The sequence below is a fragment of the Carassius auratus genome, unplaced genomic scaffold, assembly GCF_003368295.1.
Source record: "Carassius auratus strain Wakin unplaced genomic scaffold, ASM336829v1 scaf_tig00216713, whole genome shotgun sequence".
Classification (NCBI taxonomy): domain Eukaryota; kingdom Metazoa; phylum Chordata; class Actinopteri; order Cypriniformes; family Cyprinidae; genus Carassius; species Carassius auratus.
In genome coordinates, this window is record NW_020528703.1 from 1 (window position 1) to 60,473 (window position 60,473).

Sequence of the window (60,473 nt, forward strand, 5' to 3'; positions counted from 1 at the left end):
GATAAGGGTCCTGGCTGAACACATCTGAAGGCCAATATTCCATTCATAATATAGCGCCACCTGCTGGCAACAGGAAGATTGGCAACACATATGGAAAACTTTGATATATTGCACTTATATTTAGAGTTTAAATGCATATTTTCAACCGTTCACCTTTTTACTAAAGCCAAACGATGGCCGGTGAGCCCGGGTGCGAGGGCCCGTTCATCGCTGCTTGCAGCTTTAATTAGGGCTCAAGCCTGGAGGGCGAGAGCCCTATTGTTTTCCTTAGGATTATTGTATTATTATTATTATTATCATTATTATTATTATTATTATTATTTATTATTATTTTTCTTCAAGGTTTCGGGGGGCTTTTGGGGCCCTTCACATGCTTAAAAAGTCTTGAAAATTGGCACACACATTGGAACCTGCGGCCATTAGGGCCGGGCAGAGACTGATACACGGGCGTGGCAACAGGGCTTCTACAGCGCCCCCTGGAATATGGAGGGCCATATATCATACATACTTGCACATACACATACGAAACTCGGTACACATATAGAACTCATCAATACAAACAACTTTCGTATTGCATATCATAGGCTTCCGCCCAACAGGAAGTTGGCTATTTGGGGTTTATTATTCATATTTGTCGTCAAAGTTGTGGGGGCTTTTGGGGTCCTTAACATACTCAAAAACTCTTGAAAATTTGCGCACACTTTGGATCTGTGGCCTGAAGGAGCCTGCAGAGGCCTGAACCTGGGCGTGGCACAGGGGCTCTACGGCGCCCCTGGATCACAGTTATAAATGTTGATGTATAGCTCACACATACTTGCACGTATTAATATGAAACTCAGTACACATATAGATCTCATCGTGCCGAAACAACTTTCGTATTGCATATCATAGGCTCCGCCAACAGGAAGTCAGCTAATTTAGAGTTATGTAAAAAGTGTATGCTCTGGAATTTGAAATACTTGTCATAGGTTTTTTACCTCGATTGCCGCCAAACTCGGTCAACACTGATCTCAAGACATTGGGGATGAAAAATTGCCAGGGGGATTTTGATATCTCAAACGGTTTGCTCGTGGCGAGGCTTTGAAATTATGGCGAGAAATGAGAAACAGGAAGTGTCTAATACCATCCACATACATTTCCTAATTTTAATCAAACTTCATCAGATTATTCATTGTATGATGTCGATCGCATATATGTGACTATTAGGAGTCAAAGTTATAGCGCCACCAAGTGGCAGCAGGAAGTGTGTCATTTTCAAAATGCTTTGAATTCAGCATCTTATTTTTACTCGATTTGCTTCAAACTTCATCAGAATAATGTTAAAACACAGCCGATATAAATCTGCTGGGGGGATATTGATATCTAAAAATATTGTTGCCGTGGCAACATGTCAAACTGGAATAATTCTCAGGTGATTTTGAGGCATATAACATGCTTAGAATTTCATCAAACTCAGAACACATATCAGTATTAGTGACAGCTAGACACTGGCAAAAATTTCATAAGAGGGCGTGGAAGAGGCACTCTATAGCGCCCCCACCTTTTGTCAAAGTGGGGGGGTTAGTTTTAGCTACAGACACCAAACTCAGTACAAAAATTGTTCTTATCAAGACGGACAACTTTCTAATTCACAGTCATCAGCTACGACCAACAGGAAGTCGGCTATTTTGATTTGAATGTGGATTGTTTTTTACATTTAGCCTGTGAATTAATGCATACTGCTCAGAGGAGAGTAACACTATACACACCAAACTTGGTGTACATGTTGAAAAAACATTGAGGAACTTAAATTGTGAATGGGTTTTGGATAGCTTGGATGGTTTGTCGTGGGGATTTTTTAAAATGACAATAAAGATGGAATTATTAATTTTCCTGCATTTTTAAATTCCAAACACTTCAAAACCTTTTTTCATAAAGAAAAAAAGTTATTCTGAGTAAATATGCATAGTTTCATGACTTTACAACACTGTATGGATAACAGAAAATTAAAAAACTGTCAGACATCTCATATCACTCTGTCCCTCTGTTTGAGTGTGTGTGCTTAGACTTCCATTGTCTGAGAGAAATAGCGCCCCTACAGGTGCAGTTACCGGAATAAAAAAGGGAGGAGACTGTCTTTTGGTTTCGATTTTAAATCGGTTAAAATACAAATAAATACTTGGATTTAATTCACACTGACAAGCTAAACCAACATATATGATTATTATAAGGTCAGGGCTCATTAATAATTGATGTGTGGTCAGTGATACGTGAGAAACACGAGAGATGAGTCACCGCTCTGAGCCATGAGCGTGTGGAATGATGAGCTCAGAAAAAACGAGTTTATTCTTGTTTTATAGCTATTAAAAATAAAGTATTGCAGCGATATCACACATTCACCAATTAGAGCACACCAAGAGCTAAATTAAGATGTTTTTGAACTGGTTTGTGTGAAAAATATTCGCGCTGCCTATATGAAATCACTGCCTCCGATCAGCGCGCACAGTGTCACAAGTTCAAAACAAACGAATTTATTCTTGTTTAAGAGCTTTTCAAAATAAATTATTGCCATAAATGCACACAATACATCCATTATAACACTACAACGAGCTAAATGAAGGTGTTTGTGACCCGGTTAAGTGCGCAAGACTATTTGAAAGCGCGACTGGCAGAATAACATTTCTCTCTCGAGCTGGCAGGATTCTGCCTTTCGTCGTAAGAACGAACACATCACGGACAAGATTATTTCAAAATACATAATAGCTTGGCTAATATAAAACGAAAACAGCCACGTGAACATAAACTGTTGAGAAATAAATCTGAAGTGGATCTACTGGATTTTAATATTAAGTGACCGCATATACCAGCTGCTTCTGTCTTCAATTTTAATCTATATAAAAAATTAAACTCATTCATCTTGGCTGCTTTTTTAATGTGTGTACGTATTTATTTATTATTTTGCTCTAACAAGACTTAATCTATATTTAATTAAATCAATTACATTTGATTTTACATTTGATTTGTCCATTTCTGCATCTAAACGCCTAAAAACATAAAACATGCTCTATTATACTATTGTTAGCAATTTCTTTATCATCCAATTTATCTTGTGTACACACTTTATTTTCATAATAAACTCGTTTGTTAGATTATACACAGTTATAGTGGTCTATAATAAATATTGACAGGTTTTATTTCAAGCTGTTTAGAATGATTGCCATAGGCTAATTTTTAAAAATGTAAATCCCAAAAAAAAAAAAAAAAAATGTAAATAAATAAAAAACATTGGAAAAGAATAACTTGTACTTTTTTTATACATTTTGTATAGTTTCATAGTTTATGCATTATAGTTATAAAAACAAACAAATTTAGCCACTCACATAGAAATCTTAGGCCTTATCCTTTTCTGACAGTTTTAGGGATTTTTAAAAATCCTAAAAAACCTTATTTGTGCTGCAAATAATAATTTCAAACTAATTTGATACTGACCTCTGACATCCTGTGACATGATATTTATTTGAATTTACATAATCTCATGGAAGTAACAGTAAATCTGTTCAGCTCACAGATCAAGACTAAGCTGTAATGTAAGCAGAACTTTCACAAATGCTTTTAGGTCAATAAAATCATTACAAAACACTTACAAATCATTTAAGGGATTTGATAACACTGTAAAATAATGTCTAATTTGTTAACATTAGCAAATGCATTGATAACACTTTATAATAACTGCACTCATTAGTAAATAGTCAGTTCATGCTTCATAAAGCCTTGTCCCAATATTAATAGTCAGTAGTAAGCAGTTTATAAATACAGCTATAAATAGCTCATTTATTAAAAAGGAGAGTAAAGGGTCAGTTATCTTCCTATGAAAAATAAAAAAATAAAAATAAACAAACAACAACACTGATTCATACAGAACTCAGAAATGTTATTGTGGATTTATGATAAACTCAGCCTGTAAATGAATTCATTCTCCTCCAAGAAGACACAAGTAGTTCACACCAAACTTTTTTAACATGAAGCCATATACTGAAGATGTTAAATTGCGAATGGGTTTAGGATACCTTAAATGGTGTGGCCATAGAGATTTATTAAAGTAACATAAAAAAATACCATAGTTATTTTACTATATCTTTAAAATTTTTAATTCCAACTCTTCATAATTTTTTATATACCTAGAAGTCATCATTTGAAGGAAGCACAGTAAGTTTCATAGCTTTATCATTTTCAAGAGCCAGCATAAAATTAAAACTATCATAACATATAAATCAAGCTGGCAATTCTTAGTACCAATAATGGCCACCAGATGGAGCTATAGGATCACTTTTAAATAATTATTGGAGAAACAAGTATGATTTAAATCATTTATAGAAATCTTTCAAAGAAAAATAATATGAATTGTATGTATTTTACTGATAAAATGACCCTCACTTAATTAGAACAACATGCTGAAGTATTGTGAACTGTATATTAAGAATAATTCTTTATAGGCTTTATGGACAGATAAGTTTTGAGTGACTCTTGAAGGTTCAGCACCACATCCTCTTTTACCACTGTTTAAAGAATGTATCTTACAGTACAGGTGCGGATGAATTTTGAATAGCTTGAATGGTTTTGTCGTGGTGATTTTTTGAAATAACAGTAAAAAAGTAACCAGTAAATGTCTTTTATTTTTTTAAGTGCAGCTTCTAAACACTTCAAAAAAATGTACACATAGAAGACAAGTCATTCTGAGGAAATATGCATAGTTTCATGACTATACAACACTATATGGATGATAGAAAATTAAAAAACTATCATACATCTGATGTCACTCTGTCCCTCTGTCACTGTGGGTAATGTGTGTGTGTGTGTGTGTGTGTGTGTATGTGTGTGTGTGTGTTAAGTGAATTAGGTGTGAAACTATCAGGGAGCATTTAGTCTCCAGCGCCAACATTTTACAGAACTGCCACTTTCCTGGAGTCTCAGAATTACTCGGTGTCAGGTTCTGAGAGATCTAAGATTCCAAAAAATGATTTGATTAGAATACCATGAAGTATTGTGAAATACTATATATTAAGACTTTATATATAGGCTTTATGAACAGATTAGAGTGACTCGTGAAGGACCAGCACCACCTTCTCTTGTTTGATGGTTTGAGGAATATATCTTCCAGAATCCGGGATTAAGATTTAGGAGCTCATTTTTATTCCACCTCCTTTCCTGAAAGTCTGTCTTGCAGAATTGACTAAAAATTAATCTTCACATTAATTCCTAATTATTTTGCAATTCTTTTTGTCAGTTCTTCTTGACCTGTTTTTTTTTTTCTTCTTCTTTTCTGACCTCATGACCCAGTCAGCATTTTTGTACAATGGTCAAGTCTTAACTTATCCATTTCTGTATTGCATTTGTGTTTGATATTTCTCATGGGTATTTCATAATTTTCGACTTTGAGTTAAAACAGTTTGAGTTAAAACTCTTTTTTAGCGCATTTCATCTGTAAAAGAAAACAGCCTAATAATTCTGCACATGAATATAAGGAGTTTTTCTCTTACAGCTTTCCTGGACTACTGTATAGCACTCATGAATGATTAAATAAAAAATAATGGTAGTTATTAAGATTGATATGGTTTGGAATTGGTAAAACAATGTTTTAATGTTTAAGTTTGGAATATTAACTGACATAAATTAATGCTATATAAATATTGTTCATGTTAACATAATGTTTATAAATGAAATCTTATTGTAAAGTGTTACTAAATATATATATATATATATATATGTTTGGGGAATATATATATATATTGTTCTGTGAATGTGATTTTAAAGTCTAGATGATTCGGATTAACCCTTTAACCGCCATATCCTTTAAAACGTCACTGCCAGAGGGATATTGTGAATGCATGTGCCCGCTGGGCACAGTTTACCTGATGCCACCGGGGTGGCGATGGCATTGGTGGCTTGAGCCCGCCATCGCTGCTTGCAGCTATATTTAGGGCCCGAGCACCGATGGTGTGAGGACCCTATTGTATCTGCTCTGTTTATTATTATTATTCTTATTCTTCCGCTTCTCCAAAATGAATCGCATTTTTGAGGACTTAAACATGCTCAAAAAGTCATGAAACTTTGCACACGCGTAAAACCAGGTGAAAATTTTCGTCTGATATAGGATTCAGAAGAGGGTGTGGCAAAATGGCTCGACAGCGCCACCTATACGAAGAAAATCAACAGTCTTCGAGCTATGTTTCACGTACATGCACGAAAATTGGCACACATATGTAACACACCAATACCTACAAAAAAGACTCTTGGAGCAAAACTCTAAAACCAACAGGAAGTCGGTTATTTGTAATATTATGAGCAAATTTTGTGTCATTTTGGTCATTTCCATATGTTGTATTTTAACGAACTCCTCCTAGAGATTTCTTCAAATCAACACCAAATTTGGTATGCCTAATCTAGAGGCCTTTGCGATGTTAAATTGCGAAGATCTTGAGTTTTCGTTGAAGGGCGTGTCCGTGGCGGCCTGGCGGATTTCGATGATTCGCCATGAAAAATGAAGTTGCTATAACTCAGATATACAATGTCCAATCTGCCCCAAACTTCACATGTTTGATGAGACTCCAAACCTGAACAGATTGACATGCCCATATTCAGTTTTAGTCATGGCGCCACCTATTGGCAACAGGAAGTGACATATTTTACGCTGCGACAAACTACTCCTAGAAATTTTATGACATCAGTGTCTTTTTTGTAGTCAGTCTAATCTAAAGGCCTGTGCGATGTTCAGTTGTGAAGATCTTGAGTTTTCGTTAAAAGGCTTGTTCATGGCGCCGTGACGAAGTTCAATGTCTCGCCATGGCAATAAAAGATGTTATAACTCAGGCATAAAATGTCCGATCTTCCCCAAACTTCACATGTCTGATAAGAGTCCTGGCCTGAACAGATCTGCAGGCCAATATTCCATCGGGTGTGGCAGTATGGCTCTATAGCGCCACCTATACACTTTCAACGGAGTGCGCCTCGAGCTATGTTTCACGTACATGTACAAAAATTGGTACACACATGTAACACTCCAATACCTACAAAAAAGTCTCTTGGTACGAAATCCGGATCCCAACAAGAAGTCGGTTATTTTGAATTTTCCCTTCAAAATTGGTGTTGTTTTTGCCATTTTCAGGGGTTGTATTTTAACGAACTCCTCCTAGAGATTTATTCAGATCAACACCAAACTTGGTCAGTGTAATCTAAAGCCCTTTGCGATAATAAATTGCGAAGGACTTGAGGTTTCGTTAAAGGGCGGGTCCATGGCGGCCTGACAAATTTTGATGTTTCGCCATGAAAAAGGAAGTTGCTGTAACTCAGACATACAATGTCCAATCTGCCCCAAACTTCACATGTTGGATAAGACTCTTGACCTGAACAGATCTACATGCCAATATTCAGTTATAGTCATAGCGCCACCTATTGGCAACAGGAAGTTACATATTTTACACTGCGACAAACTACTCCTAGATATTTTATGACATCAATGTCTTTTTTGTGGTCAGTCTAATCTAAAGACCTGTGTGATGTTTAGTTGTGAAGATCTTGAGTTTTTGTTAAAAGGTGTGTCCATGGCGCTGTGATGAAGTTCGATGTCTCGCCATGGGAATAAAAGATGTTATAACTCAGGCATAAAATGTCCGATCTTGCCCAAACTTCACTTGTGTGATAAGGGTCCTGGCCTAAACAGATCTGAAGGCCAATATTCCATCGAATGTGGCAAAATGGCTTGATAGCGCCACCTATACACTTTCAACGGAGTGCGTATACACTTTAAACGGAGTGCGCCTCGAGCTATGTTTCACGTACATGTACAAAAATCGGTACACACATGTAACACACCAATATCTACGAAAAAGTCTCTTGGTACGAAATCCGAATCCCAACAGGAAGTCAGTTATTTCGAATTTTCTCTGCAAAATTAGTGTTGTTTTGGCCATTTTCAGGGGTTGGACTTTAACGAACTCCTCCTAGAGATTTATTCAGATCACCACCAAACTTGGTCAGTGTAATCTAAAGCCTTTTGCGATCTAAAATTGCGAAGATCTTGAGGTTTCGTTAAAGGGCGTGTCCATGGCGGCCTGACAAATTTCGATGTTTCGCCATGAAATAGGATGTTGTTGTAACTCAGGCATAAAATGTCCAATCCTCTCCAAACCTCACATGTTCAACAAAAGTCCTGCCCTGAACACATCTGAAGGCCAATATTCCACTATAATGATAGCGCCACCTGCTGGCAACAGGAAGATTGGCACATGTATGGAATAAACATTGATATATTCTACTTATATTTATGAGTTTAAACGCATATTTCTCACCGTTCACCTATTAACTAAAGCCACTCGCTGCCGGTGAGCCCGGGTGCGAGGGCCCGTTCATCGCTGCTTGCAGCTTTAATTATTATTATTATTCTTCTTCTTCTTCTCCCGAATGAATCGCATTTTTGAGGGCTTTAACATGCTCAAAAAGTCATGAAACTTTGCACACACGTCAAACCTGGTGAAAATTTTCGTCTGATATAGGATTCAGAAGAGGGTGTGGCAAAATGGCTCGACAGCGCCACCTATACCAAGAAAATCAACAGCCTTCCAGCTATGTTTCACGTACATGCACGAAAATTGGCACACATATGTAACACACCAATACCTACAAAAAAGACTCTTGGAGCGAAATTCTAAACCCAACAGGAAGTCGGTTATTTTTAATATTATGAGCATATTTTGTGTAATTTTGGTCATTTCCATGTGTTGTATTTTAACGAACTCCTCCTAGAGAGTTCTTCAAATCAACACCAAATTTGGTATGCCTAATCTAAAGGCCTTTGCGATGTTAAATTGCGAAGATCTTGAGTTTTCGTTGAAGGGCGTGTCCGTGGAGGCCTGGCGAATTTCGATGATTCGCCATGAAAAATGAAGTTGCTATAACTCACACATACAATGTCCAATCTGCCCCAAACTTCACATGTTTGATGAGACTCCGAACCTGAACAGATTGACATGCCCATATTCAGTTATAGTCATAGCGCCACCTATTGGCAACAGGAAGTGACATATTTTACGCTGCGACGAACTACTCCTAGAAATTTTATGACATCAATGTCTTTTTGTGGTCAGTCTAATCTAAAGGCCTGTGCAATGTTCAGTTGTGAAGATCTTGAGATTTCGTTAAAAGGCTTGTTCATGGCGCCGCGACGAAGTTCAATGTCTCGCCATGGGAATAAAAGATGTTATAACTCAGGCATAAAATGTCCGATCTTCCCCAAATTTCACATGTGTGATAAGAGTCCTGGCCTGAACAGATCTGCAGGCCAATATTCCACCGGGTGTGGCAGAATGGCTCTATAGCGCCACCTATACACTTTCAACGGAGTGCGCCTCGAGCTATGTTTCACGTACATGTACAAAAATTGGTACACACATGTAACACTCCAATACCTACAAAAAAGTCTCTTGGTACGAAATCCGGATCCCAACAGGAAGTCGGTTATTTTGAATTTTCCCTTCAAAATTGGTGTTGTTTTTGCCATTTTCAGGGGTTGTACTTTAACGAACTCCTCCTAGAGATTTATTCAGATCAACACCAAACCTGGTCAGTGTAATCTTAAGCCCTTTGCAATGTTAAATTGTGAAGATCTTTATATTTCGTTAAAGGGCGTGTCCATGGCGGCCTGACAAATTTCGATGTTTCGCCATGAAAAAGGAAGTTGCTGTAACTCAGACATACAATGTCCAATCTGCCCCAAACTTCACATGTTGGATGAGACTCTTGACCTGAACAGATCTACATGCCCATATTCAGTTATAGTCATAGCGCCACCTATTGGCAACAGGAAGTGACATATTTTACACTGTGACAGACTACTCCTAGAAATTTTATGACATCAATGTCTTTTTTGTGGTCAGTCTAATCTAAAGACCTGTGTGATGTTTAGTTGTGAAGATCTTGAGTTTTTGTTAAAAGGCGTTTCCATGGTGCCGTGACGAAGTTCGATGCCTCGTCATGGGAATAAAAGATGTTATAACTCAGGCATAAAATGTCCGATCTTGCCCAAACTTCACTTGTGTGATAAGGGTCCTGGCTTGAACACATCTGAAGGCCAATATTCCATTATAACGATAGCGCCACCTGCTGGCAACAGGAAGATTGGCACACATATGGAATAAACTTTGATATATTGTACTTATATTTATGAGTTTAAATGCATATTTCTCAACGTTCACCTTTTTACTAAAGCCACACGATGGCGGTGAGCCCGGGTGCGAGGGCCCGTTCATCGCTGCTTGCAGCTTTAATTTATAAGTGTTTTTCGTCACCTCCTCATTGTAATACCTGTGTAATACCTATGTCATTATACAAATTTGTGTCCTCGTTAACCACATAAACAAGCTCTCACACACACACATTAAATAGATTTCCTCTTATCTCAGCTCATCGAAAACTCAAGCATATTGAAGCTAACTGAATTGCATTGCATTTAAAAAAATAAAATGAAAATGATTACCTCTGAACAACTTTTATGTTTGCAGTCCAGTAGCCTGCTTCATTCCTTGTCTCAACATTCAGGTGAAGTATGAGGAAATATTAACTCATATTGTAACATAGCAACCATCCCACCAGCATTCACTCTGAGTTTGACACTTATTTTTGTTCTGGCTCATTTGCTATATTATTAATGACAGACTCTTTCACTGTAAGTCAAAGAATATCTGATGAAGTATTTGTCATCTGTGTTCCTTCAGCAATATTATCAGATTTCAGACAATCTGTCAACTGATGATCCGTATGTTACATTAGTCATTGTTTCCCCTTACCATATATCTGCTGGAGTCCTGTGTGTTTCTGCGTGATAATTGATCCAGGAATGGTAAAGTTGATATAAACCCATTTTTATGGTTCACACTCAATAATACTCAATTTACCATAAACTCTACACCAATACTGAACATTCTCAGTAAAGGAAAGCAAATGAACTCAATGAACTGCTAAATATTCCTGGAGGGGAAAACATGAGAAAGCATTCCAATATACACGTGTACTGAGCAAGATTTTTTTTTTGTGTTCATATATGTAAAGATAGAGGATATAATTTAGCTTCTTCAAGTTTTTTCTCATCACATAATCAATAGAATCAACATAAGGCGTTAAAATAACGTTTCAGAACTTATTGCACCACTTTACAACTTATTAGACAGGATGGGACCAATCAGTTTGCTTTGTTTTAATTCCCGTTTATTTTTATTTTTTTTATGCTGTTCACTTTATTTAAACAAATTCATTTTGATTTAACACCATTGTATCAGGTTTCTCATTCAAATTTGTAGATTCGTTCAGGTTCATTTTTGGATCAACTCAATGTTTTCATTTTGAAAAAAAAGTAAAGAAAAGAAAACAAAACAAAGAGAAAATTAAGTAGCTCAAAATAATTTTACAGTTTCATCAATCTTTCCACGGGGCTGGATGTGGCGAGAGAAAATGTGCAAATAAAGTGTTTTGTTTTTGTTTTGATTTTTAAAGCTTAAGACTAGAAAATAGGGAGACTATTTGATGTTTAACGTTCTATTATGTTTTGTTGCTACAATTAGACATAAAACTTAATTCAGTCATGTCCAAATAACTTCGATCATGTTCATCCAAAGAGGTTTTGAGTTTTTTAAGTGTTGAAATACACTCTTAAAATAAAGGTTCTTTATTGGCATTAATGAATCCATGAAGAACCTTTATCATGTGACCTTCTTTTCCTCAAAAGGTTCTTTATAATGGAAAAAAGTTTCTTTAGATTATTAAAATGTTCTTCATACGAATACAAATAACGGTAGAGCTGTTCACTGAAAAGTTATTTGGGGAACCAAAAATGGTTCTTCAATGGCATATTTGCAAAAACACCCTTTTGGAACCTCTATAGATTCCCCAATAATAAACCTCCACAGAAATAATTTTGTTCATCCAAAAGTAAAAGGGCCTGAGGGTGGGGTTTTGGGGTGTTTTGTGATCATCAGACGGTCAGTAAATGGATTGTGGTGGTCTGTGGGTGTGAGGCTGAAACTAAAATCTACAAGTCATGTCAACAGCCCAGAGTGGCAAAAGCATGCTAATGATACTTAATGATGAGGCCGCCACTGGATATAATAGCTTTTTAGATTCTGTGGAGGCTGTTGGGGAATTTAAATGACCCTGCATTGGTCAAGTTGTTTTGAAGATAACTTTCAGACCTGCCGAGATTCATTCTGAGCCTGCATTCTGCTCAACAAAGGGCTTCATTTAATTATTGATACACCATTACATTAACTTTCTCTAGTCTAAACAAACAAACAAAAACAGAATCTTCTCAATCTTCCAAACAGTCAGTCTGTGCATGATAAATGATAAATAAATCTGCAGGGTTAAGTTTTCAGAAATAATTGTTAACATTGATATTTATGCTTGAGAGTTCATAAAAAAGATAATATACACTGAATGTCATTGCACTGAATTTCAATGGTTGAATGTCATTCAAAAGTTTGGGGTTGGTTAAATGTTAAAATGTTCTTAACATAAGTACCTTATGCTCACTAAGACTGCATTTATTTAATAAAAAATATTGTGAAATATTATTACAGTTTAAATGAACTTTTTTTCTATTTGAAAATATTTTAAAATGTAATTTATTCCTGTAACGCAGAGCTGAATTTTCAGCTCTATTACTTCAGCCCAGTGTCACGCAATCCAGATTTGCTGCTCCAGAAACATTTAATATGATTATCAATGTTGGGATTATAAATAATATATATATATTTTTCCATATTACATTATATGTAACATTATAAATGTTTTGACTATTACCTTTTAACAATTTAATGCTTCCTTGGAACTATTTATTTCACTCCTAAAAGTCTCTCACCTAAGTCAGTCATTGATTTGTTCCTTTTGTGCAGCATATGATTTTATCTAATCAAAATCTAGTCACATCTTTATTGAAAAAACTTAAATAAATCTCCCTGTAAGATCAATGGATCAAACTCAGATGTCACTTGTAGATAAAATGGAGATAAACATTGAATTACATATTTTATATTTCTATTATGAAGCTGCACAATGTATTGAAAGATATGTATCTTAATATAAAAATCGAATCAAGTCCAGTGTCATTGACATTACTTTAAATAATCACATTTTACCATATCTATTCTGCAGAACCTAAAATCAGCACAGAAAATTTAAGAAAAAAGTTCCATCTGTGCCAATCAAACATGTTCAAAGGACCGCATGTGAATATAAATCTGACTTGCAATATTAGCTGCAAAGGAAAGAATGAGAGGATGCAAGACCTCCACTTTGATCACTGGCCGTTTGATCACACCCGAATACGGACACGGCTCCACAACTTCCGAGGAATGTGGTTTCTAATGCCTCCTTTGCACCTCCATGTCTCAACTCCCTCTCCTCTCAGACCCCTGCAGATGTACAAATAACACAAAGAAACATTTGATGACCCCGACAATTATATTTCATTCAGATAAGATCAGCCAAGAAGAGTCTGTCTGACCAACACATAAAGTGACCGATCACAGTTTGTTTCTTTTAGTGAAATATACTCTTAAAAATAATGGTTCTTCATTGGCATCTGTATGGTAATATGGGGCTAATATTGCATGTTGTAATGGACTAAATGACACAGAGCAACACTGGTTTTAAAAGAACTATAATAAATCAAAATTAGGTGCAATTATGGCCTTTAAAGCAATAGTTCATTCAAAAATCTATATTTTCTCACTATTTACTCAATCACATTCCAAAATTCATATGTTGTTATGGAAAGAGAATCTTCACACAGCTCTTCTCCTGTCAAACTGTGCTCCATATAAATATTTTTGCCAACATTATTATTGTTAAATCATAGGTCAGTCCAGTTTCTAGAAATAGGAGAGTCCATTCTGTCTTCGAATATTAGAATTTTGTGGCATTTTGTACTGTAGTGTGCTCTACCGTATGTAGAGTTATGCCACTGTAAATGTATACAAATTAGAAATGTCAAAATCAAAAAAATGGACCAGTCTTGTTCATATTTTACATAAATATGTTATGCATATGTCTAAAATTGATTAAATTTAAGAACAAGCCATGCTTTAATTGTAATATTCAAATGTTTGACAAGAAAAAAGTTTACACTGTCGTCGTTTTGAATAGCACTGTTTTATTACCTCATAGTACAAAAGCTTTTCCTTTCATCGAAAAGTATGCTATCTTTGTTTAAAATAAATCCCACTTGCTTTGATATTCTGTTATCAAATACAATGACGCTCAGCCATTTTTAAGAGTAGCTTAAGTGTCTAAATAATTCTGTTTGTCACTAGATTCTGAGAGATAGGCTACATTTGCTGTTGTTGCTTTAAAACCGTCACGCTCGACTGTGGGCGTGAAAGGGTTACAGTTCCGTCGGCCCGCCCGGAAATGACTCCACCCAATCACAGCGCGCGGTGTACGGCGGAGGCGCGTGACGTCAGCAGACGTCGTGCGGGGATTGGAATGCTACAATGTAACAATCGCAACTGGACGCTCCAGATTAAAGCGCTGCTGGAATGTTACGTTGTATCGTCGCCGTCGATACAACGCCGTTCGAATGTAACAAGAAATAGAAAGACGTTTCGGTTTGTAATGTTTGTACGAGAGCTTCCAAAGCAGCAACTGCACCTTAACAAAGACAACCAACGTTTGGATGATTTATCGGAGAGAAATATGTGAGAATACATGGATTGGTGGGGATTTATCCGTTTAGGAAGTTTCGGACAGGGTCTTTCTGACTCACATGCACCTCGTGAGATCTATCACCGGGAGATGTTTGTGATTTCTCCATGCTGGATTTCAAGAATTCTTCTCTGAAAGAACTTTCTGATGGTTTCCATTTATTCCGAACAATCCCGATGGCCAGCAGGGTTCAGGTGTCATCTGTCAGGAGTTTAGATGCTGTCTAATGTGAACCAGGCACCGGAGAGCAGAGAGGTAGATCCATAAAAAGGGTTTAAGGTTAAGTCGCCCACATGCTCTGGATTTGGGATTGGAATCACAAGGTGGAAGTTGAGAGCATCAAATCCCTGCAGGTCTGTGGAAGATGCTGTCCAGCAGGAGTTGAGACCTTTGCATTCATCAGCAACCAGCTCCATCTGGATCTAAGGACACATGCAGGCCAAAAAACGCTATTTAATTCTGTTCTCTGCAGGTGTGAGCCTCATTCTCCTCTTTTACCTTCAGGGACCAGCTTCCAGAAGGAGTCCAAACCGAGGGGATGACCCCCATCCACACTGGCCCCACTTCTCAGACCCCTTACAAGCTTTTATTCCGTGGGATCAGACTGAAACGGAGGACTACAATGACCGTGCTTCTCCGAGACACAAAAGAGATGACAATTCTGGAGCTTCCAAGTGCAGAATGGACTCCTGCTTTGATTTCTCTTTGTGCAGGAGGAACGGCTTCAAAGTCTACGTCTATCCTCAACAGAAAGGTGAGAAGATCTCAGAAAGCTACCAAAACATCTTGTCCTCCATCGAGGGCTCCAGATTCTACACGTCTGACCCGGGACAGGCTTGTCTCTTTGTTTTGAACCTCGACACTCTGGACCGAGACCAGCTGTCTCCTCAGTACGTCCACAACCTCAAAACTAAGATCCAGAACCTGAACCTGTGGAATAACGGAAAGAACCACCTGATCTTTAACCTGTATTCGGGCACATGGCCGGATTACACAGAGGATCTGGGGTTTGATACCGGAAAAGCCATGCTGGCCAAAGCCAGCATCAGCACAGAAAACTTCAGACCCAATTTTGACATCTCCATCCCCTTGTTCTCTAAAGATCACCCCCGGACTGGAGGAGAAAAGGGGTATTTAAAATACAACACCATCCCTCCCTTTAGGAAATATGTGTTGGTTTTTAAAGGCAAACGCTATCTGACTGGGATTGGATCTGATACCAGGAATGCGCTTCATCACGTCCATAATGCTGAAGACGTGGTTCTCCTCACCACATGCAAACATGGCAAAGACTGGCAGAAGCATAAAGATGCTCGTTGTGACAAGGACAATGCTGAATATGAGAGGTAAGAACAGATGGATTTCTTCTCTCAAAAAAACTTATATAATAACTCAAATGAGTGAATCCTAAATAGACCTATTATTATATTATACAGATCAGTAAAGTGGCACCAAAAAAGTATTTGCACACTGGGAGTGACATTGGAGTAAATGACAAAATATCATTAGCAATTCATATTAATTTAAATTAAAAAGTTTTAATTAATTTGAATTGATATTTCATGTTATTAAACCAAAACATTTCACTTTTTTTTTTATGACGTCCGTTCTATTAAAGATGTATTGAAGATGTTTTAAAGATGTGTTTGTTTTAGGCCAAACCGTTTTGCAAAAGATGTTCTTTTTAGATTTGTCGTGATCAAAACATTAGACTTTTAAACTTGTAAATGCCATTGCATTAGTTAATGAAATATTAAAGAAACTGCAAAAAATAATGCTGAACTTCACTTTTCTGATGTGTTTGCATTTACCTTAAGCAACTGGTGTCATGATGATTTATAGTGGAATAATTATTTTTGTGAACAGTGTGCAATGTGCTCTTTCTTTCAAATAAGTGTTTTGGTTTGATATATTGTTATCAAATGCCGTGCCAAAATACTTTTTGGTGCCACTGTAATAATTGAAAATGAATCTCTTAATTATTTTAATTGACTTTAATGATCTTTTAACATATCTGGCGCCTGGAGAAAACACTTTCTGGTGGAGAAGGCACTGAAAATTGTGTTAATACATCCTGAACATCTTGATATCAGTTTGTTTCATGTTGAGATTGTTTCAAATGATGATTTAAAAACCTTTTTTTTTTTTTAAAGCATTGGTTTTTAAAACCCTAAGCTGATTCTTATCATAATGCATCATTTCCAATTGAAGTGCGCACGAAAAAGCTGCTTTGGCATTAATGCATAACGATGTACCATTCGTAGGAAGCAAAAGCTTTCAATATGTATCACATAACCCTGAATGCTCCCGGAATATCTACCGCACACAATCAAGATATATTCCAGATGCGTTTGTCAGTACGTCTGTGAGATGCTGCTATATCTGTCTGCATCTGAACTAGGATTGCACTAAACATTATGCTATAATTTTCCCCCTTGATTGCTATCATTCCCTTTTCATCTGAGTGGTAGGTGTGAAGAAGTCAAACTTTTGCATCCCCTTTTCTTCGCTGTTAAACAAACAGTTATCTCCATCTCTGTTGTGGGTGCTTCGGGCCACAGCTTTTTTTTCCCCCGGTGGCTTCGGCACTCGGTGGGATGGGGACGTCACGAGGGTCTCTGAAGGATTAGTAGAAACAATGCCCCTGGTGCCAGTGGGGGTAAGCAGCCTCCCCTCTGTTTAAACAGTTCTCAGACCCCACTCCATCACCCAGGAATGCCTGTGTCCCGCGTGACCCCTCGTCTCTGGCATCATGACCTCAGTGTCAACCCGCCTACTGACAAGCTATACTGGGTGATCTGAAGAGATACTCACATACCACTCACACGGTTAACAACACAACCCCTCAGAAACACAACTGTGTGCTTAACAATGAGACATCGCTGAAATATGATTCCCCTTTGAGTCTGACGTGGATGGTGGTTGACTTATAGGTTTTTTTATGGTTTGATGTTGATATCTAAATGGCAGGGTGGCTGATGTACACTTAGAAGTTTTACAGAAAAATACAAATAAATGGCAGGTAACACACTGAAATAAACATGAAATTTTGAAGTAAAATAAATGAATTTATCTAATCAGTGATTAATTCGTCTACCAGCATTTGAAAACTAAATATTTCTGTAATTGTCAAATTTATTTAGTCACTTTTTGAAGTTCATCTTCATCAGAAAAACAAAAATAGTAAATGTTCCTTTTCGTCTCAGTCATCCCAGGTTGCAATGATTTTGCATCATGACGTCTTTAAGGCACAAGAAGCTCAATGCCTAAAATTACCTTTACCTTGGTTGAAATCATTTTAGTACATGGCCTTTAATGGCTTATTGCTTACGTTTTATAAAGACACCTGTGTTCATAAATTGTTACCATTTATAGTATATGTATAAATATATATTGATGCATCAGTTTATGTTATGGTTTTTGCTTAAAGTGTTTAGCTTAAAGTGACAGTTTCAGAATAATTTTTTCAGTTTTGATTTTGGGTGCAAAAGCAGTGGTGGAAAGGTTTTTTTTGGTTTTACATTATTTGTGTGGTGTTTTTATGAAGTTTAATCTAGGAATGTTTAATGCAGACATTTCATGTTGATGGCTTTGCTTTCAGAATTGAAATTGAAATCCACACAAACTTGTTTAAAACTGTACATTGTGACATCAAATTCACTTTGATTATGGAGTTGAGATGTAGTAAACTTCTGATTTGAATGCACTTGGTTGCACTGAAGCTCTCAGTAAGGACCGTTTTCCTCAAAGCGCCATATGACAATTTTGAAAATGCATGGCATATTTCCATTGGAGGCGGATGTTCGTTCCCTTCTCATTTCCTGTTGTAGCCATAGGCCTTCCCTCTGCTCGCGCTCTACAAGGAGCAGATGATGAAGTTGTTGAACATAACCGTTTTTGTGAATGTGAAATGCTGATGGCTGTGGTGCTGAATAATTGATCAGATGTGTTTTATTCATGTTATGTGTTTTTTTTTCTCCACTTGAAAATTTCAGGGTGTTCATGAATTATTCATGAGCACAAAATCATCTGCATCATTCCTGTCCAACATTTCAGATTTGCTCACGAAAGACTATGAAACAAAAAGAATAGCCTGACCAAATTGAATTGCATGGGTTTTATTGATTTTTTTAAAGGTATTTTTAAGTAATTATTGTGCGCATAAGGCCTTAAAAGAATAGTTCACCAAAAAATTATTATGAAAAAATTATGTACTCACCCTCAGGCCATCCCAGATAGAAATGAGTTTGATTCTTCATATGAACAGATTTGGGAACCAAATAAGAGTCCTGTACCCCTAATTCTGTTTTCTCCAGTAAAAAAAATAATCTTGTCTGAATCATGAGAGAAATATGCACAGATCAAACCCAGTTTACCAGTGGAAACAATCCAAAACAGCTTTAAGCATATGTGAGTGAGCTTTGATTTGATAGCAGGAGATGGACTAAGTTAATAGAGGAAGTTCTATGCATGAAGCGTAACATGCAACTTTTTGCTTGCAAATATATGAGTGGTGTGGATTATTGTGATGTTTTTATCAGCTGTTTGGACTCTCATTCTGATTAAAGACATCTAGAATCACATGTTGCACCCTTAAAAAAAGAAATGTTTTTTTTTTTTCTAAATGAATTCTATTGAAATATAATATGTTACTATGTAGCTCTCTGAAAGTTCTCAACTCCATATCCCTGTTATACAGAAAAGAATGGCTTCCACAGATGTAAGAAACAAAGCCCTACAAAATTGTTGATGATCTGTCCTGAAGCGTTTGTAGTGTGTCCGATGTCTTGCTCAGGCCGTATGTCTGTTGGACCGCACACTATAAACTGATTGGCGAGTGCTCGTTTCAGAGGAACTTGGACACTGGCTGATGACAATGTCTGTTAGGTTACATAATCTTGGATTTACTCTGGTGCCATGTTAACACATCTAATCATCTCAAACCAATCCCAATCTATTATTAGGCTGCTGCTTAATTGGGGCTCTGAGGAAGTGGTTTATATGCTGTCATTGACAAAAGAAAATGACACCGGGCATCGGCCAACTCGTCTGCTGCTGCTTGTTGGTTGGGGCTATTTCATGTGTTTCTTGAGTTTTTTTTTTATAAAAAAAAACAAACAATTGTAATGTTTTACTTGAAGCATTGAATGCATTGCACTAAGAGTTGTCATGTGTTTTAATGCATTAGATGTAAAATCATATTTAACTGTGGTAACAGTTATTCATAAAATGACACAATGCATCATAAGGTGCATTTCAATGCTTTAAATATACTTTCAAAATGCATTATTTATAAGGACTTGGAGTAAAGTGTTACAAACATTGTTTTGTTATGATGTGTTAACTTAAGAATCGATTAGTTGATGGGTTGTCTGAAGTTGACTACCGGTAGTTGATAGAGGATGAATTTAAAACTGCAACTTCTCAAAGTTTTAGCTTACTGACAATCCAGCAGTTACTGTAAGTAGGGCTGAAACGATTCCTCGAGTAACTCGAGTTACTCGATTACAAAAAATGATCGAGGCAAATTCCTCTGCCTCGAAGCCTCTTTTAATTTATAAATCTCACGTCAGGTTCTTTCGCAATTATTTTTTAATGTGACACATTGCGTTTACGTCACCCACAAAGTGGAAGGAGACGCAAGCGCTGCATCCGAGATCGCATACTGCAAGGAGTCAGCAGTGTTTTGATTAGAGCGCGCGGGCAAACGTGAAGAGAACGTCGTGGCGTGTGTCCATTGCAAGATAGAGCTGGCATACAACAACAACTAGGGCCATATGATTTCCGCGATGCAGAAAACGCGGAGGGAATCGCGGAATCCAGTCATAAAAACGGAGTTTAACGGAGTTTAACAGTTTAATGCGGAATGGCACGAAATTTGACAAATTGTGAATGAATTAATCAAAAATAGGTCATTGCACTTATATCAAATCAAATATAGACTGATATCTGTAAATATTAAGCCGGAACAGTCTATTTAAATATGAATCCTGCATGTTCTGCGTGTCTCTGTTAATGAATGGAGCAGAAGCGCGAGTTCCTTTATCACACACACTGAAGCGCGCGTACTGTCTCACTAAATAAGGATGTGAACACATGAACAACATCTCCAGAACTGCACTGACAGTCACTTCATGAGCATTTGACCGTTGTCACATCACAATACAAAGAACTGTAAAGGTACGTCGACCCGTCAAAATAAAAGTCAGTTTTTTTAAGGTTTACTCACACTACATATCTTCCATGTTTTATTTTTAATAGTAAATCCCCTTTGTTTACCAAAAAGTTAAGTTTGCTTAATTTTTAATAATTAAAAGATAAATTAAATTAATGTTTTATGTGTTTAATGTTTAATGTGCATCTCAGAAAATGCTTTATTTTAAACCCCAACTGAATGGCACTTAAATGAACTTAATTCATCTGTCAACTTTATTGTCATTGTTCACATTAGAAGTACAGACAGAGAAACAATGGGTAATAATTAAATGTTTATTTTTGATGTATGCAATGCATTTTATGCATTTAAAAAGTAAAAAAAAAAATTCTAAAAAAGGAAACTTATGTTCATTTTAAGAGCCCCAGGAGTCTTATTTTCTCTCGCATAATTAATATTGCACTTTAATTAAGCAAAAACACATTTTATCCGATTACTCGATTAATCGATGGAATTTTTGGTAGAATACTCGATTACTAAAATATTCGATAGCTACAGCCCTAACTGTAAGCATGCTCAAGTGCAAAATGACAAACACTTTTTAGCACTTCTGCATCTCTAAACATTTGTTGGACATTTACTTAACCACCCTGGGCAACCCCTAATGAACATTTCTAGAATATGAGCCTTCAAAAATGCCCAAAATGTACAGTGTGGTTAAATAAGGTGGAAGTAATCGTCTCCCAGTTTTCCTCTGCCTGTTATGTGGAAAATCCAGACATTATCTGTCACTAATAACAAGGAAGTGGTGGTCGTCTCGATTCAGCCTCTGAAAACACCAGCAGTGCAAAACATCACGAGTCTGTTCTCAACACTGTTGAGATTTGACTCATTCGTAACTTCTGTTCACACACCTTTGATTTAACTCTATTTAGACTCTTTGTCACCTGAATAAAGTCTGAATTTTTGAGCTCCATATTAGTTTTCTTTGTGAGACTATTTTCAGTTTTTTTTTTTTTTTGTACAGTGTTTGTGTGATGAACGATGGATTCATATATTACTATCACAGTGCCACAAATTATAATTTGCTATGATATTTATTTATTTTTACTACTGTTTTTACATCTTTTGATTAAATATCGATGAATGCAGTTAGTAAAGTGTATGACCTGCAATTAAAAATATATATAACATCATATTGTCTGATATTTTTGACTTTTGTATTTAAGAATTTTACAAGTAAAAATTTGTTTTACATTTATTGAATTTGTCTGAATATATCATCTCAGATGGTCACATTTTTTTGCTTTCTCACAGAGGATCTGTGGCTCTTCACCAGCTTTACCCATGTTATTGTGTTCTCTATAAAGGAAGTGCTCATCTGAAGGCTCTTGTCTCACTTCTGTAATGCAGATTTGACTACTTTCACCCGCATGAGCTGCTCTAATTATGTGCTCCAGCTGTGCAGCAGCTTTAATAAGATCGCACACTTCAGCAGACAGCGGACTGTTCACAAATCAATGGCTTCTCCACTTCTTCCACGCTGCTCAATTACAACCCAAGTATCTCACAAGCTCTGGAGATCATAATACAGTGGTGAGAGCATTCAGTTGGCGATAATAATGATAAAACATTCACTTTTATTAATCAAAGCCCTGTTGATAAGAACATTGCAAAGTGTCTTTAAGGGCTTGTATCTACATGCCGTGATTATAAACTCTCAAATTAGACCCTAAACTCAATAAGTCTGTAAACTGCACTATTGGGCTCATTGTAGCCTCTCGTATTGTAGTTTTTGCTGTCAGTCATGACTGAAGTCGAATTGGATTTAATGAATTCTTGTGTCATAAGTTCTTATAAGAGCTTTTTTAATTTAGTTAGTCATTGGTAGTTCACATTTGTGTCTCAGACAGCTTATTCAGTAAATTGGAATAGCTTAATCAATTCCTGTCATTGATGAATATTACTGTTGCTCTTATTTAATAAAAGATGCTACTTTTATAAACAATTGGACCTACTGTCTTTGCCTGGCAGATGAGAAAATGTCCATTTGATGCATCTCCTTAAAACTTAAATGTAAACCACCCACAACACCCTAGGCTTGTGTAGATGAGTTTTCCATGGGCAAACATAACAAAAATCCAGCCTGATGTGTTTCTTTTTCACTTGCCGAAGTTAAGTTTGAAGGACTTTATGATTAATGTGTTGGATGTATCTCAGTTCAGCTCTGTTCGTGGTGTTGCCATGAAATGGTAACATGAACATAGTATATTCTCAGGCTGATGTGTCCTGGGTCAAGTGTTCAGCTAATGTGTGAGTCGGATGTAATGATAGTTTACACTGTTTCACACCATGTATGTGGAGACCAGATGGGGAAATGCCATTCAGATGTGTGGGAAAACACGTTGGGACACAGAATCTCCTTTTCAGAATGGACTTTTTTTTTTGGAATGCCTTACAATGTTTTTGTTTTTTCACTGACATATATTATGTGGTGCTCTTCAATGCAAAACGTCCCAACTGCCTGCTAGTGTGTTGCCTAGTTTAACATGTTGCTATGTGGTTTCTAGGTGGTTGCTTGCTGACCCAAGTCAAATAATCACATTCCCAAAATTAGTTTTCCCCCCTTTTTCTTCCGAAATGTTCGGGGAGGGATCTGTGATTCTCTGATCTGCCCACATTTCCACTGACCAAGTAGTGATCTAAGTGCCCACAAATAAACATGCCATATCACTGTTTACATGCATATCATCTGCAATGTTTACATTGGTGTTTTAGGAACGTATTTCCACAAGCAGTGAGTTGAGTGTGAGTGCTGTACGGTTAAACCACCATGTAGAAATGTCTGTTTTTAGCAGTTTTCCTATAGATTAGATGTTATCAGCCAGTAGAGGAGAATGCTAATGAGTCAAACGACATCCCAGGGTCAGTCAGATGTTGGTGCAGAATCAGTATAATTTTATTTAGTGACTTTAAGCTTTTTTTTTTTAAGTTAAAATTAGACTTTTGCTGTTGAAATTGATTTGAGTTGCAAAAAATACCCAAAGGCTACATTTCTTAGATTTTGCAATATGAAAGTGTTAAAACGGAGTTGTTGATTCACTCTAGTTTGATTCATTTATGTGAATCAGTTCAAACGGTTCATTACAGTGAATTGATTCAAAGCTTTAATTCAAGAAATATTGATAGATGTTTTACAGTCAAACAACCATGTAGAAATGGCTGGTTTTATCGGTTTTCATTTAGATGAAATGTTATCTGTTTGTTCAAACAGCATTGAGCCCATAGAGCAGAATGCTAATGTATGAAGAGTCAGTCAAAGACAAAGTCAACAGAACGTTTCTTCAAAAAGAATTTAAGACAACTTGAGTGAGTTTAAGCCTTTTTTAAAATTAAAATAAAACTTTTGTAGTAGGAATTGATTTTTAGTTCTAAAAAAGACCCAAAGGCTATGTACAATTTTTGCTTTCATACAAATATGAAAGCATATACAGAAAAAATAAGGTCACTTGGTAAGTTTATTCATTCATTAAACTGTACATGGCATTGATTCGAAGAATTGTTGATTATAAACCCAACGATAGTTTGCTTTGGACAAGACGATGTCTAATGAATAACATGGGACAGTAGCCAAATGTGTTTCCCGTGTTGTTTTGCATGTCGTTCCCTACAGTTACTGGGAGTGGGTTCGAGAGAACGTGTTGGCTTGCCTCTCTATAAATACATCTCTCCGTCGACGTCAGGCTGTCCTCACATCATACGGCTAGCATGTGTTCTGCTCATCTCTCGTTTGGCACCGCTTCTTAATTAGAAGTGTGACGTGAGCTTTCGGTTTTAGGGTGAGCATGTGATCCCTTCTGGCCGTGGTAGAAAGTCTCTGACCGTTCAGAGCGCAGAGATGTATAAAGTACTAGAGACCCATACTTGAGTAAAAGTACAAGTGCTCTATCAAAAAAGTGACTTGAGTAGAAGTAGAAGTGCTCTTTAAGCACCACACTTAAGTAGAAGTACTAAAGTATTCAACATTTTTTGTACTTAAGTATTGCAAGTAGTCTATTTTAAAATTTACTACTCAAGTACTGAAAGTAAAAGTAGAAGTATTGTGTTATGTAGTTAAAGAAAGTAGTCAAAAGTTTGAACATATTGTTTTTACTATTTCAAATGATTAACCTAAAGGACAATCACAATTCCTTTGACTGTAACTTCTTGTAAACAAAAAACGGTTACTAGGGTCAGTTAGCCCAATTTGCAAAATGATGTCATTAATAACTCACCCTCATGTTGTTTCAAACCCGTAAGACATCAGAGGGTCATTTTGAATTTTTTGAAGCATTGAAAATACATTTTGGTCCAAAAATAGCAAAAACTACGACTTTATTCAGCATTGTGTTCTCTTCCGTGTCTGTTGTAAGACACGCGAACGGATGTAACCGGATCTTTTTGAAACAGTTCACCAAATCGAACTGAATCTTTTTAAACGGTTCGCGTCTCCAATACTCATTAATCCACAGATGAATTAAGCTGTTAACTTGTTTAATGTGTCTGACACTCCCTCTGAGTTAAAACAAACCAATATCCCGGAGTAATTCATTGACTCAAACAGTACACTGACTGAACTGCTGTGAAGAGAGAACTGAAGATGAACACCGAGCCGAGCCAGATAATGACTCGTTCACGAGTCAAGAACCGTTTCTGTCAGACGCGTCCGATTCGTGAACCGAGGAGCTGATGATACTGCGCATGTGTGATTTAGCGTGAAGCAAACCGACACACAGAGCGTCTGAACCGAGCTGATTCTTTTGGTGATTGATTCTGAACTGATTCTGTGTTAATGTTATGAGCCCAGGTGCAGTCAACGGCAATGACGCCATTGCGTCGAGCGCAAAAGAATCGGTGAACTGTTTTCTTCAACTGGTTTATTGAATCGAACTGTCAGAAAGAACTAACGTTACTGGTCATCCGAGAACCGATGCAATCGGTTCTTGACTCGTGAACGAGTCATTATCTAGTTCGGCTCGGTGTTCATCTCTCTTCACAGCAGTTCAGTCAGCATGCGCAGTCTTCTTAATCGCTTGTTTCGCTCAATGATGTGCCAGCTTCATCAAACCTGCCATCTACAGTTCTGGCAGTGGTTTGTAATGGAATGATTCGTAACATTTTTATAATTGTAACGAGTAACGATGCAGCACATAAAAAAAAAATATCGGAGTAAAAGTATTAAACTCAGCGAAAATATGTACTGAAGTAAAAGTGGAAGTAGGAGAAAAAAATAATACTCCAGTAAAGTACAGATACCGCCTTTTAGTACTTAAGTACAGTAGTGAAGTAGTTCTACTTCGTTACTATACATCTCTGTCAGAGCGACGGCTGCTGCTGTTTGAGTTCGGTGGTTTCACACTAGATTTATGCTACAACACTGACGCCGTTTGAACTATAGCGCTTGGGATCATACAGCTTTTATTTATTTTGCAGATTAATATTCATTTTCTGGAAGCAGTTTGGTTTTCTGAATCTCAGAGAGGATATTGTCTATGATTTTTTTTTTAATGATTTGAGCTGTTTATACAAGTGTCAAATGGGGGAGGGGTGTTTCTATAGGTCCTGGAAACATCAAAAAACAAGTAGAGATGGCAAAATGTTGACTCGTTTATTTCGGTTTCTGTCTGATGTGGTCCGATAGCCTCAGTTTATCAAGGGTTCTTCTGGCGTTTTGAAGTGTGATATTAGTCAACATCTTTAATTACAGACCATACAGATGTTTCCCAATAAAACATATTTTTCCTTGGCACATTAAATGTTCTGGGGTTCCCCCATGGCCTGTTTGGTTTCTTGATCAACATTTGGTAACTACATGTGTTACTGTGCCAGCTTCAGTTCATAACTTTAAAAGTTTTTCAATTGAATTCTGGATCTCCTTTTTAGCATGGTATGAAACAAAGGTCAGCATAATAAGCAAGTTTTACATCACAGTAATCTAATATTTATGAGACCAAGTTTAAAACTCATATAAAGAAAAGTTTTGCAGATTTGAATGTGTAGAAAAGTTCAGCTTTTCTAGTATTTGTGATATGTAAGTTGTTACAGAATATAATATCAACCTAGTTTTTTTTGGTGTTTTTTTCCTCCAAGTATGACTGAATACTCTTTGAATAGAAATAAACAGTGTCAGCGTTGTGGGCTGTTTTAAAGCTTGTATTTTTGTTAAAGCATTTGCATGAATTATTCAGCAAAACTCATTTATTCTTTGAGCTGCACATCTTTCTTAACAGGGCTATGGATAGTAGAAAGTAGGAATACTTTACTAGGTTAATGAATTTCTGGTGATGTTACCACTTTAAAGTGAAAAGATTGCATATAACTTTCCACAGACGAGGTTAGTAAGAGATTTTGTCACACTAGTCTCCTGTCAACACAAATACTCTTCAAAAGTTTGGGGTCAATAAGACTTTTTGGAAGAAGTCTCTTCTGCACAGTAAAACAGTAATATTGTGAAATATTAACTTTTTAAAAGGTTGTCTATTTACATGTATTTTAATATGTAATTTATTTCTGTGATCAAAGCTGAATTTTCAGCATCATTTCTCCATTATTTAGTGTCACATGATCCTTCAGAAATCATTCTAATATTACTGCTCAAGATATTTCTGATTATTATTCATGTTGACATTTTTTTTATGAAAAATTTGAAAAAATAAATAAAATAAAAATAACAACATTTATTTGAAATCTTTTGTAAAATTATAAATGTCTTTTCTGTCACTTTTGATATGTTTAATGCATTCTTGCTGAATAGAAGTAATAATTTCTTTCCTTACTGATCCCAAACTTTTGAACCGTAATGTAGAAGCAAAATTTATGTAAATTTAAAAAGTCTTACAAAATTACTTTATATTATTTAATAAAATAATAAATTATTATTACAAAGCATTTTCAGTTTTGGTTTCGGCGCAGAATTTTCATATTAGTGCAATCCTATCAACTATTAATTTTTTTTGAAATGTTAATTATTTTCTGCGCCAAGTAACATGCAACAAATGCTAAACAAATGCTTGAAATTTTATGTTAAATGCGAAACTAAATCCACTTCCATTTAATATTATATCACAGCATTGCAATAGAAATGTTACTATTTTATTGTTTTAATAAGCCATCTCTTCTGAAAAGGGAAACATTGTCCTAAAGTTGCTTTACTTTGCTTTTGGTTGCTAAAAACTGAGGTATGTTTTCCAGATGCAGCTTAATAGCCATATTTCTTGCTGATGGAAAGAAGCTGTGGGAGTGAACAGTTGTTCTTGTTCTTGTGACATGAGGAATCGAACAAGACTAGGTTAAAGGCTCGGAAAGCATTTTCTGATGTTCTTTTAATAGTCGGGCAAATAGTTGTGCCTCACATACTAAATGCTTATAATGCCTTTTTTTCACGTTTCCATTTGCAGAATATTAACATAATACCACCACATTTCCATAATGAAAATTCAATATTTACCAACTTAGTGAAATTGTAACAACTCATTTTGCAAGCAAAGAGGTCAGTCAATCATTTACAGTAGCAAAAACATGCAGAAATAAACTCAATGCAAGTATGCAGATGCAAATGCTTGGTCAACATGATGCAAACATGCTGGGGTGGGAATCAGACAAACCTCAGATTTAATCTAGAATTAAATACAGACTCATTCAGACGCGTTGGTGTAAATGTTTCAACAGTTGAATTCAGTTGAGATCATTTCATTTGCTCAAGCATTGCATTGACTAGAAGAGCTTTTTTGTTAATATCCACTATAATGCATTTTTTTTTCACTATTATGAATTACAGTTAGTGTATTTCAGAATAAAATGATGCATGATTTAAATCATACCTTTTGCTTTTACTTGGGTGGAATTGTTCACTCAACATGTGTTGTGTTGTACTTCACAAGATGTTAGCTGATAGACTGGAGTGGTGTGGATAACTCGAGGGTTATTGAGATGTTTTTATTAGCTGTTTGGACTCATTCTGATGGCACCCATTCACTGAAGAGGATCCATTGATGATCCAAGTGATGAAATGCTAAATTTCTCCAAATTTGTTCCAATAAATTTGTTCCGATTTGTGCCAAAGTGTCAGAGTGACAGTGTCAAATAGTCATGAAATACTGAATTATGACTTTAAAGTGTCATTTTTTAAGAATTTTTTGGACTTTAAAGACTAAAGTGGACTGTGAGAAAAAAGCAATGTAGGCAATGTTTTTTTTTTTGTTAAGTACTTGGAGTGTACTTGGAGGCCCATGGAGTGTCAGTGACATGATAGTGGTTATGTGAGCTAAAAATGTTTAACCCGACTCATGTCAGTCCATCTCAGCTTCTGCATTATGCATTTGTTTCTAAGTCATTTGAATATTCAGAGTTTTTCAACTTTTTTTAATGTAAGCTGAATTAACATTTTCCATATGCGCAGGAGGATAAATGGATGATTGGTGAACAAGCATACCTTTAAAATAATATATGGATTAACAGACTGCCAACTCTGAATAATGGACCAGTTGTGTGCAGCTGATGCACATTAATGAAGAGAGAAGGTTATAATGTTCCTCAGCTGTGTACATGATGAACAACATATTTATTTATTTGCATATTATTATTTTATTTGATATATTATTTGCATATTTTCAGCTGTTGCATTACATTTTTTTACTGTAATCAAATTGGCGATACAAGTCTTGAAATATTACAATTAGCCTATAAAACTACAATTGCAAATATTACAATTGCTTAGTTTTTTGTATTTTATTGTTTATATAATAAAATAATAATTTTGTTTATAATAATAATAATAAATACATTTGCATTTAGTCATTTAGCAGACGCTTTTATCCAAAAAGACTTACAAATGAGGACAATGCAATCAAAATCAACAAAATATATTAGATTTTCTTCATTTTTCAGTAAAATAGTACAACTGCTGTATTTATTATTTTGTTTTATTTAGTATTTTATCATTATTATTTATTTAATTATTGGTCAAACTATTCAGCCTGGCAAACAACTTTTTTTTTTTTTTTTTATTGCAATCACAATTTTTATTGGAAAAATTGCATTTCATATTTTTTCACCCCACCAAATCGACACCCTTGTACTTGAAAGTAGAAATGCCTTCAAAAATGAACTCCAAGCATTCAAAGGTAATTTCTGACACCATTGTCTTGGATGCTTTCATGAAACAAACCGGTTAAAGCAAACGAGTCCTGTTTCATGGTTTGATTAAGTTTTAGACTTTATATGTTTCCTACACCCCTTCCCAAAATCCAGTGAATATTTTCCTCCTGCTCGGACTGGCACTCCTTTGGGCTGCAGGCCATTGTCATTTATTTAGCAAGCGTTCCAGGTGTTCTGACAGGATGATGTATTTGTAGACCTTGGCAGTGCTGTGCAGGTGATATATTCGACGAGGAATGCTGAGAGCAGATATTTCCAGTGTGCTTTGGGCTTGTCCTGCGCTGTGACCACGACGCTGCTTCTGTCTGCGCTCTGGAGCCAGTGATGACTTGCTTTCTTGGTATGACAAGGCACATGCAATATTTTCTACTTGTACTATGAAATATGTTCTGAAAGCTACAAGGAGAATTACATAGAACGGCCAGGATAGAGCAAATCCCAGTCATTCATTTGCAAACACAGCTGCTGATTCTGTACGCGGATTTAGAATCCATTTGAGTCATTCTGACCCGATTGGACTCATCACTGCCAGTTTCTGTGCAGCATTCAAAATGAGCTTCAGCGCATGTTCCAAAAATATTTGATAATGATCCTGCCTCAAGCTCTTCCTTGTCTCCCGCTGAGAGAAGTATTAGGATTTTGAAATTAATATCATCATGCTATTAGATAGTTTTGAGTTTTAATCAAATACTACATTATGAGTGCCTCTGAATTGCTTATTGTCAAGTTAAAAAATGACTTTACATGCCAAAGGCAATGATGTGCTTTAATTACTAATAGGTTACAAGGAGCCTGAAGGCATCATACATTTGGCTGAGTGTGCTTCAGCTGAAATGAGGCTGGGTAGAGGAATCGTTTACCCAAAAATAGTGGTTTTGATTTAGTTATTTGACTCTTTTGAATCAGAATCATTCAGATTCAGTGGCACTGAATCATTCCCTCTGATTCATATGCACACGCTTTCACGTGCGCTTTAGTCAGTCTTTGAAAGTAATACAACAGGCCGTTTTCATGCTCACCCACAGGGATCTCTTGGTTTCATAGACAAAGAGTTGGCATACTGTGATAATGGCAGCAGCTTCTACAGAAAATAAAGGTGTCATGATAACCCGGTGCCCAAAGCTTGGCCTTTGCGTGGTAAAAGCTTTGACTGCTCTGAAGATAGACACTTCTGCACTCTTGAAAATACGCTTATCTGCTCTCTCAGAGGCTTCACTTCATCTGCTGAGATAAGAGCCTATGAGGGTTCTGTGCCTGTTCACATGTGGGCAGCCATAAAACACGTCGGTGTTGGCTGATGCATCCTGGCCCGCAGATATGCACATCCGAAAAATGTAGAAAATCATACTGCAATGCCATGCATGCTTACAAATAAAGGTTCTTTATTTGCATCTTTGGTTGCATGAAGAACATTTAACATCCATGGAAACTCTTCATGCCACAGAAGAACTGATCACTGAAAGGCTTTTTGGAGAACCAATAATGGATGATCTAAGGCATTAAAGGCGTTAAGAGTGTAGTAATGGATTCTTTAGCCACATAGTGCCAATTATTGTTCATATTTAAAGAGCCAGTAAGATGAAAATTCTAAGCTTCCTATCACTGTTTATAAGTCCTGTACAACAGGTTTAAATCCATCCAAGGTTAAAAAACATTGTCATTTTGTCAAAATATCATTTTAAATTTACCTCAATTCTCAGAGATCCCCAAGCGGTTCGCGCGAAGCTGTTCAAAAGATTCAGTTTCCTTAAACCCCACCTTTCTGTAGCATACTGTGTTCTGATTGGTCAACTGACATAGTCAGTTTTGATTGGTTGTTCCGCACACACCTCCACGGTAAACAATGCGTTAGCATCTTTTTGGGGTGAATTGTCTTATTCCTCTCATCACGAAGAAAACAGTAAAATAAAAAACTTGAAGAACAGTCTCGCTGCTTTTTCTTCTGTGTGGGTGTATTCAAGCCGCGCGCTTCAGTTTGAATCTGAATAGCGCGCTCAGCGCGGGGGGGGGGGGCGTGGTCACATTAGATATAATGAAGGGAGACGTGAAAAACAGACATCGCGTTGTTTTCATATGGATTACTTTATCACAGAATATCTGTTAGCAGCACTTGTTTAGTTTTAAAGCTTTAGTTCAAGCTTTCTTTAGATATCTCTCTCATGTCTCTTCATTGAGTATTCACGGAGTTACACTTCATTTTAATGACGTGTTTGTAAAAGAAGATCAGCGCAGACAAATGCTGTAGACAGCACACCTTGTTTGTTATCTTTATTTTATAAGTGCACAAAGTTATGTCTGTATCCAAAAAAAGTAGATTGATGTATTGCTCTTATCTGTACGATTAAAACTGAAAGTGTAATTTAAGTTCTTTTCGGGGTTATCAGGGGGAAATGACTCATAATACACTGTCTCCTCGACATGATGCTCTCACACCAACAAGAGCGTCTGTGTGTGGGGGTGGGGCAGGTCAGAGTTTCGTTTCTCCCAAGACGGTAGGCGGAGATTATTATGCAAAGTGTTCTAGTGACGTACATAGAGATGGGCAACAGATTTGAAATCTATAACGACTCGTTTCAGCGATTCAGAGTCGACTCCTTACTTTAGAAGCCAATAACTTTATAAATCGTGTACTTTTTGGTTTAATTACTTTGCACATTGTTTACACTGATGGACAGCTACATCAAACACTTTAATACAGGTCATTTTTGATTTCCCATCTGTGTGGCTCTTTAAATTAAATAGTTCACAGAACAATTAAACCCTCATGTCGTTCCAAACCTGAAATGAATTGAAGACATATTATGTATGAATTTGAATTGCTGTGTGAGTGCTGTCAAGCTCCATAAAGAGACACAGTAAAACCCTAAAAGTATAGGAATTTTGTGTTATATTTATTGTCTTCTGAAATGATTTAATAGCTTTTGATGGTCAATCACATTAAATGTCATTGTTTAGAGGGCAACAGTCGAGGCATTTAGTGATATTTCAGTATTATTTATATAGTATGTATTAATAATTTCAGTATATATTCAGTTTTATATGTGTATACTTATTTTTGTAAGACTTATTTGTATAGCTTTATTTTTATTTCAGTTTTAGTAATTGTATTACTTAAACTTATTTCAGTTAGTTCTCGAAGCCAGATTGATCATTTTCATCAGTTTCTTTCTTTTTTTTTCATGTAATTTAAATTTTTTATTTTGGCTTTATTTCAGTTAACAATGTTTTTTTTTTTTAAGCAGTTTTAGTTTTGGTTAACAATAACAACACTATAAATGACAACAGTTGTTTCTTTTTTGGATGAACTATTCCTTTAAAAAATCTTATTTGGAGGGTGAATTGCATGCATAGTTTCTTCATTTATTTTATTTTATTTTTTTTAATCAAGATGTCTACCTTTTCTCTGATAACCTCGCATCCCAACTCTGGAGTTTTATTGCCATTTGCCTGGACTTGTCTTGGCCTTTGTCCACTTTCTGGTGATGCTGGTGATTGCTGGAGATCAGGTTGCACGTTTCCAGTTTGTCTGGCGCTTTGGCAACTTGGTGTTTCTCTCAAACCTGTCTCAACATCACCACAATGGCACAGGCAGAAAACCCACTCATGTGTGATATCAAATATCATGTTCTGATGCAGATGGGACATTTATGGGTGGGGTTTTAGTGGTTTGTTCATATGTTGATCCTTTTACATACCTACTTATTTATATATTTTTTTATTCTTTTATTATGTGTTGTATGTTCTATCGCTGTCATTCTGTTGTACTGCGGAGCTTCTATCACGAAAACAAATGTGTAAACCTGGCAATAAAGCTCGTTCTGATTCTGATTCTGAAAATGTAATGCATTGATCATGGCATTTAATAATATAATATAAGTCATTTAGTATAGTGCTGTGTGTTTATTTCTAATTCAAAGTACCATTTCTTAGCCTGTGATTCTAAACCAGGAGCAAAAACCTTTTAGTGGCATATTATATATATATATATAAATTGCAAATATTTTCCAAAACCTAGTAACGTGAGCAGCCTACACTGGCTAGAAACTAGAAACTGAGGCAGGGAACCAACTGAAATAGAACTTATTTAGAAATGCATGCACTATAAGCATCCATTGATGAAATTTACAGGAAACCCACACTTGACTTTAACATTTACCATTTAATCATTTAGCAGACGCTTTTATCCAAAGCAACTTACAAATGAGAACAATAGAAGCAGTCAGACCAACAAGAGAACTACTTCAACATATTTCAACAGAGTTTCTCAATTAAGTTCTTAAAAGCACAGAAATACAAAGTACGCACATATAATACATCAAATAGTCCAAATTGAATTTGATTGACCTTTTTGACCATTTTAATCAGTATTTTCTAGGTATGAATTATATACACTACAATGCAAAACTCAGTAAGATTAATTTATTAATTAATGTATTTATTTATATATATATTTTTTTAAAGTAATTAATACTTTTATTCAGCAAGGACACATTAAACGGACCAAAAATGAGAGTAAAGACATTTATAATGCTACAAAATGTTTTATTTCAAATAAACACTGTACTTTTGAACTTTCTAATCATCAAAGAATTTTGGAAAAAAATGTTTTGTTTTGTTTAAACAAAAATATTAAGCAGTACAACTGTTTTCAACATTAATAATAATAATTCTTCACATTTTAAACAATATTACTGTTTTTAGTATATTTTCGATCATAAATAAAATCATACTTCTTTCAAAAACTGAAAAACATTTTTACAGACCTTTTACAGAACCTACATTTTAATACATGTATAATTCATTATATATTGTTTCGTCTGCTGTCTGGGTTTAGGTTTAATTATGAATTCATTATAAGTTTTAAAATGTGTGGCTTCGTGGACATCATAATTATAAGCAAATGAGTTTCTCTAAAAAACAAAATATGATCTTTTTTCTAGTAGTCGCTGTTAGACTGAAGAGAACCAGGTGGTTTCAGCACCTGCCCTTAACGCGAGGCTCGGATCCTGCTCTCCATTTGACCGTGCTTCATACAAACAATGTGTTTCTTCTGCCAGCTCCGCTGCAGACTCCCCTGTGTGAGGCTATAACCAAAGACCTCGACTGGAAGCTCGCTTTTTATCCCACCCGCTGTTCAACTAATTACCTGCCCACAGTTTTGGCTGGGGAAAGTGTTAACCAGGCTTACTTGGCATGATATGCAGGCCGCATTTTGCTGTTTTTGTTCAGGAATTAGTGGGAATGGGCTTCATTGAGCGTGGCTCATTAGGAGTCCAAGTGAAATCAAATGCAATTAGAAATCCAGTCTGGCATTAGTCCCCGTGCTCCTGCTTTCACCGTCCTCTCTGTTGGAGATTCACTCTCTCCGGGTGTTGAAGCAGTTGGTTCCCGGTTGGATGTGGATGTGAGCTTGTGCACTTCCTGCTCTGGAGAACTGGGAACTCGTCATTATTTTCCACCCGACAGGACCCCTGTGTTCCCCTCATCCCTCATTAAACCCAATGGCCTCTCCCTGACCCGAGAGGATTATAGCATCAGTGTGAATGTGTTCCTCGAGATCTCTTTGCCCACTTCTAATGTGGTGCTTTTTCACCCCTGGTAGGTCAGAAACTCGATATAACCTGTAGCTATTATGATCTGGATGGTGGTTGATTACTGGTTGAATAGGTTAATGGGTGTAAGGGGTGTAGTAACGCATCCATGTGTTGATACGAAAATTTTAGTTTTATTCTGGCTGTCTCCATATGTTCTTATAAAGTAAACAAATAAATGGATCTGAAATTATAGTTTTTATTGTTAACTAAAACTAAAACCATAAATTGTTTTACTTGAAATAAAATGAACTAAATAAAATATAAAAAAAAAACATATTTCAGCTAGTCATCAAAGCAACATTTCTGATTTTCATTTAGTTTTACTCTATACTAAAATAACTAAATCTTTTTTTTAAACAAACAAACAAAAAAACTAATAAACATGTCAGAAAGAATACAATTACTTAAACTTCAACTTAAAATTAACAATTCATTCACAATTCAAAATATTAATTAACTATAATAGTATGTCAATGACAAAGACATTTTTTAATTGTTTTTGAACAAAGTCTTTTATGCTCACAAAGGCTGCATTAATTTTACAAAAAACAAACAAACAGTAAAGTACAGTAAAAGTGTCAAATATTATTAAATATAATCTTCAGCATCATTACTCCATTCTTCAGTGTCACATTATCCTTCAGAAATCATTCTAATATCCTGATTGGCTATGTGTGTGTGTGTGTGTGTGTGTGTGTGTATAAAGATAATTTTGGGCTATTTCCTTTAATCGTATAAAAATGCACAGTATGCCATCCATCTGTGTTCCATAATTTAATTTAATCAATTAGTTTGAACATCATTATAATTTTCTTTCTGAATAATTACTGCTGTTTAAATTCAAAAGCAAGTTAAGAAAGCACAATTGTAATGTATAATGCACAAGATGTCATAATCTCATAACCAGCACTTTATATTAAAAGGTATTTCTGTCATTTTTGTTGGCATTTGTTGCCTTTAGCCCTAGTTCATTTCGATTCTTGTACAGTTTGGCGAAGTGAAGTGAATTAAGCTTCGAGTGAGCGTCTTGTGTGCTACAGGACAGTGGAATCAATATTTGCATGTCTTGGCTTGTCTCTTTCTCAACACGGTTTCCTTTGTGGTGAATTATGCATGCGGCCGGTTCATCCAGGGACTGAAGCAGTTGTAGTGCTGACCAGAGAGGGCAGAATGAGCTTTATCCCAGCGGTGACCTCACCGATCACTCCATCAGCCTTCAGCGCTGACCCTGTGTGTCTCACGACACATGAGCCGAACACAAACCACACAAGCTGCTGTTCTTGGCTTTCTGTGACTCAGTCTGATGTATTCTGTTGAGCGGCTGTTAGCATACAAAGAGTATATTACTGAATGTTTCTTTAAATATGTCAAGTCAAAAGTATTAGTATTGCACTTTTCAGAACACACACTGTTTCATGTGTGTTTATACTTGCATTTAGCAGATCAGAGCAGGGCGATAATGTACTGTACATATATGAGGATAAAACTGGACATACCTGTATATCCAACTTTATTTTAAAAACTACAGGCAACTGGTTCTTCACTTTTGGCTTTAATATGACATTTTACACTTTTATTTGGCTGCTAAAGATCTCCAGTAATTGACGACAAGTTACTACATATTAATTTACATATTATTTACTTATTTGATAAATTATTTTTTTAGGTCTGACTTTTTCCAGTATTTTTGCAATAAAATGCCTTTATCTTGCTATGGTTTGTTTTATAGCAACATAAAGAATTAAATGAATATTTTCACACTGAATTTGACTGCTTTATTGGAAATGACGCTTCATAAAATAAATTTAATTGTGAATTTTTCTTTGTTGACAGTTTTGGCTTTTGCTCACAAGAATGCATTTATTTGATTAAAAAAAAACAGTAAATGTTGAAAATATAATTATGATTTAAATTGACTGATGTTTTAATATATTTTACAGTGTAACTTTTGCAATATATGTTTTTATCTTGCTATGGCTAATTTCATAGCAAGCCATATGATTAAATTAATATTTTAACAATTAATTATACGATTGGAAATAACACTTCATAAAAAAGTTTGATTATTTACCTTGAATTTTCTTAACACTTCTGCCTCCTTTGTAAACCAACGAATATCTTTCATGCATTTTTTTGCACATTTATTGTACACAAGATTTGGTGTGTTTTTTTTTTTTTCTCAGAAATTACTAGTCAGTTTGACAAATAATTATAAAGAATTGTCAGGTGTTGTGGCATATAACTATGTATACTAAATGTCTCCTCTAGTAAGAGTAAGAAGGAGCAGCAAAGAGAATAAATGTCTAATAGAAAGGAGAATAAATAGGAACAAAATGCTCAATGATGGTTTTTCATCAGTGGTGACCCATCCTTTCCAAAGGCTTGAGGAAATGATAGAAATCCGACTGTGGAGTTTCTCCACCCACTCCTCCATACACATAATAGCAGCATGGAGCCAATGAGACTATTGTTTTATGCACAGAATTAATAATGCACCGTTGAAGTCATTTTGCTGTGCTTATGTTGTCTATTGCATTTATTAATATCAATGCATTTGGTTTCTTATGACATTAAATAGGTTTATAATGCGTGTTTGAAGTGCTATAAGGAGTGCAGATTTACTATACGTCATTTTCTAGATAAAAATGTTTTTTTTTTCTCATGCCTGAATTTTTCCAGGCCGTCTCCTTGTTTCTTCATGCACTAGTTTTTAATGGGAGACGGAGACAGATGCCTGTTAATGCACGTCTTCAAAGGACGTCTTGTCTCATGATGTGATCTTTTATGACCTTTGGAAATGCTGATCTTCTCCGCAGTCAGCGTTGGCCCTGCAAGCTAAAACTAGTGCATAGCTGTGAGGAAATGAGCCTGGTTGTTTCCAACAGGGTTGAAGGGGGCGTTTGGATCTCAGATGCATGCTGAAAGCAAAAGACATGGAGTGTGATTGTTGGTGTGGAGTGTGTGTGTGTGTGTTCGTCTCATAGATTGGCATTCCTTTGGCTTGAACTCGTGCTTAGCGACGCATAACTCTCCACGAGAGATTAAAGACAGTGGGAGTCTGACACAGCCACAGCAACTTTTTCTAGAGCGCCTGTCCTTTTTTTATTTTTTTTATTTATGATAATGTCTTTCAGCTCCAGCTTGGTTTATTTTTAGCTTCCCAACTGTCTCCTAATTCAAAGTGGAGCCCAATGACAGTGTCACGACAACCTAGTAAAAGCGTATTTAAAATGACACGTCGCATCTCGTGTGAGTCGAACCTCTGCAGCCTCCTCTTCTGATTTCTCTCGTCTACAAGATGTGGTTTGCGTCCCATTTTGTTACCTTACTGTAATGGACTTCATGTTTTCTCTAGAGAGGTACATGATGGATTACAGAAGATTTGCTCACATCTCTCATTTCATTCTAATCGAATATGTGAGGGTGGATAATATCAAAATGTAACGCATACATTTTCAAATTCTACACAAACCGCTGTTAAGCATAAGCAGCTTAATGCAAGATTGGTCTTATTTTACATGATTCATCGATGCAGCGTTGGAAAATAAAATGGTTGCAAGCAGTGTATCATCTTGATGTTTTAGCTTACACTGTATTCAATTTGTGCTGATTTAAATTATGCTATCATGATAGTCATCATGTGGTACAGTTATTTTATACTGTTAAAATACAGGGAAAAGAATATTTTTCATATTTATTTGTTTGTTTGTTTATAGTTGTATTTGTTTTTATAGTAAATTTTTATTAGTTAATTTTATTTATTTGAGTTAATGGTTTTGTTCATTTAGTGTATGTGTGTGTATGTATCTGTGTTCGTTTACATCTCTTATTTGATGTTTTTAAATACAATTATAATTGTATTTATTTTTTGGTTATTTAAATGTTTATTTACTTTATGTATATTTATATATATATATATATATATATATATATATATATATATATATATATATATATATTTATTTTTATCATTTGTTTTATTTAATGTGCTTGTCTTTTCGCTTACATACATTACTCATTCACATTTTTATTTTTTTATTAATTTAGGCCTACAAAGTCTTTTACATATTTAAATATTATATGTTTATTAATTTCAATATTTTTATATTTAAATATGGACAGTCCGTTTATGCATGGCTCATAAATTCACTGAGGAGTGAACGTGTTAATGTTAGTGTAAATCTATATAATATAATATACTCTTATTTTAAAACGGCAAGAATATCTGGTTTCCCATGAAAAGTGATGATTAAAGAATAGAACGTTTGATCCATTTCAGTATCTCATTGATATTTGTAGTCTCCAGTGCTATTTATCTGTTCTTTGTCCTAGTTTGATCTTTTCTCTCATTAAATATGTCCAATAAAACTGTAGACCGCACTTGCCCTGGATGCACATGAACTACATGTTGAGCAAAACCAGTGAGAACATGCAGACAGCTGCTAGCTCTTTCTCCACGGACGAGAGTAATGTTTACGGGCTGACCAGATGGCCAGGGTCAACATGAGCCACGACATTGTTTGAAACTCAAGTCTCGTTAGTGACTGCGTTCACCTCCCTGCGGCTCCGCAGACCTGCCGCTGTCGGGGTTATGATTCCCTGCCCCTTCCTCTCAAGCTCTACACCCGCAGGCTTTTATTAAAGATGGGAAATCTTGAAGACAGGCCCGTGCTGTGTTTTCACCCTTAGGTCTGAGACACACTGTTTCCTACAGAAAGCAGGAGCATTGGAGTGTGTATTAATATAGTTTCCTCAAGTTTCTTCTTTTATCCTAGTCACGGCTATACTAAATTTTGTTCTTCGGAGTAAAAATATGTTTAGAATAGTGATATACCTACTGTTAGTGGACATCTTGATCCTGCTACAAATGGTGTTTAGATGAATATGTAAATATGTGCTGAGCTTTTCCTCTTAATAATGGTGAGAAATAGAGGTGAGAAACCAGCGGTTAAGAAAGCATCTGATCATAGTGATGTGGATGTTTGCACTCATCGAGAAAAGTCACATTGTTTATTTATTAAGTGCTTAAAAGTTAAGATAATCCGTATAAAAGGTACTAAATGTCTTCTGTGTATATAATGTTTGCTTATTTAAATAACATTAGCATTGTATTAAAGTCTGTATTAAAGTCTTCTTTCTGACCCTTTAGGTACACGTTTTGATACTTTATTTATTTATTTATTACAATTTCATTTATGTATTCTTAGTTTATTTATGGTTTTATTTATTTTTAGTTTATTTAAATGTATTTGCTTTTATATTAGCTTTATTTATAACATGTATGTTTTTTTTTTTACTTTTTGTATTATTTTCTATTTGTGCTTTGCCCATTTGTTTACTAAAATGTAAATTTTTGCTTATTTTATTTTTTTAGATTATTAACAACAGATTGCTTGAAAGCAAGCAGCTTTACAGTTTTAAACATGGAAAACCAGCGTCAGTGTCACTTTTGATTACAACTTCAATATCTACTATAAAACTGTGTTCGTTTTTGTCTGAACAAAAGTAATGAACTGGAAACATTTTCCACATTAAAAAAGGCGGAGCCCCAAAGCACATCTACCTATTATGTCATTTCCACTGACCAAAGAGAGTTCAGAGATGTTTACCAGGCAGAAATGAGCTTTTTTGGAAAGTTTGCTTTGGCAAGCTGTCCTGAACTTCCTAAATGAACTCTAAATGAACTTTGTTTGGCCTAATTTTGTTTTGAAATGACCATTGTTTGAAATGACCATTTTTTTTCTTTGATTCGCTTCAGGTATATCAGGGCTTTCATTCCGCTGTTGCCTGTGTTGTTGATTTGTGGAGTATACGCAGGTTGTTTTGATAATGGCAGCTCAGAGAATAAATCCCAAGTTTCCAAGTGTGAAATCCCAGTGTAATTACAGGACAGAACAGGATGATATTAACTCAAGTCGAGTCGTTATGATTAATGTCACAGTCTGCAGTGGATAATTAATCAGCTGTATTTGCCCTTGAGGCCAGACATCCTTTTGGACCATCTGGCATGGCATTGCGGATAAACTTTCCAGTAGCCTTTAGCCTTTAGCCCCAGTCAAAAGTAACTCGAGTAAAAGTTACGACTGCAGAGAAGTTTTTCAGACTCTGGAGAGACAGAAGGCCTTGCAACGATGTGTCCTAGTTTTTAGCAAATGTGCTTTGTGTTAGAAAGTTAGTTCATTCGGATGCTGCTTATTCCCTGTATTTGATGTAGAAAATGTAACCATCCAGATGGTTGTTTTCAATAGATCGCTGCAGTGTACTTTTTAGCCCAGCTCAGAAGTTAGCAATAGCATCATGCTGTTTAATTTTCCCATTTATTAGCAACCACTTTTTCAAGACAATTAAAAGCTTTTAAAATTTCACAGCTTTGAGTGCCAGACTTATTCAGGATTGGCTCAACCAATGGTGTGAGTTTAGTGATCTGTTTGAACTTGTCATTAGTTTAGCAATACCATTTGTTGTTAAGATACATGGTGTGGTTTAAGATGTTCATTATTATTTTTATTTTTTTTTGCCATTTATGTGGCAAAGAATCGCATGCAATATAATTATGCTCATTATACTGCATACTTTAAGTAGTTATTTTTCAGTACTCTACAAATGGCGATTTTTCTCTGTCAGCAGAGGGGGATTACAGGATAAATGGACTTTGGCAAACCAGTCGTGCCTAAGCCATTAATGTCTTATTTTCTTGATTGCACAGACAGCAGAGACGAGCGTTGCACTTTTACTCTAAGCATGCATTGTTGTTTGTGGAAGTCAAATGCCATCTTTTGTTTAACAAGCAAAATGGGAGCGTGTAGTTGGCACTGTAGTGACTCCTATAAAAACATCTCTATTAGATTAGACTGAGTTTAACAAGCTATTACAAGCAATTACTACAGTCTCTACACTTTATACTGTACCACAGTCTCATTTTCTAATTCAGTAATGCCATGTTGTTGTTTATTTATTTGATTTTTGCTATGGTACATGCTTAAACATGTAAACATGCTCATGAACCTATGTCTTTTCTTCTCGTTTGGCCATCTATGATTTATTAACTTGACTTAAATGATGTGGTTTTAATTTTTCATGCATTTTCAAAGTCATCTTTGGTTATAAAAGAACAGATCACAGTGCAATAGTATTGCATTTGGATCAAGGAAAAATGTGGGATTTAACAAATAGACAGTGTGGATTGTGCATTAGCAGTTTGTCATTAGCAGAGTCCCTTTTTTATATTATCTGGATGGACTTTAAAGGGATAGTTCACCCAAAATGAAAATTACCACATGATTTACTTACCCTCAAGCCATCCCAGGGGTGTTTGACTTGTTTATTTTAAAAGAATACAATCAGAGTTATATATATTTTTTAATTATCTGGCTCTTTTAAGCTTTATAATGGCAGCGAATAGGTGTTATTTTTCAATAGCCCAATAAAGTGCATCCATCCATCATAAAAAAGTGTCCCACATGGCTCCGGGGGGTTAATAAAGCAAAAGCAAAGCAAAGCAATGTGTTTTTGGATGGACACACTTTTTTGGGCTTCAAAATCTCGTCCCCCATTCACTCCCATTATAAAGCTTTTATGTAACTCCGACTGTATTTGTCTGTAAGAAGCAAGTCATATAAACCTAGGACGGCTTGAGGGTGAGTAAATCATGGGGTAATTTCCACTTTTGGGTGAACTATCCATTTAATAGAACAGGATGCAGCATCATAAATCTGTATCATAAGCACATATGTTGTCCTGCTGCTTCTCAGATGGCCGTCATGGATTTCCTATTATCCACCAGAGACTCGTCTCGCATCTTTAGAGGCTGTTCTTCACTTGATCCCGCAGATGTTCAAACAGTTGTAACACGTTCATGAAGTTGTGCGTGCTGTAGTTCTCTCTGTGTAAGTGTGTCGGGACGGGCATTTGGTACAGGTTTAATCTTGTTCTGATTACACCGTCATTACAAGCGGGTTGGCAGCGTTGGTGAAACCAGCATTTGCCATGCAAGCTCTGATTTCCACTAATCTGATTTAAGGCACAAATGCCACGCATGCCAACCGGCTGCTATGGCAACAATGCCAAATATAAACATAACAAAGAAAACTTAGACAGTTTGGCTGCCTACGTTGTAGTGCTCTGTTTTTTCTCATACATCTTGCACGCTTGTCAACTTGATAGAGTAGATTCAGTGTCATCCACCAACCCACCACGGCAGATTAAAGACACACCTTTAACTCCAACGCCACGCTTTCTTTTCAGCAGCCAACCGTTTATTTCAGTTTTTGTTTTTCTTCTGAAATTTGTATTTGTTTTATTTCAATTCAAGAAAACCATTTCAATAGTTAAGTGTAACACCACTGTGGTGATAGATGTTGATAGATTTGGCAGTAAATAGTTTTGTTTTAGAAAACATTACTTTTTTATTTTAGAAGCAGTTTTTTTTTTTTTTTTAATTTAAAACCAAATCATTTTTTTTATTAGAATCAAATGAATATTTTATAGCCAGACATTTTATTTTATTTTATTAATGATTGCTTTCATTATATTATATTATAAATTGAGTTATTATATTTACACGTTTAATTAATTTTTATTATGTAATATATTTATTTTTCTTTTTACTTAATTTTTTATTTATTTTTTATTTTTAACAAACAGAGGGTTGAAGCTATTTTAAAAATATAAAGTTTTATATATATATATATATATATATATATATATATATATATATATATATAACAATTTTAAATAATTTTTTGTTGACATGCAAAAGATGCTTAAAAAAAAGCTTGTATTGAACGCACAGCATTCATTTCAAGTATTTACTTTCTAACTGTACATTCCTGGTCTTATCACACACAGTCCATTTATTTACATTTGTTTTGCTGTTAGTAAGAGTGTATCATGTTGTGGAGTTGCGTGTGGTCATCAGCGTGGAGGCCTGTGGAGCAACTCCTCATCGAGGTGCAGCTGAATTATGGATGTGTTAATTCCACAGCCCACTCCATCACTTCCTGCATGCGGGGAACTTCCTCGCCCTGGCCCGAGTGTGTTATGAGAACCGGTTGCACTGCGCTCGGCTGGCTGCTTGTGTTTGAGTAATGGCGCAGGGTTGCAGTTATTCCTGACCTGCACGTGTGAACTCATTGCTGTTCATTAGAACAGGAGCCGTGTGGTTTGTGCTTTGCTGTTGTCTCGCCTGCCGTCCAGCTTGAAGAAATAGACTTGTGGCTTATAATTCACGGCCCTGCTTATCTGTACACAGTTGTACATATCAAACAAGCTTCATATTAAACCACCAATTGGGAACTTTTTGACTTATTAGCTATATACTGTTTTATTTTATTCCTTTCATTTCAGCTTTAATAGTTTTAGTAATTAGCTAAACTTGAATTATTTTGTATCATTTTTATATAATGTGCATTATTATAGAAATTATCATTTTTTTTTATTTTTGAATTTTGAATTTATTTATCTGATATCTATATTTTATTTAATTTGAGCTTCATTCAGTTTGTTAACCGTAACGACCGCTGAGATAAAGATTTTTGAAGCCAAATCATAATTTAAATCACTGTCCAATACTTTCCAATTAGTATGCATTTTAATTATGTCTTGCTCTTTATAATTTTTTTAAGAACCAAAGTAAAATTATTTTAAAGGCAAATATTAAAATGTAATTTGTATTTCTAATTTTTTATTTATATATTTTATTTATTTGTAACATTATTTTTTTTGTACATTACTTTTTTCTTAGTCTATACTTTTACTTTCTAAATGTGCATTTCTTGTTTTATCACATGCACTCAATCCATTTACCTGATCATAGTATTTGCTCACTTTTCCAAAACTAGTTAATTTGTGTTGAATAAAATTAAGTCCCACCCAAGTTCTTTTTTGCTCAATAATAAATAACAGACAGCCTTTCATTCAGCCTTTAAGGACACCACAACCATTTGGAAAATACACAGAAAAAAGTCCTTTTAAACATCTGCTTGAGTCATATTAAAAATATTAGTCTGCACACAATGACCCGGTAGGATAAACCCTGTGGTGTTGGCGAATCATGAAGTCTTTTGATTGCATCATCCCGTCCTATTTTCAGACACCCCATATCAGGTTACCCACTGAGCCAACAGGTCAGCCGAAGTTAATACAGCATCCTACAACACAACCTCAAGCTTTACCTTTCATCTCAAACCCGGAGAACATCAGGGCCGAAGCCCGGGCAGGTTCTGTCTCACTGTCCGCAGGCATCCTGACCTGTTCATTCATCCGTGCTGAAGAGCAGAGCTGAAGGAAGACCTCAGGGGCTTCACATTGGAATGCACAGCATCACCGATTACTCAATAGAGAGAGCGAGGAGAAGGAACGGAGAACGTGATGGAGAATGTGCAAGAGAGGAGAAGGGAGGGCGAGACGGGCGAAAAAGCAGGAATGTCGCATTCGGAATTCCAAACAGCCCCTTAATCCAAGTGCCGACTGAAACACTGCTTAAAGCATTTGCTGAAGCTTTTATCCCACCATAGTGCAAGAGCAGCCTACAAAGCAGAGGTCGAGAGGTCGAGAGGTCAAGAGCGTGAACGGAGATTTCTAAGAGCTCGCTTCTGACTGTCTGTGCACACTTGTGTGTGATTCACATTATGATGTTAAATGTCTGTAACCCTTTCTAAACCGCAAACGAAGCAGGTTAGATTCTCGTATTGGTTCTCGAAATCAAACTAGCATCTGGACAGTCGGTAGACATTTTTCTGAAAGCCTGGTAGCTGGTTAATAGCCATTGCTAGGGTTCTCTAGATGGATGCTTTGGTATTTTGACGAGTTGCTGAGTGTTGGCTCCTAGCTAGTTATATGAAATTGTAGAATATTTTGGTTACTTGCCAGGTGTTGCTATGGGGTGCTAGTTTGTAGTAGTTATAGTAGAAATTCTGTGGTTGACTAGTTGAGACAACATTTGGGGGAAATCTGTTTCACTCATGTTTTTATGTAGTTTTGTTGAAATATTTGTGACTCAAAACGGTTGTGTAAACTGGAAAGTATGCAGTTGCTTTCTTCCACAGTGAATGTGTTTTCAGGCTGTTGCGCCAGATGTGATGAGCATTAACCGCATGTTTTCCTGCGCCAGGATGTTTTCTGACCTTGGTTCTTAATATGTGCTTCCTTGTTTTCTTTTTCTCAACAGGTACGACTATAAAGAAATGCTGCATAACTCCACTTTTTGTCTCGTGCCTCGAGGACGCCGTCTGGGCTCTTTCCGTTTCTTGGAGGCTCTGCAGGTATATTTTTCCAGTTCATTCCCATTGCCAGTACTGCTAGCCAACGAAAGACACTTTAGCAGTTTGCATGCATGTTATACATGCCCACACACATACTTTATCAATGAAATCCCTCATGCTCACGAAAGCTGCATTCATTTGATAAAAAATACAGTAAAAACAGCAGTATTAAGTTAAAATAACATATTTATATTTCATATAGGAAGCAAATTGAGGTATTCCAAAGATCTCATTTGTGGTATTTCATTCCTATGTCAAATAAATAATCCACTTTTATCCATAACCAGCACTATTCTGTGGCGTGTGTTGTGTGGGAGTGTGGCTGTGCTCTTTCAGGTTGTCTGTTGTTGTGCAGACATAAGGCTTAACAGGCCATTATATATTGTGTTTTGAATTGTGTGGGTGTTGAGGATTGACTAGCTGAGGTTTGCAGGGCTTTAATGCTGCATATGTGCACTTGTGTCTGTCTTCAGCTCTCAAGGGCTGTATTGGTCTGTATGTATTTCAGCAGATTGCAGCGCTGGTTAATGACACTGCGAGGATTAGTCCATAACAGCGGGAAGATATTAGAGATGACGGGAGGTCAGGGGGTGGGAGCAGCTGAACAGATTAGGGACAGGACAACAAGCCTGTGCAAACACACACATAGTTCTGCTTGGAAAATATTACATTTGATCTACAATGAAAGTTCTGTTCAGGTACTGCGATGCTGTGATGGCTGATAAGGAGTTTAACACAAGCTATGATACTGATTTATTACCACTTTTGTGTGCTATGGTACATGTCCAAAAAGCATACAGTATTTTTAACTGAGGTTTATGGCCAGAAAACATTGAAATACTGTTGTACCATGTTCAAAAAAAAAACCTTGGTATATGGTAGCATGTCCACACATGCAACAAAAACATATTATAACCCCGCAAAAAGGTTTGTTTTATTAAACAATAACAACACTATTTGGTATCAAGCTACTATAATGTTTTATGAACAAATTATATATATATATATATATATATATATATATATATATATATATATATATATATATATATATATATATATATATATATATATATATATATATATATATATATAGTCACTGTACTAAGGTTATAAAGTTATTTTGAGCTTTTGGGATAGTTTTAACTGTAACTTCATCCTGAATAATAAAAGCAGCTCTGCTCTAATGAGTAATAATTGCAGCTGATATGCAAATTGGAGACCAGGTATTATAAACAATGCACCATCTGTCTGTTGGTACCTGCTGCTTCAGAAACAAGACACAAAAGCTCATTTGTAGCTGAATAGTGAACACGTCTGACAGTGTACATACAAAGAAGAGCTGCTTGGAAGTGCTTGGTTTCATTTGGCCATTGTCCATATTGCACATTGCTGTATATTGCCAAATTGGTGTGCATATATATATATATATATATATATATATATATATATATATATAAAACTATTAATTATTAAGATTTTATCCCCCTGTAGATTTGTGCATTTGTCTCTGTCTCCATTCTTGATGATTATCTCATTGTTATGACCCGTGAGGCCCGAGTTCAGACAGGCAGAGCCACGCTTTGTGTTTCCCTCAGTCGCTGCCAGATTTCAGAAACATGACTGATCTGATAAACCAAGATTCCCTCATTTCTCAGTCTGAAGTCAGAGCTCCTCTTGCTTTCAGACTTTCCACTCGAAGACGCTAATAAAATTTTCATGACGCTTGTTTTATGTTTCGTCAGCCTGTTCTAACGTGCCTCTCTCTCTCTGTGTGTGTGTGTGTGTGTGTGTGTGCAGGCCGCTTGTGTTCCCGTCATGCTCAGTAACGGCTGGGAGCTTCCCTTCTCAGAGATCATCGACTGGAGCATGGCCTCTGTCATTGGGGATGAGAGACTTCTTCTACAGGTACGACTTCCAGAATAGATCAGGATAGGAGCTAGTTCAGCTCATTCTGTTTCTTGTTCCTGTCTGAAACAACAGCTCTGTTCCCAAATTCAGCGAGCTGCCTGAAACACATTCTACTTGTATTTGTTCTGCCTGTCTGTGTGAATGAATGAGGCAGATGTGTTTTCAGCGTCTGCTGTCAAACTGTATGAGGACAAGAACACATGAACTTCACCTCCAGAACTGGTTTGAGATATCACTTCATGAGCATTTTACCGTTTCATTTTAGAAATACTATCATCATATATCACAGCAACCCACCAGAATAAAAGTTTGGTTTATATATATAAATATGTTCTAAATAAATATATTACTGCCTCTGTCTTCTTTCTTTCCTTCTTTCTTTATTTGTTTGTTTCTTTCTTTTTCTTTCTCCCCCCTTCTCTCTCTCTCTCTCTCTCTCTCTCTCTCTCTATATATATATATATATACATTCTGTTAATAATAATAATAATAATATTTTAAACTCTTTTTAAATAAATAATTAGTCTTTTTATTTTATTCCTCTGCCAATTGTAACAGTAAGCCCCTGTTGAGCACTTAATCCAAAAAAAACAAAAAAAACAACATGAAATAGTTGAATTTTCTTTTTTTTAAAGAGATTAATTAAATTGTTCATATTTTATGCCTTTATATACATAACACTGAATTTCTGAAAACATTTAATAGGGCCTTATTATTATTTAAAATAAATACATACAACAGTAAATTATGAATTCCTTTTATTAGACATGCTTTATGTTTGCTAAAATTTAATTAAACCGTTTCAATGCAAAAATGAAATCACACTATTTGGTAAAATAAAAATTTAAACATGAAATAAAATGATGTCAAATTTTAAGTTTCATTAAATTTCACAATTAATTAGAAATGCCTTTTGGTCTCAAACTTAATTTAACTATTAAAATATAGTCCAGAAAGATTGAAATGGAAAAAAAACTGAATTTGAAAATTCTTGAAAATGCTTATAATGCCTACATAATCAAATCAAATGGTTTTGGAAATGAGACATGTTTATATGTTGAAATTAGTTTTAACCCCATGCTTTCATTAATCATGCATTAGTTAAATCGTTCTAATGTCACATGCTAATTTACCGAGCAAAAGCTTGCAGCTATCAGTGACAGTCTGCAGACCTTTGGAGACCCCCTCAGTGAAAGCAAGTGCATGTGCCTTTGTAATTGAAATGAGTCCTCTTGCCCGGCCGATTAGCGGCCTGCAGCAGGAAGACAGTCTCTGGTGAGAGGAGTGACAGCTTCTGTCAGGCCGCAGTAGCTTTTAATATGCTCTCGTGCCCCTGTGGCACTGACCGGCTCAACAAAAGGTGAGACTAATCATCCTGTGATAGAATTGTAATGGAAATCTACCTCAAGGGCCGTTTGTGTTTACAGTGATGAGAGACTTTAATAATCACTCACACCTGCTGTGACTCACTTCTGCTCTCAGTAAATACTGGAACAGAAGCACTGAAAGACTGAGCAAGACCTCAGGCTGTTTCCAGTGTGTTTAATGTACTCGCTATCTATCTGTCTGTCTGTCTGTCCGCTTTCCTGAGAAGCAGAGAGCTGTGCATCATTTCTGTTCACTTCAATCAATCGAACTCTAGTTGGGACCACGCAATTGAACCAAGTGTGAAATCCCCCTCAGAGTGCTCTGTCCTCAGGGAGAAATCTGAGTTATTTTTACTGGTGCCCCCAATTGAAAAGGCCTGTCAAGTAGAAAACACATTATCACACTGCTCCCGTCTCCTCAGATTCCATCGACGGTTCGCTCCATCCATCAAGACCACATTCTGTCTCTCCGCCAGCAGACGCAGTTCTTATGGGAAGCGTATTTCTCTTCTGTGGAGAAAATTGTGCTCACTACATTGGAGGTAAGCAACTTCCTGATCGATTAAAACAAGTCATGCAGCCATCAAGACCCTCCAAAACTGGACTGAGTCGCATTTCAGCCTAAAAATGAACAGGGAAAAATGGGAAAATATATTTAGCAGAAAATGAAGCTAGTTTTAGGTGCATTCAAATTTTTGCATTGTGATTTTCATGATTATTATGCACATTTTCACAGCACAGTTCTCAATACTATAATGCAGCCACAATCAGATGTAGTTATGAGTTTGTAATTATAAGTTTTTTTAATGATTGAATGGTAAAAAAAAAGGATGAGAATCATTCAGACGCAATGATTTATTTAGTAAAGTTAGCATAAATACGTGTTATGTTTAAATATTCTACTATTTAAATAACTCATAATGTAAATTAAATCTAGCAACAACAGCAAACGAAATGTTGTGAAAGTGTAATTTCTGGTTGTGCACAAACTCTTTTACCCTCCCACTTGACTGAAAGGCATGTGATCAGTCATGTCGGGAGCTATTCCTGAAGGCGTACGGAGCTACATCAGGCCGGTCTCAGGCTCTGGTTTCACACACTTCTCCCTGGAGGAAGCGTTGGTGTGTAAGAGGACACCCCGGTCAGCTCTTGAGGGGTGGATCTGTGAGACTGAGCATTGATACGCAGCCAAATAAACATGGCTACAGTCCAGATGGCCTCATGTTTGTCAAAGTTAAACGCTTGTGAGATTTGAGGCTTGTTAATGTTAAAGTGAGTCTGATGGATCTAGTGGTGGTCATTCAGAACTCTTCCTTTTGCAGATCATCCAGGACCGTGTGTTGCAACACAACGCCCGCAGCACATTGATGTGGAATCGGTTGCCAGGTGGACTTTTCACTCTGCCCCAATACTCACCCTACCTGGGCGACTTCCCTTTCTTCTATGCTGTACTCGGTAAGCAGGCCACCGCATGTTATCATGTTTGTGGTATGTATGAGTTGTCTAGATTAGATATATCGATCATCTCCACAGGTGTTAAACCACAGCAGAAGTTCACAGCCGTCATTCACGCCGTCACGCCTCTCGTATCTCAATCTCAACCCATTTTCAAGTTGCTCGTGGCTGTGGCCAAATCCCAGTACTGTGCCCAGGTCAGTGTAATTTTAGTATTAATATAAGTGCTATTATAGTGTTTTAAAATAGCTTTTATTTTTATATTTTCATTTAATTTTAGTTTAGGTTTTAGTCATTTTGTTAAGTGCCTTTGTCATTTTTATTAGTTTTTAGTAATATTTCTATTTAGCTTTATGTAATTTGAATTTAGATTATTTTTCTCAGTTTTAATACTTCAACATAATCTCATTTTATTTCAGTTAATTAGCCAAATATCAGGCTTTCAGAAATATGCTCTGGTCAAGCTCAAACCATTCATGAAGTCTAACTTTATTATTTAAACAACTGCAATAAAATGGAAACAAAATAAACTACTGTAATTTATAATCTTTAAATATTGTGAGTTTATGTTCTTAAGTTTGAATTCACTCACATTCAAAAGTAGGATTTTTTTTTGGGGGGGGGGGGAGTACGGAAAGGAATTAAATATATCAAAAGTGACTATAAAAACTTTAATTCTTTTCAACATTGATAATAAGAAATGTTTCTTGAGCAGCAAATCAGCATATTATTCTGATTTCTGAAGATCATGTGACACTGAAGACTGGAGGAATGATGCTGAAAATACAGCTGCGCATCAAAGAAATAAATGACATTTTAAAATAAAAATATTCACAATATTACTGTCTTTACTGTATATCAGATCAAATAAATGCAGCGTAGGGGATGTTCTATTATGTTTTCAAAAACATTCACGAAACTCCAGAGGCCCTAAACTTGTGTGTGATAGTGTATATGATATAAAATGTCCTGTATAGTAGAAATGACCCTGGGACGGCATCTGATGTTCTCACTATGTGCTTGTGTCAGCTCATTGTCCTGTGGAACTGTGACAAGCCTCTCCCTGCGAAGCACCGCTGGCCCGCCACCTCTGTTCCAGTCATCGTAATCGAGGGCGAGAGCAAGGTCAGTCTCCACACCACTGTCTTTATATTCTCATCAGATCTTTTGAAGGGCCTGGTGTTACTCGTCTGGATGACAAATGATGGATGGTGCATAGCTGTGCTAGTGCCGTGATTTTGCGCTCTGCCTTGAATGTTTATCATACTTAAGTTAAAGATATTGAGCATTTTCTAGAGATTTCATGCATTGATTACATGTTTAGGTGATGAGTAGCCGATTTCTGCCCTATGAAAACATCAAACTGACGCAGTCTTAAGTCTGGATGAAGACACTGTGCTCTCGACTACAGAGGTGAGCCTACAAATCAGAAAGGTTCTAGTTTTTCTGGTGTGTTTTATAAAATAGGTGCTCGTTTTATTTCAGAAAATGTGTATACGTTTGCTCATTAGGGTTACACTGTCACTTTTTATCCACTAGTGGTTAAAGCATAAATCCACATTACTTGGTAATGATCACCTGGATTATTGCCTCATCAGTGTGAATGTCACATGTAATAACATCAAGATAACCAAAGAAGGATATCTGGAAAATCTTATTAACAAGATTTCTTTATGGAAGCTTGTTTTCTCACAATTTCTCAATTCTGCTTTTTTCTGGAATTCTGAGTTTAAACCTCAAAATTCTGACTTTTCCCCCCAGGATTCCGAGTTTGCGTCTCACAATTCGGTTTATTTGCTTCCACCACAGTAGTAAAAATAAACTGGGTAATTATGACTTTATGTCTCACAATTCATTGTGAAATAAAAAATCAATTACGTTTTTCTTTTCTTTTCTTTTTATCCCTTGCTGGAAGCAAGCTTCTAAACGCATGCTGTTGTTTTGACTTGCTGAAATCAATAGTTTTAAGAAAAATATCTCAAATTGTGGCAGCACTGACATCAGACAAAGCAAATGCTGTTCATATCAGATAACGATGAAAACTTTTATGTATTGGCAAATACGTTGAAGTTGTTACTCAAAATTTGCATTGTAACAATGGAGTGCTATGCAAGCTATGTTGATTAATTTTTTAACAACAGTTTTTACACTTTAATTTCAAACAAAAAACGAGCTTTAAATTGTATTTTCACCAGTAAATTGGTTATTAGTCATCCTGCTCTCTAAATATCAATATCTGCTGCATTGGATGACCACTATTTTGGGTTTTACTCTCTTTATGCAGGACTGAATTCTGAGTTATATATTTCTGAAATCTTGTTTTTGTCTTTTGGAAACAGTTGAAACACAGTGACAAATCTTAGGGTTCATGCGTGAATGGTTGAGTAAGTACTTATTGTAGAATAACTTGTTTCCGCAGGTGGATTTTGCCTTTACAGTTTGGCAAAGTTTCCCAGAGAGGATTGTGGGATACCCTGCACGGAGCCATTTCTGGGACTCCAACAAGGAGCGCTGGGGCTACACTTCCAAGTGGACCAATGACTACTCCATGGTGCTGACTGGAGCTGCTTTCTACCACAGGTAAGTTTCCTTTACAAGGAGGCACAAAGTCACTTTCCAGAACCTTCACCCTCTCTGCTCATCTGTGGTGGAATGAGCTGCTAACCCCCTGTACTGCTGAAACTGTCAAGACTATGTCATGTTCCCTAGGCGGGTAGCTTACTACTATTAGTGATTCATCATGGTTGACAAGTTCTATAAAGGTTTAACAGGCCATCTCTTCTTACTGCAGGTATTATAACTACTTGTATACACACTACCTGCCCAGCAGCTTGAAGAGTATGGTTGACCAGCTCTCGAACTGTGAAGACATCCTCATGAACTTCCTGGTGTCTGCTGTCACTAAGATGCCTCCTATCAAGGTCACCCAAAAGAAGCAGTACAAGGAGACGATGATGGGACAGGTACAAACTGCATTAATGACCTGTTTTGCTACGGTTACGCCTATGGTTTACACTACTCCAACATTTTCCACGTTCGAAAACGTCGACTTTTTAAAACGCTGCTGACCCTGTTTTAATTTGAAAACTCTGAGGTTGGGTTTCAGTGTAAATGGACCAAAACAGAGACTTTCGTAAACGATGCCATGGGTGCAACCGTGTAACCCTATCATGAACGGTAGTGTAGACGGAGATCGTTTCTGAAACACCAGTGTAAACGTGGATCATTTTAATTCTAAAACACTGTTTTAAAACGAAAATGCACTAGTGCATACGGGCCTAAATCAATGTCAGTGTTTCAGGTATTCACCTCATATGTTCAGCCGTTTGAGTGCTAGTATTTTCAGAGTTCAATCTGGAATTCTGGGGAAGGGTTGAGACAAGTGCGATACCGTTTTCCTCCCCCAAAAATAGCTTATAATGACTTGAGGAAATACTTCAGCTTCCTCCAGCAGCTTCTGCTATTCTCATATTAAGATCTGTCTGTTATTTTGAATGTGTTCAGTGAATTCCCTCAGCACTTTTTTCTGCAAATCCAAGATCTCACGATACCTGTCAAGAACCAGTGTTACTTTAGTATCATTGAGGTACAATTTTGATTTTTATAAATATTTTGAATTAAATTGCATTTTTAAATATTCATTTTTTTTTTTATGAATTAGTTTTACAAAAAAAAAATTGTTTAAATGTTATTTAAATTTCAGTTTTAATTAATTAAACTAGATAAAAGTGAGAAATGTTGCTAAAATAAGTGTTTTATATTTTATTTCTGGTAATGCTAATTTTATTTAATTAAAAATTATTTGTTAGATTTTTTTTAATATATAATAGTTAACTCTAGTAACTCTGTCAAGATCATGCCTGGATTATAGTTCACATCAACATCAAAATATTTTATTTTACATGTAAAATAATATGCAATGAAATATTTATTTGTAAAATCATTAAAGCATTAACGTCTTTTTAATAGCCAATAGCTTGAATAGCCAGTGTCCAAATATTATGTATTTTTGATGAAGCTGTTGTTGTTTACAAATAAAATTTAGTTTGAAAGCAAAGTACAATCTAATTTTGTTTGAATTAGAATTTGTACTTTTATCCATTATGCATAATATGCAGTTGCATCGATCTGGCATTAAGAGAGATAGAGTCTGTTATCCACATAGTTTTTCAACACCACAGCAAGGCATTTTCTGATTCAATGGCCGCTGTAGTAGATAACTAGAAGAATAACATTGCAGTAAAACTGTTTAATACAGACCAGTGTGTTCATGATTATGATAATATAAACTAATTTAAAGCTGCATAATGGGTTTGTGCAGGTACAATATCTAGAAGCAAAGATGTCTTGCACATTTAAGTTACACATAACGCATCCAGTCTTTAATAAGGTGGATATGGCAGCTAACTAACCGTCTCTTTCATCCACAGACGTCCCGGGCATCACGTTGGGCAGATCCTGACCACTTTGCCCAGCGGCAGACGTGCATGAACAAATTTGCCAGCTGGTTTGGCACCATGCCCCTGGTCCATTCGCAGATGAGACTGGATCCTGTTCTGTTTAAAGACCAGGTATCAATACTGCGCAAGAAGTACAGGGACATCGAGAGACTCTGACGAAGCTGAGAAACCTTTCCTTCTGAACGGGGATAGAAAACGGCTTCCGAAAACCCCCCAGAACCCTGAGAAACCAGATCAACAGGGATAAAAACGGGGGCATGGAAACATTCAGGGAGGAAGCGCATCGAGATTGGGGGACGATGAAGATCCGTCTGTTAGAGATTGTCACTATTAATATATGAAAGCAAGAGGTTCGATTCGAGACCACGTTGACGTTATTTGGCAGAGTTTAGCGCAACACAAAGACAAGCCAATATTGGCAGCTTTCTGTCTTCCAAACCCCCTCTTGAAATGCTTTGCCAATGACAATGGTGACATGGCAACTTTGCCAAAGCCAGGCAGCCACACGCACATGCACATGCAGTCAGAATATAGACTACTATCCATCGGTTTCACTTCTGGATCAGTCCTCTTCATGTTAGATGTGCAATACTCCTGGCTGGAAGGCTCGCCCGCGATCCAGCAGTGCATGTTTATTCAGTTTGCCTTCTGCAAGCGTTACGCCACTCTCGAAGACTTAGGACGACGTCCCGCAGAGAAGTCGAGCGTGTGAAACACCGCGCACAACGTCACAGTGCCTGAGCTTTCAGATGGATCATATCTGGGAGCCCAAAGGGGTTTTGTATGAATGCAAAAACACCTTGTTCATGCTGCTTATATTTGGATTCAAATGTAGGTGTTCCACAAATTTGCCCAAAGGTTTCCTTTTCCTTTTTTTCTATACAAGCCTTTTGGTGTGTTTTGTCAAACTGACATAATTTTTGATGATTTAGATCCAATGCCACAATTATCTCGTTCCTTGTTAGGTTTTCTTACAAGTCTTACAACATGCCATATCAGAAGTTCACACTGCAGCTAATTCAGATGCCACTCCACTTCTTGTCTCTCTTTTTTTATTTTGAAAGTGACGCATTTTAACATAAAAAATATTCATATACACTCCTGAACAAAATCTTAAGACCAGGGGATGCATTGCAAGTTTGACACATTTCGCGATGCATCCCCTGGTCTTAAGATTTTGTTCAGGAGTGTAATGACAACCACTTTTACAAATCAGTCTTTTAATAACATGTTGTTAATGCAGTGACGTAACGTGCTAATGACCAAACATTTTAAATCAATACTGCAATCCGTTTTCTTGAATAGTCAGTCAGTGTGCATGAGACTAATATGTAGGTTTTCAATAAATTGGCCCCAAAATTTAGGTTTTTCTTTCTTTTTATAGAAATTGACAAACTGACGACATTTTAGTATTTTTTTATGTTTTCGAACCAATGCCACAATCATTTACTGTCTTGGTTTTTACGAGTGTAATGTCATATGAGACCACGTTCACACTGGAACAAATTCAGTTTTCACTCCACTTGTTTATCTGGAAGAGACAAATGTGTTTTTCATCTGGAAACATTAGATCGTGACAACCTAATAATAACAAATAGTTTATGCAGAAATCACTTGTCTAATGGCAAACATGGAGGGACTGAAAACATCTTTGTATGGCTAATATTTCTTTATATGGATGTTCCAATCTATCCATTTAAATCTATTTATAACTTCAACATTGTTCCATTTCAGAAAACTACATTCAATAATCCCTATGTTGTTTCAGTGTGTACGTGGCTAGTATGTAGAAGTTTCTAGAATCACTCGCTCTAAGCACAGGATATGTGGTTGTAAAGAGATATTTAACACTAGTTTTGCTTTACTCTCGCAAATCAATGAAACGTCTGGAAATGCTTGATTACAAGAGGACGTCATTCATTTAGAGCTTCAGGTTGAGTTTTGAGAATGTCTTCAATTGATTTTCTGTTAAGAAAGAACTATTAACTCATTATCAATCCTGTTTTTCTCAGATTGGGATGGATAGAGCTGACTGTCTCAGTGAAGACCGATTCAAAAGTACATTTGATGGAAATCCATATACTTAAACATGGTCTTAAAGGGGTAGTTCACCCAAAAATACTAATTCTGTCATCATTTACTCACCCCTTTATGTCGTTCCAAACAGTTGCTTTCTTATGTTGAACTCAAAAGAAGATATTTTGAAGATTGCTGGTTATCAAACAGTTGGTTCATTACCATTGACTTCCAACCACCAACTGTTTGGTTACAAGGAGTCTTCAAAATATCTTCTTTTATGTTCAACAAAAGAAAAGCAACCCATATATGTTTGGAACGACATAAAGGGGGAGTAAATGTTGACAGAATTTTTATTTTTTTGAGTGAACTATCCCTCTAAGTCAGAGTAGATGCCATATTTAATGTTGCATGAATGAAAACACGACTTTGAGGGACGGACCTATAGTTTGTTCAATGGGTTTTGTTGTCAATAAAAATACGTCTTTGCAAAAAATAACAACAAAAAAAAACTATTGTTTTCAAAACGTGATATGGCACCTTAAGACAGTACAATCTACTGTATTTAACCAACTGTTAATTAAATATAATTTATAATAAAATAATCTAAACAGATTTAAGGTTTAATGTCCATACAATTACAAAAAAGTACCTTGTAGAGTACTTTTGTAAGAGTATTTTCTCTTTTAAAGACAAAAGGGTTTAATATTATTGATGGTTTGGATCATGTGAGGATAGAAATGTGTGAACTTTTGTTTGACTGTTAATATATTTGCATGGCGATCATCTGATTGGACTGCTTTATTTTCTTTACTCAAGAAAGAAACAAGGAATAATGTGACAATACAGAACAGAATGTGTCCCAAATATTATACGATGAGGAAAAACATTTAGGAATGTAGAATGATGTGCATGAATTGGGCCAAAACTCTGGCAAACGTCTCTCCAAATAAGACATTGTTATTATGAGGTTCTAGTCACACTTTTTTTTTTGTCTCAAGTAAATGTGCCTTTTCTCAAGACACTTCGCCTCATAATCTCCTCTATAGTGTTGATCATACATGGGTTTCATGCATCTCTCTGGTCTTGTTCACTCGGTTTAGTTTTCTCTGTCAAACACTGGAGTTTTTGTGATTTGTTCAGTACTGACATTCCTTCCTGTTTTGTAGGAAACACATCTCAGTCGCTCTTTCACTCGGCCTCATGTCTGTATGTGTATTTAACACACATGAGGATTCATGTATTTCAGTTTTGATTCTTTTCTCCTCTGACTTTATTTTACATCATTACAAACAATAAAATAAATGTAGAATTTTTTTTAAGATATGAAAAGTGATTTTATAAAAACGAAATAAATGATATTTGATAAATCTGTATGTGCTGTTTTGTTTATCTCAAGTGATATCAAACTGTGTCATATAGGGATGTAACAAATCATGAATTGTTGTATTATTGTGTCTTGTACAAAATTTCTTTGTAAAACTGAAATAGGTCAAATAACAAAACTAAACAGAAATTTTAAAACGAATCCCAAATCAAATAAATAAACAATATAAATAAATCTCTTCATATAAACAAACGGTTTTTATAACACTGCTTTAATGCATCATACAGAGGCAAGATCAAAAGAAAACACCATCTAAACTTAACATCCCATAAGGATGTACTGAGAAATATTGTGTAGAATAAATTTTTGCTCAGAAATTCCCAATTTCCAATATAATTTGAAAGAGACGGCAAGTAACACGCTGAATTAAACATTAATTAAAAGACTGAAAGACTGAAAATAGTATTTTCTCAACAAATGTGCTCCAGTGTTCTTCTAAAAATAATTTGCAGTGTGTATTAATGGACATTTTGGGTATACGATTCCTTTACCATCATAAAAACGACACCTTTCACTTTGAAATGGTTCTCAGACGGCTGCTGTAATGAAAGCTCAGTTCTCTTCCAGCCGTTCTGGAGGGAATTACAGAGAGCCAAGCGAAGGCTTCTCATTCATAAATCATTGACAGCTCGGGCGAGTGGGACGCTCGTTGTGCTGGATTCTTCTTCCATGGAGCACTGAATCTCTGGAGCGCTTCATCCCTCAAACACACATAATACTTACTGAATTTAACAACTGGCTTTCTTTCCATTCCTGAGGCTGTTGGAGTTAAATTGGTGTTGCTGCATGATACTCAAGTGGAGTTTGAATTAAAAAAAAAAAATTATTAAAATGGTTATTTTATTAAGATAAATACATCATTAATAATGCCTATATACTCTCATTATTCTTTAGAATCATTTCTCAAAGATTAGACATACGTCTCTTAGCTTAGTATTAGATTAGA

At 36.0% G+C, this 60,473-nt stretch overlaps 1 pseudogene; it reads left to right on the forward strand.

The window, feature by feature from the left end:
* The first annotated feature begins 14,481 nt into the window (after positions 1-14,481).
* LOC113098826 (exostosin-1a-like) lies at positions 14,482-59,514 on the forward strand (annotated as a pseudogene).
* Positions 59,515-60,473: the final 959 nt, after the last annotated feature.